The sequence below is a fragment of the Nicotiana sylvestris genome, chromosome 7 (genome assembly GCF_000393655.2).
Source record: "Nicotiana sylvestris chromosome 7, ASM39365v2, whole genome shotgun sequence".
NCBI classification, from domain to species: Eukaryota; Viridiplantae; Streptophyta; class Magnoliopsida; order Solanales; family Solanaceae; genus Nicotiana; species Nicotiana sylvestris.
In genome coordinates this window covers 132410089-132482177 of record NC_091063.1, presented here as the reverse complement: position 1 = coordinate 132482177, position 72089 = coordinate 132410089, and the positions used below count along the sequence as shown (strand labels likewise).

At 38.8% G+C, this 72089-nt stretch overlaps 3 protein-coding genes across 3 annotated transcripts; 1 reads left to right on the top strand and 2 right to left on the bottom strand.

Moving 5' to 3' along the window:
- Positions 1 to 36371: 36371 nt before the first annotated feature.
- LOC138873796 (uncharacterized mitochondrial protein AtMg00810-like) lies at positions 36372 to 37388 on the bottom strand. Its single transcript, XM_070152274.1, has 2 exons — positions 36735 to 37388; positions 36372 to 36656 (listed from the first exon to the last, which is right to left on the bottom strand). Exons 1-2 carry the CDS (start codon positions 37386 to 37388, stop codon positions 36372 to 36374), a joined length of 939 nt encoding a protein of 312 aa, XP_070008375.1.
- Positions 37389 to 40185: 2797 nt separating this feature from the next.
- On the bottom strand, positions 40186 to 40650 carry LOC138873795 (uncharacterized). Its single transcript, XM_070152273.1, has one exon. It carries the CDS (start codon positions 40648 to 40650, stop codon positions 40186 to 40188), a length of 465 nt encoding a protein of 154 aa, XP_070008374.1.
- An 11224-nt stretch (positions 40651 to 51874) lies between these two features.
- LOC138873794 (uncharacterized) lies at positions 51875 to 55298 on the top strand. The gene is made up of 5 exons (XM_070152272.1): positions 51875 to 52120; positions 52448 to 52734; positions 54388 to 54471; positions 54927 to 55050; positions 55149 to 55298. Exons 1-5 carry the CDS (start codon positions 51875 to 51877, stop codon positions 55296 to 55298), a joined length of 891 nt encoding a protein of 296 aa, XP_070008373.1.
- The last annotated feature ends 16791 nt before the right edge of the window (positions 55299 to 72089 follow it).

The window sequence follows — 72089 nt, the reverse complement described above, 5'->3', positions numbered from 1 at the left end:
TTTTACCATCTTTTAAACTCGATTATTGTGGAAGCCCTAGGTCTTTTGGTCTGAGACTGCTTGTTTGAATGTATACTTGACTCGATTAAAGGTTCCTTGTTTCAGACTCTCTTTTCTTTTATATGACTTATCTAATTCTGAGTTTCACTATCTTTTAACTCGACTATTGTTGAAACCCTAACTTCTCGAAAGGTTTCCTCACTTGTTACTGTGAGACCTTTACTTGTTTTGACTCTCTTCTTCACTTTGGATATACGTGTGGGCCCTAACTATCTTACTTTGTTCATTACTGAATCCTATGCTTATTTCTGCTACTATTGTATGTTGTTTCTTTTGCCAATGTGCTTGGCCTTGCATGTCTGATGCTTCTGTTCACTCTATTTATATACTGAAGTGCAGAATCATGTTTCTTCCTTGATTGATCTTAGTCTTGTGGCTAATTGCAAAAGATTTTCTTTTATGACCCCTAATTTCACTCGCCTGTTTAAAATTAATTGATTCCTTTCCTTTTACTGTGATTTTTTACCTTGCTGAATCCTTTCCCAAAATAAGCATATTTTTGTACTTAGACTTGATTGTTTGCTTCATGCTTTTACTGCCTCTTATATTGCAATAATTAATCTGTCCCCAAACTGATTTCTTTCCTTAATTGAGCCTGCTACTACCTGTTAAACAGTGATCCATTAATTAAAGGTAATCACTTGTGTTAATTGATTCTGATCATGATTGTTTCCATGTTTGTATTAAGACTTTACTTGTTACCTTATTCTTCACCTATTTTCAAAACTATAAATACCCATCCTCTTTTCTTTCAAAGACACGAACCATCTGAGTTCAGAACACACACTTCACTCAAAACTCTCTCTTTTCTCTACTACTACTTGTGCTATTGCTTTGTCTAGTCAGCTTAAAGCCAAGGCTAGGCTGTGGAAATTTGCTTACTTTTCCTTTCTACACTTTGCTTCTCTACTGGTATGTCCTAGTTAATTTTCAAGCATCAACAACAACATATTTTTGTAATTGTTCCAACTTCTCTCATCTTGTCTACTTTTGCTTATGTTTCTGTAATCAAGTTAAATTACTAGTGTGTGAAATATGTTGCATGCCCCTTTTAAATTAATGTCCTCTTATGTGTATGAATCCCAAACCCCATATCTCTCTGTATGTTTGCATTCTTTGGTTGGTTTGTGGGCATGCCAGCATCATCTATTACTGTGCATGACCAAACCTAACCCTTTCTGGGGTCATATGCTTCATGCAATGTAATCCCAAAACCCCTGACCTCTTTGTGTAACTGTTGATTCTGTGTAGTTTGAGTATTACTACTATTTTCAAATAACCCTTACTATTCTCAACCCAGTTTTAAATATATCTCTGTTTTTGCACTTCCAATATACTCTTAGGACTTAGGTTCTGCCCCTCTTGTGTGAGCCTTGCTTTGGGACCCTTGAGCTCCCTCTGAACTTGGACACATAAGGGCTAGCCCTTCTACACTGCACTAATCTCTATTTGGTTATGCAAACCTAAGTGTAAGCACTGCCCGAGGTCCCTTGAGACTCTTAGGGAACTTTGACACACCCAAGTCTGAGAAAGGATTTGAAACAAGTGGCATTTGAGGTGGTTTATTCCATAACTCAGAGAAGAAGTCAGAATCAGGCTTCCTATGGTTGTAACTCCTTATTTTTACATTTTTCTGATGTAATTCTGTATTTGGTCTGTAATTTTGTAACAAATATTGGGGTTGGCTAGTAAAAAGGGATGGGGTAATTATGCATGTTTTATATGTTAGAAGGGTAGAGAACATGCCTATAGGATTTGTTTTAAATTCTACATGTTTTAATTCTACACTTAGATAACATGCCTATAGGATCTGTTTTTAAATTCTGTATGTTTCACTTCCACACTTAGATACCATGCCTATAGTAGATACCATATCTGTAGGAATTAAAATCAACAATAGATATCATGTCTATAGGATCTTAAACCAATTTAGTTAAAAAATCAGTTGACTCGTACTGTTCTGAATCAATTTAAGCAACCTACTCGCTTATTAATACGGTTTAGATATCATGCCTATAGGATCCAAATCGCCTGTTTAAAATTAACCACTGCTTTGTTGTATTCCTAATTAGTAATATACATCATACTTATAGGACATCACCAATACACACTCAGGCAAGCCTTAGGTAACAATGATAAAACTGAATCTGCCTTTGTTTAATTAGCAACTGCTACAACCAGTAGGCAGGCCTGATTCGAACTTCTCATCTGACTTATGTAATAAATTGGTCTACTTCAACAATTAAAACACCCCTACCTTAGTACTTTAAATTCTGACCTTAAATGTGTTTAAGTCATGCTATTTATATGCTTTACTTAAGGAGGTATATATGAGCCTCTTAGTTGTTTATATGTTTTCCCTAATATGCAGTCCTATGTGTTTTGGTTGTCGCCTTAGTTTTTTTACCTTTAAAAACTCAAGAGTCAGCCTAAAATCTTCCCGTTTATAGGAATAGTAGTCCTAAATACCTCCAGGACTGATAGGAATGGGACGGGTAATAGCATATAATAGAGGTCGAGACCAATCCGCGCTTTAATACCTTAATGGGGTGGGAAGGGTAGATATGGATATGATGACCGGTGCAATAACACCACGTGTATCCCCTCTTCTGAGGAGTGTCATACCGGGTATCGCATTGAAGTGATCCATATTATAAATAAACCTAGGATCCCCCTCATTTTATATTCTCAAGTATTTGTAGAACTATAACTCATTTTCAAAACTCGCCTTTTAATTGTTTTCAAGCTCTTATGTGTTCAAACTCAAAGCCCCTACTACTTGAGCCTATGCTTGTCTATCTGCTAATTGTATAAAATTCACAAAGCTGTATGGTCGGGAACCACACTAGTGGATCCTGAGGGGTGCCTAACACCTTCCCCTTGGGATAATTTCAAGCCCTTACCCTATCTCTGGTTATCAGACGAACTTAGAAATGAACCATATAGGTATCCTAATACACCTTAAATCATTAGGTGACGACTCTTCAAATGCAAATCCAGTTCCCAAAAGGAATGAGTTGTCCCATACCCAAAATGTCATAAACCCAATTTTCTGATGCGAAGAGGGAAAAAGGGGGCGCGACAGCATTGTGACTCCGTTTGGGATCTTAGGCTTTTACCACTTCAGATTGTTCTTGTGAATTTGTACCTCTTTATGTGCAATTACCTATTTAATTACTTTAAGCATTTAATATCTTTTTCAACTGCAGAACTGATATGTCTTCTTGTTTCTTTCCTTTATTGTTGTTTTAAATTATGAAACTGTTGTATTTATCGCTTTCTTAACGTGCAAATACGTGCCAACATGTTTTAATTATTGCATAATCATGCTCAACATCATACTCCACTCGTGCCAAACAAATACCATAGCAACGCTTATAATGAGTGGTTGCGCTCTTCCTATATCATTACCCCCTAAATTCGAAAAGGCATATTTGCGGTAAAACCAGCCGATCAGCGGTGCAGTTGACGGTTCCATTCTTTCCCCCTTGAGTTGTCCGCTTAAGAGTACCAGTCTAAAATCCCATAGAAACCTTACTCTGTTCAAATTGTTCATGCATCATGGTCAAACTTAGTCGGGTCAGTTATGTTGTCCACATAATGATCCTTTAAGATAACCTTGTCCAAAGTCCACCAGGTTTCCCCGAACCCAAACGGACACCACCACATTCTGTGCATTTATTTGGAGAACTAAATGCTTCATGCTAATTGTTGGTATTAAATAGTCGAGTCTGGTAGGGGTAATGGCCTAACCCTATTTGTTTTGCAGAAATATGAGACACGAAGTCCCTAGATTCGACATGATCACCAACATCCACCCAAGACTGCTAAGTTGGTGGAAAGATCTTCACTCTAGTGATCAAACTCTCGTCCAAAAATATCTGGGAAATGTACCATCCCTTATAGAGATCCAACCTAACAACAAGTTCATAAAAGCTGCCACACTGTTTTAGGATTGTGAAAGGGCTGTATTCCGCTTTAGGGATATTGAAATGACACCCTTGCTAGAGGAGATATGAGGATTGGCCGGTCTAGTGTGGGAAAATCCAGGTCTGCTGATGCATGAGAACCGCAAAGGCAGGGGTTTCCTCAAAATGATGGGTTTGAAGAAAAATCCAAAATTGACATGTCTGAAGGAATCCCACATCCCTTTTGACTATTTGTATGAAAGGTACGGTCACAACAAATCCTACCGTACCTACCCTGACGAGTTTTCCATCACATCCCTTGGGGAACATTCACCGTAGGGTTTTCGTCTTCATGTTTTGTTTCTTGGGGCTAATTATGTTTCCGATGAAGAAATCAAGAATCCACACCAGGCAGGCTATGGTAACTAAGACCCTAATGGAAGGAATTGCTGGGCATTCATTCAGTATCGTGCCTATGATCATTGCAGACATATATCAATCCTTGAAGAAGTGTCAATGAGGAGCAAAACACTTCGAAGGCTGCAATTTATTACTTCAACTCTCGCTCATGGAACACCTCCAAAGGGGCGAATACCGATAAGAGATTCAGCGAAGGGATTGGGATGATCACATTGCTCTCCATCATCCTAAGCGAATGAATTATATCCCCAATATGTTCACTCGGTCGGAGGATGCCAAAGGGTGGGTTGAGCTATTTGATAATCTGACTGAGGAACGGGTCCAATGGATGTTCGAGTGGTTTCAGACCGCAGAGTTCATCGCCTGATCCAGAGATGCACCTTTCCTGATACTAATCGGTCTGAGAGCAACATACCCTTACGTCCCTTTCCGAGTTATGAGGCAAGCTAGTAGGAAGCAGGTTACACCCAGGGTCGACAAGATGAGTCATTTCCGGGTTGACTTCCAGAATGATGATAGTCCTTACAAGTGCCAAACTCAGCATATGTGGTACTGCAAGATCATAAATGGGAGAGAAACCATCAAGCCAGACAAGTATCATGCTGGTTGCGCTCCTTTCTACTCCGGTTGGTTGGAAGACAATCTTGATGGTCTGGGCTAACTAGGGTTTGTTCGAGGTCACAAGATTATAGATGAAAGGGCCGAGGCACAGGTCAAAAACAACCAATTACGCAAAAGGATCCGAGAATGCGAAAGCAAACAATGCGAGATACAAGAGTCCAACCAGAAGCTGATTGAGGAATGGAAGGACATGGCTGTCAGTGCCAACAAACGACTAGGATACTTGGAGCGAGGTATAGTGGAATTGGAGAGAAAGTTTTTCAAAAGGGTCGAAGATTGTCAAAATGCTGAAGGAAGCGAAGGAGGACATCTAGCCAGAGCATACCTGTTGTTGGGACTTCGCGATTTGGGGAAACTGTTCGACGGAGCCAAGGATGCTGAATCTGGGGAAGGTCCTTCTGGGACCAAATAGATAGGAGTTTATCTTTTCGCTTTATAAAATGTAATAAGGCCAAGGGCCATTAGTGACTTTTTTTATTTCCTGTTTATTTAGTGTCAATTTGGGATTCATCTACTTTTTATCAATAAAATGAGGCATTTAGCATCCTAAGTTCTCCAAATCAATTTGTCGCTAGGCCCACCTCAGGCATAAAGAGGTCCCCCAATTAGGATGCACTTAACATTCTCGCACTATGTGTTTAAATACTGCAATACTTTTTATATTCCTCACTAACTTGGTTACCTTTTTGTTTTATTCTTTGTTTTTGTCTTTATTATTCCCTTTCCCGAAGGTTAGTTCGTGCACTCTGGAAACATCATCCTATTTCACGAGATCCAGGGGCCCTCCACCCACTCCTCCTCTTAGTCCTGTCAAAAACAAGAACAAAGGCAAGATGGAAGATTTAAACAATATCAGAAAGGAGAATCCAACTGAACGGGTAGAGGCCACCAATGGCCATGGTGCTCAAGTTCCTAAGGAAAATGTATCCCAACTTGAACAGAAATTGCTGAAATTCCAAGAAGAGCTCGATCAGGTTCGAAATCTGACAAGCCTGTCATTTTCCCTCAGCACCCCAGATATCACCTTTCCCAATACTCAAAACCCTACACCGCCTCAAAACATCCCAAAACAATAGAATCATACCGCCCCGCACACTATTCCACCAAAGACCCAATGCAGCACCTACCATAACCCAAACAACACTCCACTACTCATTCTAGAACTCAGAAACTTCACAAAGGACCACTCTCACACCCACCATAACACCCATATCTACATGGAGACCATGCCACACTCCACCAAACCCATTTCAAGCACACCTGAGTCTGATGAAAAGGATTTGCTTATCAAAAACCTGGCTGAGGAACTTAAGAAATTGACTAGCCGGATTCAGGGCGTTGAGGGAAGCAAAGGAATCGAGGGGCTGAACTATGAAGATCTTTGCATATAGCCCAATGTCAAACTACCTGAGGGGTACAAACCTCCGAAGTTCGAAATGTTTGATGGTACAGGGGATCCAAGGGTCCATTTGAGAATGTACTATGACAAGCTGGTTGGAGTAGGAAAAGACGAGAGAATTCGCATAAAGCTATTCATGAGAAGTTTGAAAGGAGATGCGTTGTCTTGGTAAATCAGCCAAGATCCAAAGAAGTGGTTAAGTTGGGTAAGCATGGCGTCTGACTTTATGGATAGGTTCAGGTTTAACACAGAGAATGCACCGAATGTGTTCTATATTCAGAATCTAAAGAAAAAGCCTACAAAACTGTTTCGCGAGTATGCTACTCGCTGGAGGTCTGAAGCTGCTAAGGTCAGACCTGCATTAGAGGAGGAACAGATGAATAAATTCTTTGTCCGGGCTCAGGACCCGCAGTACTACGAACGATTGATGATGATCGAGAACCACAAATTCTCTGACATTATCAAACTAGGTGAAAGAATTGAAAAGGTTGTCAAAAGTGGTATGGTTACGAACTTCAAAGCCTTGCAAGCTATAAATAAGGCTTTACAGTCTGGTGGTGTGTCCAAGAAAAGGGACGTAGAGGCCGTGATGGTTACACAAAGGACCAAATCTCCCATCAAATACCAAACTTACCCAACACCTCCACTCATAAATCAGCCAACCCCAAATTACCAAGCACTTTCACCCTCATACCAAGCTCCACCACCCACTTATCAATCACCTACACCTCCCACATATCAACCTACTTTGCCTAGATATTCCCAACCCGCTCATGTCTACCAAACCTATAATGCTCAACCATCCCACTATCAATCACCTCGCGCACGCCAAAGCTTCCCTAGGCCCCGACCTAATTTTGACTGCAGACCTCCAAAACAATATACAGTCATCGCCGAACTTATTGACCAATTGTACGAGAGACTCAAAGCTGCTGGTTATGTCACCCCTATCCCTGTTGCAACCCTTCAGAACCCTTCTCAATGGATTAACCCAAATAAATCCTATGCATACCACTCCGGCATAAAAGGGCACACTATCGATGAATGTCGTTCCTTGAAAGACAAGATCCAAACTTTAATTGATAACAAGATTATTGTGGCAAAGGAACCCATTCCAAATGTCCGCAACAACCCCCTGCCAGACCATAAGGGTGGAGGTATCCACATGATTGAAATAGAGGATGATTGGGATCCCGAGGGATCAATCGGGTTAATTGCAGAAGGTGATGACCAAAAGAAGCCAATAGTTACTCTCAATCCAATCATAGTCCAGATTCAGCCATTTGAGGATGCTGAGGTGAATTTGTCTGTACCACTTGAATTTGAAGCAACATCATCCGCAAAGACACTGGCACCAATTGAAGTCGAATTCGTGTCTCCGTCAAATGCACCCGTACCGTTTGAAGTTGCAATTTTACCACTTAAGGCACGTGCTCCGTTTGGAGTAAGGATATCCACGCCGATCCCAGTGGCAATGTCAACCATGACACCATGCCATACAAAGGTTGTACCTTGGGACTATACAGCCGAGGCAAGGAGAAAGGGCAAGGTCAGGTTCGAAGAGACTATTGCAGCATAGGGTATGATAAGAACTGATAGAGTGTATACCTCTGAACATATACCTGAGTCAAGAAAGTAGGCCTCCAATCGGTCACCCCTTATCGAGACGGGTCTAGACGATCTTTGGAGAAAGATACAGGCCAAGGAATTCTCGGTCATCGACCAGTTGAACAAACCACCAGCGCAAATCTCCATTCTTGCTTTACTAAAAAATTTTGAGGCACACAAGAATATTCTATTAAAGGTACTAAGTGAAGCATACGTGCCAAGTAACATCACTGGCGGGGAAATGGCTAACATGGTAGGACAAGTTCTGGAAAACCATAAGATCACCTTTCATGAAGACGAGCTGCCACCTGAAGGGCTGGGGCATAACAAGGCACTGCACATCACCGTGCAATACGAGGATTATTTTATCACCAGAATCCTGATCGATGGAGGTTCCAGTCTCAACATTTGTCCACTAGTAACACTCAAGAAGTTGGGTAAAGGATTGCATGAGATAAAGGATGGAGCGATCAATGTAAAAGCTTTTGATGGTTCTCAAAGGTCCACCGTTGGTGAGAATAGCCTATGCCTGCACATAGGACCAACATGGTTCGATGTCGATTTCCAGGTGATAGACATGCCAGCATCATCCAACTTGCTGCTGGGACAGCCATGGATTCATGCTGTTGGGGCCGTAGCATCAACGCTACATCAGGCAGTAAAGTTAGAATGGAATTACCAAAAGGTAATCATTCACGGCGATGGTAGCAACCCTATATACAATCGCCAGACCATTCCAGCAATCGAAGGAAGCAGGAAACTAGGTAGAGATACTTTCCACCACGTTGAATGGGTAAATGCTGTTGACAAAGATAAATGGTGGGATAACAAAATCGAGAGTATACTGAATTGGAGTAGGTATGAACCCGGCAAAGGACTCGACAAGAACCTCCAGGGAATCTCTAAACCCATAAAACTCAAGAAGCATGGCACTACCTTCGGTTTGGGATATGACTACACCTGGGAAGAATTCAATAATTGGTCGCCACCATGGCACGGTCCTTCTTATCCCCTGGAGCAGCCTATACTGCGTCTGGAGCAGACTTTCCAATAGGCCGACATTGTTTATAAGACAAATGAAGAAGAAACACTTGCAGCGGTGAAGAATTTATTCCTAGAAGACAATGACATGGACTGTTCTGTTGTTCTTGAGGAGGAGGGGGAGGAAGGCCCTTCCATACAGGCTGTGAGCAGAGGGGCACGCCTCAATAATTGGACCATCAGGACAACCAGAGCCTGACAAGCCCCGGGGTTGCAGGGCTAAAACAAGCATCATGCACTATTTCTTTTATTAAATGATTTTCTTCTCGCATTTTAATTCCCATAATAAGATCTTCAACGTTCAAAACAGTTATGCAATTCATCAAGCCATTCTGACTTTTCTTATGAATCAACACTCATTATCATTTTCTCTCATTACTTTATTTATATAGCATTACTATTACTTATCTTGATGAACCAATGACTATGACATGCAACGAGACAACGCAACAAACAGACCTTGATTCAGAGGAAGACGACACACCTGATAAGATTGTCAAAGAAGTTAAGAACTTTGAGAACAGACCTAAGTTCAACCTGGACGAGACATAAATTGTTAACCTGGGAGAGGCAGAAAACGTCAAGGAAACACGAATCAACGTTCACTTATCGCCATTAGAAAAGGGAGAATACACAAAATTTCTAATGGAATACGAGGACATATTCGCCTGGTCGTATGATGACATGACTGGTCTGAGTACGTCTATTGTGGCTCATAAACTGCTAACCGATCCTACATGTCCGCCGGTATAGCAAAAGCTGAGGAAGTTCAAGCCTGATATGAGTTTGAAAATCAAGGAAGAAGTCACTAAGCAGGTCAAAGCTAAGGTTCTCAGGGCAGTAGAATACCCGACATTGTTAGCCAATATCGTGCTAGTGCCAAAGAAAAACGGGAAGGTCAGAATCTGTGTCTACTACCGGAATCTCAACCGGGCCAGTCCGAAAGATGACTTCCCTTTGTCGAATATACACATCCTGATTGACAATTGCGCCAAGCATGAGTTGCAGTCATTTGTAGATTGTTTTGCAGGTTATCATCAGATCTGGATGGACGAAGAAGATGCTAAGAAAATGGCTTTCATTACACCGTGGGGGATGTACTGTTATAAGATGATGTTGTTCGGCCAAAAGAATGCAGGGGCCACCTACATAAGGGCCATGACCACCATTTTTCATGATATGATACATAAGGAGATTGAGGTATACGTAGATGATGTCATCATCAAGTCCAAGAAGGCCACCGATCACATGGAAGATTTGAGGAAGTTCTTCAATAGATTGCGAAGGTACAACTTGAAACTGAATCTCGCGAAGTGCGCATTTGGGGTTCCTACTGGAAAATTGCTTGGGTGTATTGTGAGTCGCTGAGGAATATAACTGGATCCATCAAAAGTCAAAGCTATTCAAGAATTGCCACTGCCAAGGAATAAGAAGGATGTGATGAATTTCATGGGAAGACTTAACTACATCAACCGGTTCATAGCATGGTCTACAGTTATCTCTGAGCCAATCTTTGAGATATTGAAGAAGGACGCCGCCACCAAATGGACCGATGACTGCCAAAAGGCCTTCGACAGAATCAAAGAGTACCTGTCAACACTACCAGTCTTGGTCCCGCCCGAGCCAGGTAAACCCTTATTACTCTACCTTGTAGTATTGGATGGAGCTTTCGGTTGCATTCTGGGCCAACATGATGAAATGGGGAGGAAAGAGCAGGCCATCTATTATCTCAGTAAGAAGTTCACCTCGTATGAGGCCTGGTGTTCTCTGTTAGAGTGCACCTGTTGTGCTTTGACTTGGGTAGCTCAGAAGCTGAGGCATTATTTCTGTGCCTATACTACATATCTCATATCAAGGATAGATCCTTTGAAGTACATCTTTCAGAAGCCCATGCCCACTGGCAAGCTAGCCAAGTGGCAAATCCTGTTGAGTGAGTTCGACATTGTTTATGTAACTCAAAAAGCAGTCAAGGGACAAACAATGGCAGAACACCTTGTTAAGAATCCCGTGGATGGAGAATACGAACCCCTGAAAACATATTTTCCTGATGAAAAGGTATCATTCATAGGAGAAGACATTGTAGAATCCTATTAAGGTTAGAGAATGTTTTTCGATGGAGCAGCAAAATTCAAAGGAGTTGGCATAGGAGCAGTCCTAGTATCAAAAACCGGTCAGCATTATCCGGTGTCCGCAAAACTCAGGTTTCTGTGCACTAATAATATGGTCGAGTATGAAGCTTACATCTTAGGACTCAAAATGGCCATTGACATGAACGTTCAAGAGTTGCTGGTGATTGGAGATTCAGACCTACTCATACATCAGGTGCGTGAAGAATGGGCAACCAAGAACTCCAAGATACTCCTCTATCAGCATCATGCACAGGAGCTGAGGAAAAGGTTTGCGAAGACGGAGTTCCAACATATTCCCATAGTCCAGAATGAGTTCGCCGATGCATTGGCTACCCTGTCATCTATGATACAACATCCAGACAAATTTTATTGATCCCATTCCAGTAAAGATGCATTATCAGCCAGCTTACTGTGCCCATGTTGAAGAACAAGCAAACAGGAAGCCTTGGTTTCATGATATCAATGAATATTTGGAAAAAGGAGAATACCCAGAGCTTGCAAATCCTACTCAGAAATGCACAGTTCGGAGATTGGCCAACAACTTCTTTCACAGCGGAGGAATCTTGTATAGGAGGACTCCTGATTTAGGATTACTAAGGTGCATCGACGCAAAAGAAGCATCCAGGCTACTAGAGGAAATTCATGTTGGGACCTGCGGTCCACATATAAACGGTTTTGTCTTAGCAAAGAAGATACTCTGAGCCGGTAACTTTTGGATAACTATGGAGACGGACTACATCCAGTATGTCCAAAAATGTCACCGCTGTCAGATACATGCAGACATGATAAAGGTACCTCCAAATGAGCTCAATGCAACGAGCGCGACATGGTCGTTCGCCGCCTGAGGAATAGATGTTATCTGACCAATCGAGCCTGCCGCTTCAAACGAGCCCAGATTTATCCTAGTAGCAATCGACTATTTCACCAAATGGGTCGAAGCAGCATCTTACAAAGCAGTAACTAAGAAAGTCTTGGCAGACTTTGTCCGCGATCGCGTTGTTTGTCGATTCGGGATTCCAGAGTCGATCATTACTGTTAATGGCTCCAACCTCAATACTGACTTGATGAAAGCTATGTGTGAAACCTACAAGTCAAACACAAGAATTTCACAGCCTACATGCCTCAAATTAATGGAGCTTAAAAGCCGCTAATAAGAATATCAAGAAGATATTGAGGAAAATGATAAAGAAGCATAAACAGTGGCACGGGAAGTTATCATTCGCTCTATTGGGGTATCGCACCACAGTCCTCACATCAACCGGAGAAATCCATCTCTAGATATCAAGTACTGCGTACAAATCCATGTCCAAGGAAATCCATCCCTCGATAATATCATCCGCACTCACTAGGGGTGTGTTATAGACTCCGGAGGGGCTCCTTCAGCCCAAGCGCTATCATAAGTCAGAATAACGGCTGCGGCGTGCAGCCCGATCCCATAATTGTCACTCATAATTAGGCTTTCAGTCTCACTCAGTCATCAATCTCTCCAGTCTCACCCACGGGCTCACAATGTCATGAAAAATTGACCTGGAACAATGGTATCATTTATAAATAAGTAGTAACTGAGACTGAGATATGATATGAATCCATAAATATGACTGAGTACAAAATATCAATAAAATCAATGAGATGACAGCAAGAAACGAGCACTACGGGTCCCAACAATATCAGCATAAAGCCTAAACATGATATCTAGCATGATGTACATCTCAATTAATTTATCACATGATGAAAATGCAGATATCAACAAAGTAGGGCCAGTATACAGTGCCATGAAGACAACAGAGTAACAATTCACAAGGTGCACGCCCACACGCCCGTCACCTAGCATGTGCGTCACCTCAATACCAATCACACAACACGTAATTTGGGGTTTCATACCCTCAACATTAAGTTTAGAAGAGTTACTTATCTAAAACAAGCCAATTCCAATCGTCGAGCAAGCCAAACAATGCTCCAAGAATGCCATCAGATGCGTAGCGACCTCGGAATGGCTCACAACTAGCCAAAATCAACTCAAATACATCAGATAAAGCCCAAGGAAATAATTACAAATGATAAAGATTGACAAAAATCACAAAATCTGACAACCCATTCAATTACAAGTCCAACCATACTAGTTTCACTCAATTTCGACTCCAATTCGATGTTCAAAACTCAAAAATTCATATTGTGAAACTCTAGTCCAAGACCCCCAATTTCACTTTAAAATTTATCAAAAATTTGCCAAAAATGAAGATAGATTCATGAAATGTAATCAAAAGTGAGTAGAGAACACTTATCCCAATCCTTGTGATGAAATTTGCTCCAAATATCGCCTCAATCCGAGTCCCACATCTTAAAATATGAAAAAAGAACCAAAACCTTGATTTTTATAACTATGCCCAGCATTTTCGCATCTGCGAATAAGTGGCTGCATCTGCTACCTTCGCTTTTGCGGAAAAAGGGCTCGCATTTGCGAGACAGGCCGCTTCTGTGATGGCCATGACCGCATCTGTGGTCGCTCTTCTGCACAAATACCTCTGCACCTGCAGACCTTCAGCCCTCAATGAAGTCTGGCATATGCGGCCATCTCACCTAAGCAATATCAATCGTAAGTGCAGAACACCAGAACCAGCAGCTCCTCAGCAACAACAACATGAAGGAAAATGGTTCGAAATCGATCCGAAACACACTTGAGGCCCTCGGGACCCCGTCCAAACATACCAACAAGTCCCATAACATAACACGGACCTACTCGAGGCCTTAAAATACACATAAAAACATCGAAATAACGAATCACACCTCAATTCGAAATCAATGAACTTTGAAACTTCAAAGTTTCACAACCGATGCCGAAACCTATCAAATCACGTTCGATTGACCTAAATTTTGCACACAAGTCACATTTGACATTACGAACCTGTTTCAACTTTCAGAAATTGAAATTCGACCCCGATATCAAAAAGTCCACTCCCCATCAAACATTCCAAAATTTCAACTTCGCCATTTCAAGACAAATTCTACTACAGACCTCCAAATAAAAATCCGTACGCGCTCATAAGTCCAAAATCACCTAATGGAGCTAACGAAACCATAAAAAATCCAATCCGAGGTCAAATATCAAAAAGTCAAACTTGGTCAAGCCTTTCAAATTTAAAGCTTCTAGCTGAGAATCATTCTTTCAAATCTGTTCCGAATAACCTGAAAACCAAAACCGACGATTCACATAAGTCAAAATACATCATTCGGAGCTGCTCATACCCGCAAACTATCGAGCAAAGTGCAATTGCTCAAAAAGACCGGTCGGTTTGTTACACCCCCACCCCCACCCAACAACCATCTCGTCTCCTTCCTCAGCTCACACCATTTTCTTCTCTTGAAAAATTATTGCCTTTTATTATTTCCCATTCAATTTGTTAAAATTAATTTGAACTATTTCTCTCATAGATCCCTAGTTTTTTGGTTCTTTAACTTCTGATTTTTCCCATTTACTTTTTTTCCAGTTTGTTTTAAGATTTATTTTTTTCTTCTTAACCACATTGTCTCTGTTCACAAGTTTCAGAAACTGATGAAGAAAGCTAAACGATCGAGGAAAACTACAAAGCCTCGTTGACTTCTTTTCGGCACACACCAACACAACACATAGATTCTCTTTTTTATTTTCCACCCATCTTCTCCTTATCCAATACCACCATGAACAACCACCTATCAAAGCTCGGGTCAAGTTTCCAGTCAAATTTTCACTGTGAATTACAACGTGAAGTTCAAGAATTTGCAAAGTTTTTATCTTGATTTTTTATCATGGTTTTCTCCTATTTTTGTTTTTAAGTAGTTTTTGTGAGATTTAAGTGGGTCTTCAAATGAATTAGAAATAGGTTATTAGGTGGGATTGGAGTAAATAAATCTGTTTGAGTATCGTAAAATGAGCCATTTGATTAAAAAAAATAGCTTGAGCTCCTAAATTTTTTATCGAATCTCAAGACGCCGGTTTCTGATTTTTTTTTCCTTAGACGAGATGCCTTGCAAAAGAGAAAGAAATAAGAATTTCTAAAGGGTATAATCGTAAATTTCAAGTGTTTTATTTTAAGAAAATTTAATAACACGTGTCACAATCCTATTGGTGCGTGATATTACACATTTTTTGAAAAACTGGTCAAGAAAAAAGTGGTGTGCTTTAGACACACTCTGAAAATGTTGAGTGTGTAAGGTGATTTTTGTCTGCAAAAAGTGTGTAACAGGGATTTGGTCTATAGTTAAGGTAGTAACTTATGTATTTTCCACAAGAAAAAGAAGTGATATCGTTAACACGCATACATAGGATGTTACTAACTTCTTGCGGACGTCGGATGTAAAGAAGTATACAATGTAACGACCCGACCGGTTGTTTCATGAGTTATAGCCCTGTTTCCCCCATTTATGCTTCCTTATGTGTTCCTCAACTATATTTTATCTTATCGTGTTAGTTGGTTCGGGTCCGGAGTAGTTTCGGTGTAGAATGAGACGCTTAGTCTCCTATTTGGAAGTTTAAGTTGAAAAAGTTAACTGGATATTGACTTATGTGTAAACAATCTTGGATGTGATTTTTAATGATTCGGTTAGATCCGTTAGGTGATTTTGGACAGGGGAGCATATCCGAAATGTAATTTGGAGGTCCGTGGTAGAATTAGACTTGTGTAACACCCCAAAAAAAATTCCGCTTAGGTATGAATGAGTTAAAGGAGTAGTAAGGATATATTTTGATCATATGAAGTCTCATCAAGATGATTATGGGTGAAAATAGTTATTTCAAAATCAAGATGGAAAGTGAGGTGCATAAGATTTGACAAAATCGACTAAGTTTGCAGAAAGTTCATATTCCAGCAGGTTTTAGTGAAAACTTGTAAGGAATTTGGGAAAACTCAAAGCATGAAACTTGTAGGCCTTTGAAATATCTTTCCAACGTTATATTGTGGATCCCAAATGGAACTCTGTGCAACCACCGCGGTCCTGCCGCGTTTCATCGCGGCTGTGGTGGCGAGGCAGTGTCTCAGCAATTTACCGCGGTCCAACCGGGACATGGTGGACGACTTGGGAGGTCATTTGTTTAGCCTTATTTCGTCCTCTACAACCCCAAAAACCTAACTCCTTAAAGGTCTCTCCACCACCCAAGGTAAGTTCTAATGGTGATTCTAACTTAGTTTCAATTCCCCAACATCTTATTAACATAGGCAAACCCTCCATATCATTAGATATTCGATTGGGACATCATTGTTGAGAAAAGAAACCCTAGAACTCGAATTCAAGGAGATTGAACGTCAAAAAGGTAATATCTTCACCCTCTAATTTATTTTATCATTGAATTAATGATTATAGACTCTAGTTCATGAGATATGAGTTGATGAGTTTGATAGAAAAGCATGAACGGTGATAGGTTTGGGTTTTTGATTGGTTATTATTGGTTATGGGTGTTGATTACGTTATGGGTGATAAAGAATGATGTTGATTATAACCATTTGAGACTTGAATTTATCTAGAAGCAAGAGAATGGGTTATTGGGTGTAGAGACACCATTAATAAGGTCTATGAAGCTTTATGCCACCAAGTATTTGATAAAATGCCTAAGTGACCAAAACATAAGTATTATTGCTAATATGGAATCCCTTTGACGTGTATTTATATAGATTGAAGTTGAAAGGGTTGGCAAATGTTGTATTACGCTCAAGAACAGGAAGTTAAGGTATGTGAGACTAACTCTCTATGTTTGGGAATGTTAATGATTCTCCCTACATTACGTTTCTTTTACGACGTATCAATTGCCTCAGAAATATAGTTAAGCCTAGTTCCTTGAATAGTTGTAGAACTTATATTCTCTAACTTCATAACTCGTTCATGACTTTCATTCTGAACGTTGTGATCCCAGTTCGTATTCAATATAGACTTGGGGTTGATGTCCCTAAGTCATAGTATAGCTTACTCAGCATGTCATAAACAGTTGAAGTTTTAGTGTTCATAACCAGTTCAAGAATACATGTATCATTCTAGTCCTATTTAGCATTCCAGTATTATGTAACTCAGTATGATTCAGTATTCCAGTATTATGTAACTCAGTATGATTCAATATTCCAATATAATGTAACTTAGTGTGATCCAATATTCCAGTATCATATAACTCAGCGTGATTTATTATTCACTATTATGTTTTGCAGTATGATTCTTAGTTCTTGATTTTAAATCCCTAAATGTTGAACACCTATATTTGGGCCTGAGGCCGCAGCTAATGCTTTATGCATCTTTGGGCCTGAGGCCGCAGTTTATGCTTTATGCATCTTTGGGCCTGAGGCCACAGTTTATGCTTTATGCATTTTGGACCTGAGGTCGCAGTTATGTATGCGTATACTTGGGATCGAGGCCGCAGTTTGTGCATATATATATATATATATTGGTTCTGAGGCCGCAGTTTAATATTCAGATAAACAGGTTGTTCATCATTTAGAAGAGGGAGTATTCATATCCTTACTTCCTTTCAGTTCAATTATTAGTTATCGTTCAATTATCAGCTATCATATCAGTTACCAGTTATCAGTTCAGTTATCAGTTATCATTTCAGTTTCAGTTTGAATAGTTATCATTTCAGTTATCAATTATAAATTCTCAGTTATCAACTTAGTTACAGTTTCAACATTTATAATTATTTCTTTTTGTTGCTTTACATACCAGTACAATTCAAATGTATTCACGTCCCTTTTTCCCGGGGCCTGCATCTCACAATGCAGGCAATGAATTATAGGTTGATGATTCCAAGCGCTAGGATTCTCGTACTAGCTATTTGGTGATCCCATTTCTTTCGGGGCATTATCATTACCTTACAGTCTTCAGTATTTTTTTTAGATAGTCAGTGTTTTGAGTACTTCATTAGAGGCTTCATAGACTAGAGTAACATTTAGACAGAGTCTCAGACTTTTCATATTAAGCTATGTTGGCTACAAATATGTTTCAGAATTGTAGTAGAATTTCCGCACTTTGATTTATATCATCCAGACTTTCAGTATATTAGCATGTGTTAGTTTATCTTCCGCATTCAGTATGTTATGATACCACATGTTGATTCAGCCATCCAGTTGGTTCGCTCGGTCACATGTAGTCAGGTACCGAGTGTTGTGTTACGTCCAGGCCCAGGTTCGGGGCGTGACAAAGCTTGGTATCAGAGCCAGGTTCAAGAGTCCTAGGGAGTCTATGAAGCCGTGTCCAGTAGAGTTTCCTTTTTATATGTGTGCCGGCCACTCATATAAATGGTTAACTACCAAGACATCCAGGATTGTCTCATTTCTTTCTACTCTAGATCGTGCCATGAATCTTAGAGTAATAGGTAACCTTTTCTTCCTATCGAATTCCTAACGTATTGGATTCCCAAGCGACGTGCAGGAGAAACCTAAAGTCCTAGAGAGGATAATTGCCCATTGAGGTATGAGTATGGAGTACGAGTTGATAAATACGAGATTTTAGAGGATGTAAAAGTGGGATGCAATGGATAGTGTTATAGATTAGAGCATAACCTTATCAGAAAGTACAAAAGCAGTTATCATGTCTTATGGTTATTCAGTATGCCAGTATTCAGTTATATGTTTACCAGATATCCAATTTTCAGTGTATCAAAATTTCTATAGACTTGTGAGTATACAGTGATGCATATGGATGCTCAAGGAGAATGTAAGTAACAGTGATTATAGCAAAATCTTTGCATGTTTTAGGGATTAAGACCCAAGACTCACGGGATGGTGCATAAAGTGATTTATCAGATATATATGGCAGTGTATCCATATTTCAGACCCCACGGTGTATCTGGATAAGGATTCAAATACAACGGGCATAGAATTGATCACTATAGCTTTGGACAGAAAAGAGCCTAAGGGTAAAATACCTAGGAGTCAGAAATGTTTGTTATTACCAAAGATGTGATTCATACAATTCATGCAAATGACTAGAAAATATGATGTATGAAATGAGAACCAAGAGCAGCCAATAGTAAATTTCAGGGAATGATTTTAAGTTGTTCATATTTATTCAAATCAGAACTAGAAAGTACCATGTTAGTGAATTTATATACAAAGTGGCTATTATTGTGAGATAAAAGGTATGACAGTTCCCCTTGATATGACTATGTGTTTAGGTTGGAGGTCTATAATTTGATATGATTTTGAAGTGTATAGAAAGTTTGGGGTTAGATATTCCAACTTTGTTTAAGACAGATGAACTTTCCCTAAGTGCGATCCATGTACATAGTTCAAAAAGAATGATAGTGCACAGCAAAAGAATATGGTCAGATGATGAGGGAAGTTAGGAGTAACCTTATGTTTCACTTTAGTTATTCAAAGTAGAACATGAACACATGATGTTAGCAGGTAGTTAGTACCAAAATAGTGAGTATGATTGAGTGGATATAGTGAATTAGCACTTTCAGCAGAGCTAGTAGAGGTACAATTTGATTCACTTAGCCAGGTTAACTCTAGTGAGTGGATGACAGTTTGAAATATCGAACATGTGTTAGAACCGAAAGAGTTTAAGTTAAACTCGAAGTATAGTAGAAGAAAGGGAAATCAACTAGGTAGTGAGAGAGCAAACTAAGGAAGAATTGCCTTTAAGAATTATCCAAAAGGGGTCTTCCCAAGATTGACAGTGTGAGCAGAGTTAAATCATTAAGATCGTGTATGACAGTTGTGAACACATTAGCTGTTCATTTATGTAGGTAATATAGTTTTCATAGTAAGAAAATTTCTTAGAAGTTAGTTGGAAGATGAGTCGTCATTGACGTAGAGTGCAAAGAATTACAGAAAACAAGGAAAGTTATTTGAGCCCCAACAAAAAAAAGGTAAGGATCCGCAAGTATAAGACCTTTGGTCTAAGGGGTGATGTGAAGACCATCAGTAAGTCTAGATGGAGATTTGAAACCTGTAGTTAGCATGGGATATGAAAAAAGAAAATCACTTCGGTAATGAGGGAAAATTGTATAATTACCACAAGGATTATGTTTATCATATGTAAGAAACACAAAGTGATTAGAATGATCACCGGGCTTAGCTATTGATGATAAAGTGATCACAGAAAAGTTGTAAAATCATGCATTTATGTGTCACGAGGGTAGTGCCATTGCACGAGACTCTAGTCTTCGGAGTACTGGTCAAAGACTTAGTTCACAATAATTCTATAAGTGTTTTCAGGAAGTGCTTAAGAAGATAATCAACTGTGGGAAGTATAACTCATGATCGAGGTAGATAAGACAACTCTGGTGAAAGAAGTTCACCACTTAGCCTAGCTAGAAGTTCAATTTGCGTACTCCAAAGAGAGTAGAGTTGTTGTCTAGAATATGACTTGTCCCCCTCTTAGTAGGCGAAGTGAAGAAGAAATAGTTGATGATCCCTACTTGTTGTAGCTGAAAGAGGGGATTCACTGGCATTAAATGATAGTTTTGGAATAAGGGGGAAATGATAGTGCTTTGAGGTACCACGATAGATTGTGTGTTCCAGACATAGATGGACTTAAAGAGGGAAGATCATGCTAGAAGCCCAGAATTTCAGGTATTCTATTTACTCAGGTACCACAAATATGTATCATGGTCTTAAGGAGATTTATTGGTGGAACGACATGAAAAAGGACATTGCAGACTTTATGGACAAGTATCCGAATTATTAGTAAGTGAAAGTCGAGCAGTAGAAAACCCAGTGTTTTATCACAGAATACACATATTTTGAGTGGAGATGGTAAATATGGTCCTTATAATAGGATTATCTTGCTCATTTTGAAAGCATGATTTGTATGGCCGAAGGTGTAGATCACCAATTGGTTGGTCGAAAGTTGGTAAAAGAGAGTTGATGGGACCAAATTTGGTCTATCAGACTATAAAGAAAGTTAAGTTGATTCAAGAGCATTTGAAGATAACTCAGAGCCTCCAAAAGTCCTATTCGAATGTGCGGCATAGAGACCTAGAGTTTCAAGTTGATGATTGGTTGTTTCTGAAAGTTTTGCCTATGAAAGGCGTTATGAGATTTGAAAATAAGGGGAAGCATAGTCCCTGCTATGTTGGGTCGTATAGAATCTTGTGAAGGATCAGTCAATTAGCTTATGAGTTGGAGTTACCACCAGAGTTAGCGGTGGTACAACTAGTATTTCACGTACCATGTTATAACATTCAAGTTTCCAGCACTCAAATACTTATGTCATTTTAGTACTCAAATACTCATGTCAGTTCAGCACTCAAATACTCATGCTAGTTCAGTACTCAGATACTCATGTCAGTTCAATACTCAGATATTCAAGTCAGTTCAATACTCAGCTACTCATGTCAATCCAATACTTAGATATTCATGCCAGCTTAGTACTCAGATATTGATGTTATTTCAATACTCAAATATTCGTGCAAGTTTAATATTCATATATCCATGTTAGTTCAGTATTCACGTATTCATTGCAGACCAATATCCAGTTAATGCAGTAGTCATTCAGTTCAATATCTCAACAGTTTAGTAATCATGTATTCATTCAATTTAATATGCAAGTCTTAATGAAAGTTCATGTTTCTACCAGACCCGTTTAAGGTCCGAAGCTAGCAGAAGTTGCAGTCAGGACCTTCATTCGAGGATGAATGATTCCAAGGGGGAGATAATGTAACACCCCAGAAACAATTCAGCTTAGGTATGTATGAGTTTAAGGAGTAGTAAAGATATATTTTGATCATTTTAAGTCTCATCGGGATAATTATGGGTGAAAATAGTTATTTCAAAATCAAGATGGAAAGTGAGGTGCGTAAGATTTGACAAAATCGACTAAGTTTGCAGAAGGTTCGTATTCCATCAGGTTTTAATAAAAACATGTACGGAATTTGGGGAAACCAAAAGCATAGAGGTTGTATGCCTTTGAAATAGCTTTCTAACGATATATTGTGGAGCCCAAACAGAGCTCTGTACAAAATGTTATTCCCATTTTACAGAGAGGTGTGCAACCACCGCGGTCCTGCCGCGTTTCACCGCGGCGAGGCAGTGTCTCAGCGATTTACCGCGGTCACGCCAACCAGGACACGGTGGACGACTTGGGAGGTCATTGTTTTAGCCTTATTTCGTCCCCTACAGCCCCAAAACATAAAAACTTGCCTTAGAAAGAAAAACTCTCAAAAACCTAACTCCTTAAAGGTCCCTCCACCACCCAAGGTAAGTTTTAATGGTGATTCTAACTTAATTTCAATTCCCCAACATCTTATTAACATGGGTAAACCCTCCATATCATTAGATATTCGATTGAGACATCATTGTTGAGAAAAGAAACCCTAGAACTCGAATTCAAGGAGATTGAACGTCAAAAAGGTAATATCTTCACCCTCTAATTGATTCTATCATTGAATTAATTTTTATAGACTCTAGTTCATGAGATATGAGTTGATGGGTTTGATAGAAAAGCATGAATAATGATAGGTTTGGGTTGTTGATTGGTTATTATTGGTTATGGGTGTTGATTACGTTATGGGTGATAAAGAACGATGTTGATTATAACCATTTGAGACTTTAGAATTTATCTAGAAGCAAGAGAATGGGTTGTTGGGTGTAGAGACACCATTAATAAGGGCTATGAAGCTTTATGCCACCAAGCGTTTGATAAAATGTCTAAGTGACCAAAACATGAGTATTATTGCTAATATAGAATCTCTTTGACTTGTATTTATATAGATTGAAGTTGAAAGGATTGGAAAATGTTGTATTACACTCAAGAATAGGAAGTTAAGGTATGTGAGGCTAACTTTCTATGTTTGGGAATGTTAATGATTCTCCCTACATTACGTTTCTTTTACGATGTATCAATTGCCTCAGAAATATAGTTAAGCCTAGTTCCTTGAATAGTTGTAGAACTTATATTCTCTAGCTTCGTAACTTGTTCATGAATTTCATTCTGAACGTTGTGAGCTCAGTTCGTATTCAATATTGACTTGGGCTTGATGTCCCTAAGTCTCAGTATAGCTTACTCAGCATGTCATAAACAGTTGAAGTTTCAGTATTCATAACCAGTTCAAGAATACATGTCTCATTCTAGTCTTATTCAGTATTTCAGTATTATGTAACTCGGTATGATTCAGTATTCTAGTATTATGTAACTCAGTATGATTCAGTATTCCGGTATAATGTAACTCAGTCTGATCCAGTATTCCAGTATCATATAACTCAGCGTGATTCAGTATTTCACTATTATGTATTGCAGTATGATTCTCAGTTCCTGATTTTAAATCCCTGAATATTGAACACCTATATTTGGGCCTGAGGCCGCAGCTAATGCTTTACGCATCTTTGGGCCTGAGGCCACAGTTTATGCTTTATGCATTTTGGACCTGAGGTCGCAGTTATGTATACGTATACTTGGGCCCGAGGCCGCAGTTTGTGCACACACACACACACACACACACACACACACACACACACACACACACACACATATATATATATATATATATATATATATATATATATATATATATATATATATATATATATATGAGGCTGCAGTTTAATATTCAGATAAACAGGTTGTTCATCATTCAGAAGAGGGAGTATTCATATCCTTACTTCCTTTCAATTCAATTATTAGTTACCGTTCAATTATCAGCTATCATATTAGTTATCAGTTATCAGTTATCATTTCAGTTTCAGTTTGAATAGATATCATTTCAGTTATCAATTATAAATTCTCAGTTATCGTTTAGTTACAGTTTCAGCATTTATAATTCTTTCTTTTAGTTGCTTTACATACCAGTACAATTCAAATGTACTGACGTCCCTTTTGCTCGGGGCATGCATCTCCCTTTTGCTTTACATTCTCAGTTTTAGACCAACTATTAGCTTCTCAAATGTTAACTTTTTTGAAGTGCTAAGAACATATTTAGTACATGACTCCTCAAACTACTAAATTCAAAATAGAAATTCCGACCCTTTGTGACATTGTTCTTTATCAGTGATGCAGGAAGAGTGTGCCTACACCGTTTAAAGTTCCAAGTGGCAGGTAATCTTCTTTAGATAACCCGATTCACAACCAAGATTATTTTGTCAAATTTCATGCAGTTACAGAAGTAATTTTGTACAATAATGGTCTTGTAAAAGCATATTTCAATGATAACAAAGTAAATTCGGCAAAAAAAAATATTTTCCAAAAATGCTCATGAAGCAATTCTAGCAATAAGAGGACTTCAGATAAATGAAAATGGATCGAAATTTCCTAATAGCTTATTATATGATCATAATGTATGTTGCTATTTTTTGAATATCTATCGTAGTGACTGAAAACAACATCTTCTATGTTCAATCTCTTGCACATTGCTTCATTGAACCTATAAAATTGCATTTTAAGTAGGCTCCAGATTCCTGGTTTTCTCAGATATTTTACTATTTTGCAGTTTTTCCCACTCAGTTGAAATGATCTGAGAGACAATAGCTCTCGTGATGAGATTTACAGCTAAATTTGGAGTCAAGAGTTTCCGCGATGCGAATAGTGTCAAATGATAGTTTGGTAGTGGACAGTTCAGAACTAGAGCCATCTCATCTCATATTGCCATTGTCGAGGAATCTGAGGACACTTCACCTTCAACTGAGATTACAACGAGCGAGGATTGTTTGGAGAATGTTGGTCACCTTCTAACTGTTGAAGTTGACGAAATTCAATCTCTGTCACATGGAGAACTATCACAAGGTTGCATATGCCTAGACAGTGAAGTTGTTAATTATGCGCTTAGTTATATGTAGACCCATTCAGGAAGATATATTTGTCAATGATAGAAAGTTTTTTTTTGACTACGCGATTGTAATTACATATATATTAAGAATTGTTGTTTTTTACAATACTTCCAACTGCAAGTTTGGTGACTGATCTCTGATTGCACCCTGCCACTGTAAAGAAACCCAAAAGTATGTCCATACATCGTGTCTTTATAACTGGAGATCAACCAACGTGAATTGTCTTTAGTACTAACACAGTTACTCTTAAAAAAAATTACTATCAAGACCTAAAATGAAAAAACATACATTCAATGTTTGACAAAATAACATAATATATAATAAAATATAATATTGTTCACGTTGGGCCCGGACTTTGCCCGGGCTAACCCCACTAGTAATCATAGAGAACTGACGATGAGAAGGGCAATAACAAAAAAAACAACTACTATGGAAAAGGTATGCTAACAAAAACTTATTAAGAAAACAAAAGGACAAACTTACATTTAAAAAGATTATTATATTTAGTAGTAGTGAGTTGGTTTTGGCCAGTAAGGTGTGTTCTGTAAGGCTAGACTGTAGCTTGAATTGGTCTTCTAGATAATGACAATACTTTTAATTGCTTCAGTCTCATCTTTAGTAAACCAACTTGCATGTCAACTAGATAATATCCCCATTCTCATATTTAAAGAAATAGTGATTGAGAATGGGGATATTACAGCTCATTTTGTAGGAACTCAAATTGCTGTTTACAGTGATGTCATACTATCGCTAGCTATCATCTTTAGTCAAGCTACTAGAATAAATGTCGCGTAAATTTTTATTAAGATATTATGCATATTTACAGGGGCCAATCCAATATATCTTTTCGACAAATATATACCCGTTGAATTATTTTTATTTTTTTTCAAAAATTTATACTATCGCACACCCAGAGGGTGTAATGTAGGTTGTCTACCCTAATGCAAGCATTAATGGCTGATTATATCACTCGAACTCGTGACCTATAGGTCACACTGAGACAACTTAACCGTTGCTCCAAGGCTTCCCTTCCATTAAATAAAATATTGGATGCAATGAAGTACTAACACCTTGAATACTTCACTTTTCTATTACAATCTTATATGGACATGGATACCAAAATTAATATGTGAACTAAACGCACCTTTTCAAAATTGAAATCTATATAAATACAGTATTTTCCATCACAATTCATTCTCTTGATTAAGGGCCTAGTATTATGCTAAGGATGCTATAGCTTATTTTCATGATTTTAGTTTGTTTAACCTAAAATCTGAATTTAAGGGTATATTTGGTATGAAGGAAAATATTTTTTCTGAAAAATAAAAAATATTTTTTTTGAAAAATGAGTGGTTTTATCACTTATTTTTTCTTATTTGGTTGGTGAATGAAAAAATTTTTCGAAAATATTTTCTAGTGTTTGGTCAGAGAATAAAAATATTTTTTAGGAAAATAACTTTTATGCTACTCTCCTCACCCCCCCCCCACCTCCCCCAAATCCCCATGTTTCATGTGCTGGCCTCCCCCGCCCCCTCCAAAAAAAATCAACGTGTTCAGGACTCTATTTTCTTCAAGAATTAAATTATTCTTTTAAAAATTCACACAAACTTAAAGGAACTAATGTGCTGTTTTACTTTTTCACACAAGAACATCATTGAAATTTGAGTTCCATAACTAAAAAAAATTATTCTTTATTTTGGTTGAATAAGAAAGTATCTTTTCTGCAACATGAAAAGAAAGTACTCATTTTGTTGAAATGAAATTTCTACATCATAAAAAGAAAATACTCAGTTTGTTAAAATGAAAGGAGATATTTTTTCTACATCATGAAAAGAAAGTACTCGTTTTGTTGAAGAAAGAAAATACTTTCTCTCTATCATGAAAAGAAAATATTTATTTTGCTGAAATGAAATAGAAAGTACTCAATCTATAACATTTAAAGAAAGTTCTCTTAATAATATTTCTATTTAGGGAGAGGGTGGGGATGGGGTAGGATAGGGGTTTGGGTGGTGGGTGAGGGGTGGGGGTGGGGGTGGTTTGGTGGGAATGGAGAATAGCGCGTGGAAGGTTGAAAAAGAGTTTTGGAAAAATATTTTCTTTCAATTTAAGGAAAATGAGTTCATAAAAAAAATATTTTCCAAAATATTAAAGTTAACAAAACATGAAAAATTGAAAAATATTTTTCCTCGTGCCAAATACGAGTGTTTTACCATCCCAAGAGAGATTAAAACGACTCAGGAGTAACATAGATTAAATATAGTTGATAATGAAAGCAAGATAGAAAAGAAATTCTAATTGATTTAGAGGATGAAAAAGGCTGATGATCATATCAATTCTGCGAACAATTTCATTGCAAGAAAGTGACTGTTATGCCTGTAGTTATTTTCAGCTAGGATACAATAGGAGTCTATTTACAGCTGAACCCTACTGAAAATGTTCCATATATAATCTCGCCTGCCTGTTATGTGCATTAATGGAACGCCACGTACGTTACGCCTAATGCATATATTTGTAACCGCCGAGAATTAAATGTTCAATTCCAAAATTCCTGGAGTCCTACGCTATGTTGAACATTGAGTATCCCGGAGTTTGTTCACCTTGAGATGACTGTGTCCGGATACGCGCAGACTCTCCGGATGGATTACTTCTGGTCAGAAATGTTTGTCCCCGATTGATGTAGGTCCAGAACACACTATCTCTTTTAACTGTCCGGGTGCAAGTGTGAGAGGAGATGACCATCTAGGTACTGACTTAAAGATCCATGCTACTTGTCATCTTCTACTGCATCCACGTGCATAATCCGTATTTTTCTAATACACCATTGTGTTTTACCCCTAACACTATTGTGTACGGGTAAGATCGGGGATCATGTTAACCCCAATTCCCCAATAGAGGAACGAGAAGAAGGCATGATTTGGCGCAATCTCGAGCGAAGCCGAATGATCCCTCGTTTCGGAGCTCGGGTGGGACGAACGGTGCATCTGGGATTGGGTACGACTAAACACCGGATCCGGACCAAGTGAAGTTTTGAGATCAAGAAAAAGAGAAAGGTTGAGCATGACGAGCAGGGAGTCTTAATATCCACTCTCAATCGGACATTACGGCGCAAATCTCGTCCGATGTCAACCGGGAATCGACGTTTACTGAAAAAAGAAGATTTTTACCTTATTTAGACTTGTATTATAATTGAAATTCCCTAATATATAAAGGGGAGAACTTTTTATTTTAAATCATTGTTGTCACGCACATCAAAGCAATAAAAGTTCATTTTTGTCTTCTAGTTATTATTCAAAGTGTTCCTCATACTCTCTTCTTTAATTTCAATCGAGCTCATATTGAGGGCACGATCAGAGTCAGTTTTCAGTGTTCAATTTAAAACCAGGCTTGATTGTTCCATCACAATTGGTTTGATCGTTCATTCTCTCTTTAATTCAATTATTTACTATTCTTAGATCATTCGTATTAAATTAAACCATGTATCCTTTAGTCCACGTACAAATTTAATTGTTACTCATTTTTAAGGATAAACAGTTGGGCGCACACCGGGGGCTATGGATAATAGTGGTGATTTGATACGAATCTCCAAACACACCCTATTTTACACTTGTTCTTTGAAGTTTGATTTCAGGTTAACCTAAGGATGTCAAATTCTCAGTTTGATCACTTGAATGTTGACGCCGAGTCACGCCACCACGGTGAAAATAATAACGTGGTACCAAACAATGACATGCCCCCTGTTGATCCCAATTGTCTCCCGGTCGATGCTAACTCATAGGTTACCATCAACATCAATCTACCAACTAACCCCGAAAATAGCATTCGCGGGGCACCCTGACCATCGGCTCGAGAAGAGCACGGAGGGAAAGAGCACGGAGGGAAAGGTGAATTGGTTATCTTGCGGTTAATTTTTGAAATGATGCAAGCTCAGGAAGCGAAAATAGTGCAATTGTAGACCCAAAGTCATGTCCCTAACAGGATCAAGCCCGAGCAGGTCAGGGAAAACACTCGAAGGAATGAACAAGTTGCCTTGAAACTGGATGAATTCGGGCCCGGGAAAACTTTTGAGGTGATGAAGATGCTCGAAGCATCGACAGAGCGGGTGGAGTCTGGTGAGAAAAAGATAAACGTCAATGATAAGAAGGTAAAAACTTATAATTCCAGGGTCAATCAGATCCCAGGAGCACCTCCAATATTGAATGGGCCAGTTTAAAAAAAATTCATTCAGAAGCTTGATGTTCCCAGGTATAATAGGATCACAGATTCAAATGAGCATGTAACCTCCTATATATGCGCAATCAAGGGAAACGACCTGGAAGACGACGAGATCGAGTTAGTGTTGTTGAAAAAATTCAGGGAAAACCTTGTCAAAAGGAGCAATGATATGGTATCACAACTTGCCTCCAAATTCTATTGATTCATTTGCTATGCTTGTGGATGCTTTTGTAAAGTCCCATGTCGGTTCCATCAAAGTTGAGATGAGGAAGTCGGACCTTTTCAAAGTCAAGTAAAGGGATAACGAGATGCTTAGGGAGTTTATGTCGAGGTTCCAGATGGAACGAATGGACCTACCCTCAGTCACGGATGATTGGGCCTTTCTGGCATTTACTCAAGGGTTAAACCCCCGAAGTTCCGTGGCTTCTCAACAGTTAAAGAAAAACTTGTTGGTGTACCCGGTAGTAACTTGGGTCGACGTCTATAATAGGTATCAATCAAAGATCAGAGTCGAAGACGACCAACTGGGAGCCCCTTTGGGGTTTGTTTGCCCGAACGGAGCAAATGATGGGTCTAAGAGAATCATCAACCAAGAGCCAAGGCCGGTCCGAGATCGATATCAGCCATATGGCTCGGATCGGAGGGCAAACGAATATGGGCACCACCCGACTAGGAACGACAAGAGAAATGATCAAGGGCCGAGCAACCAAGACCTGATGAGCAAAAACGGTTTTGACAGGTTACTCGAGGGCAAGGAAATGCTGAGGTTATTGGAGTATAATTTCAACATGGATCCTACAAGTATAGTGTCGGCCATAGGACCTATCAAAGAGACCAAGTGGCCTAGATCACTGCAGTCCGATCCCGCTAGAGGGATCACAGTTGGTGTGTAAGTACAACGGTACTCACAATCATAGGACCAAAGATCGTTGACATCTATGGGAAGAAGTAGCTCGATTATTCAACAATGGGTACCTTCGAGAATTCCTAAGAAAACGGGCCAAAATCATTTCAGAAACAGGGATGCCAACAAATATGTTGAACAAGAGGAGCCCCGACACGTGATCAACATGATCATTGGGAGAGTGGATGTCCCCCAAGGGCCAATGATAAAACGCACCAAAGTTTCTATCACAAGGAAAAAAACCGAGATTATATCTAGAAAGGGGCCATCTCGTTCAGCGAAAAAGACTCTGAGGGCATCATCCAGCCATACAATGATGTACTTGTAATATCCGTACTATCAACTAATCTCGAGTTAAACGTGTGTTGATTGATCCAGGTATCTCGGCCAACATCATCCGATGGAGGGTCGTATAACAACTATGATTGTTGGAACAAATCATACTGGCGGTCTAGATGTTGAATGGATTCAACATGGCGTGCAATACAACGAAGGGTGAGATAACTTTACTAGTAAATACTGTCGGGACTACCTAGGAACAAAGTTGTACGTGATCGAGGGGGATATGAGGTACAACACCTTGTTCGGAAGACCATGGGTTCACAACATAAGATCGGTGCCTTTAACCTTACATCAGGCGTTGAAATTTCCCACTCTGGGAGGAGTGAAAACAGTCCACAGGGAACAGCCGACCATACGGGAGATGTTTGCTATCGATGAAGTAATCTCGGTGCCCACAGTTTCGACATCAAAGATCAGGGAATTGGCCGAAGAAAAGGAAACCAAATAGCAATCAATGATCCCGACCTCAACCGGGCAGGAAAAACAAGAGGAGTACATAGCGAATAAGGAGAATGATTAAATCGTCCCGGGATCTTTTATAGTACTCGATGACACCGTTGCCACTAAGTCAACAATCGAGGAATTAGAACATATTATACTGATGGAGCGCTTACCGGATCGTAACTCCCGCGATCAGGAAAAAATTTATTGATTTTCTTAACGCTAATGCCGATTGTTTCGCCTGGTCCTATTCAGATATGACTGGGATCCCATTGGAGGTAACAAATCATAAATTGAGCCTGGATCAAAAGTTCCATCCTATCAAACAAAAGAGAAGGTCGCAGTTTGAGATCAAACACGCGTTCATCAAAGACGAGGTATCTAAACTTTTGAAAATAGGTTCCATTCGGGAAGTTAAGTACCCGGATTAGTTAGCTAACGTAGTAGTCGTGCCTAAAAAAGGAAATAAACTTAGAATGTGTGTAGATTATAAGAAGCTAAATATAGTGTGTGTCCAAAGAATTCATTCCCTTTTCCTAACATCGATCGAATGATCGATGCGACGACCAGACATGAGATACTAAGTTTTCTCGATGTTTATTCTGGGTGCAACCAAATTCGGATGGACCCAAGAGCTCAAGAAAAGACTTCTTTCATAAGTAAATTTGGCACTTACTGTTATAACGTGATGACGCTTGGGCTAAAGAACACCAGTGCTACGTACCAACACCTAGTTAACCGGATGTTCGAAGAACAAATAGGGAAATCAATGGAGGTTTATATTAATGATATGTTGGTTAAGTCCCTGCAAGCAGAGGACCGTTTGAAACATTTGCAAGAAACCTTCGACATATTGAGGAAGTATAATATGAAGCTAAACCAGGAGAAGTGTGCCTTTGGGGTTAGCTTGGGCAGGCACCTCGGATTTATTCTATCTAACCAGGGAATAGAGATCAACCCGAACAAAATAAAATCTATAGAAGATATCATTGTAGTTGATAATGTTAAGGCAGTACAAAGACTGACCATGTGGATAGCTGCGTTGGGCCGATTTATTTCGAGATCATCAGATAAAAGCCATCGATTTTTCTTATTATTGAAAAGGAAGAATGATTCTCTTAGACTCCGGAGTGCCAACGACACTTAGAAGAACTCAAGTGATACCTATCGAGCCCTCCCTTGCTACACACTCTGATGGCGGTCGAACAACCATACCTCTACTTGGTGGTTTCCACGGTGGCGGTAAGTGGTGTCCTGGTCTGGGAGGAAAAAGGTATGCAATTTCCTATTTATTATGTTAGTAGGACCCTAGGCGATGCCAAAATAAGGTATCCGCACTTAGAAAAATTAGCGATCGCCTTATTAAGCGCTTCTAGTAAATTAAAATTGTACTTTCAATGCCACCCCATATTTGTCATGACCTCGTACCCACTGAGGAATGTCATGCACAAGCCCAAGCTCTCGGGACGATTGGCTAAATGGGTCATAGAAATTTGAGGGTACGTGTCATGACCCAAACCAATGGGCCGCGACGGGTACCCGATACCTTACCCAACTAAGTACCAACATAACATAACTTTTTATGGCATACTATCATAGATAACTGAGTCGGAAGGCTGTCGTGAGTTAAGTAGAATACAACATATGATACCAATTTATACATAAGACATATGGACCTATAAGGCTAAAATAACCACACGTATACTTAACATAGGCCGACAAGGCCATACAATCTTTTACGTTCATGACATATGTCTATAAGCCTCTAAAAATACATAATATTCATAAAGATTGGGACAGAGACCCACCAAACCAAATAATACACATCTAAATCATACTAACCAAACAAGCTCCAAAGCAAATGGAGCGCACCAATATCTTCCGCTGAGCTAATAGCCTACTTGGAGGGCTCTCGACCGGTCTACCAGGACTTGCGGGCATGAAACACAGCGTTCCCAGGCAAAAGAGACGTCAGTACGAATAATGTACCGAGTATGTAAAGCACATAAATAAGTACATGGAAGAAATATAGAGTAAATAACTCAACCTGTAAGTTTGGAAAACTTTATAAATCATGAAATACTTATAGTGTTATGCATATGCGTATGAATGTCATGTCGTGCATAGGTACATGTTTCATATCATCATCAGACTCTGAGGGCATCCCATCATATCATCTCGGCCACTGTGAGCAAAATCATTAATGTATACTAGCTGATCAGGTGGTGGTACGTATATAACGCCGTAACCTTTTTCCATATCCCATATATATATATATATATATATATATATATATATATATATATATATATACGCTTATATAATTCCATCTGGTCATGGGTCAATGTACATGAATGCAATGCATGATAAGTACGGTAATAAAAAATTTTGGAATGTCATAAGACCATTATGTCTTTGAGTAATATCATGAAGTAAAATTTTTCAACTTGCGTATTTTTCTGAGACCCATGAACAAAGGATAAAATAATAAGATACATGATAATTCAAGAACGTAGTCATTTCTAATACTTCTATAAATAGAGTCATTTGTGAAAGTTGTGCATTTGCTCGTTTCGTTTATATCGTATGGATCATGTCAAAAGAAAGAAGGGATAGCCTTAACATACCTGAGTCGATTCTCTTGAGAAATATTACACCTTACTTCATTAATATTGCAAAATCTCACGTTAATTTGAAATCTTGGGCGCAACTTATATGTTATATATTATGCATTTGCATATTAGATTGTTTGAACGTGATTTCTATGTAAGAACATCTTGTTGGACTATAAAGTTTGAAACATATTTTTTCTAAAATTTCATGGACTCTTTCAGAAGAAGTGTAGTAAATGAATTCTAATTTGTGGAGATTGTTATCTTTAGTTTAGGTGGGTCCCTCGTTGGAAGATTGGTGTCACCCTAGGCGTGACATCTTTCCCATTTTCATGCCACCTATTAGTAATGACTTATGAGTCATTTTAAATTGAAGGAGAGGCGGCCATCTCATACTTGTTAAATACTTATCCACTATATCCCCAATTAATTAGATAAAGTCCTGGTACCCGGTAATTAACCAATTACCCGTATAATTAAGAATTGTCTTAAATTACTTAAAATTCTACTTATTTTTAATTCCCTTATATATATCATACTATCATGGTCATATGGCATTTTGTATGGTACTAGTCCATAAATATCGGGTATTAGCGCTCAGCCCGTATATTATCCCAACATGCCAAACTTAGACGATTTTTTTTTCTTTGACTTGCTTCCCCTTTCATCTTTACGAATTTACTCATCACTTGTGAAATAGCATAATCCTTATAATCTCCAAATAATCTTTTCCTTGGACTGATGTCAATTACTTTACGACAAATTCAACGTACAATACTACAGGGTGCAACATCGTCGTAATTTAATACTACAAAGCGTAACATCACCGTAATGTAATACTGCAAGGCGTAACATCATCGTAATATAATACTGCAGGATTTAACATCATCGTAATATAATACTGCAGGATGTAACATTATCGTAATATAATACTACGGGACGCAATATCGACATAATATTGCGGGGCGTAACATTATTCCCCCCTTTGGAACATTCATCCTCGAATGTTGACTGATGCTCTTATTATTTTCATAACTTATAGCTCTTGTGAATACCTTAATACTCTCCTTGCCATTTAGATAGTTGTTCTGTAAATAAATCCAAAGTCTAGGGTATTCCCCCCTTTAGGCCTTTTTCTCACGCCACGACTTGTAGCCTGAATCCTTCCAATCTCGTAACTGTTGCTACCTTCTTTCATGCAGCTTGTTACACCTCCTTTTTCTTACCCCGAGAAGGAGTATAGGGGATTTTTTTCCAATTTAAGTGACAATCTAGACGTGATTATTTATTTATTGTTCAGAGTCGCCACTTGGGATAATTTATGGTGTCCCAAGTCACCAGTAAAATCCCCAATCGAGGAAAGATTGACTCTGTTTTACAGTCCACGAACACAGAAATCCGGGTAAGGAATTCTATTAACCCGGGAGAAGGTGTTAGGCATTCCCGGGTTCCGTGGTTTTAGCACGGTCGCTCAACTATTATTATTGTCGTATTTTTCTGATTAAGTACATATTTAAAAACCTATGTGTATTTTATTCCTTTTAAACCGCTTTTAATAATCCAATTGTTTTACAACTAATTATTGATTACACGTTTGCGAATCACGTCACGGGAACCGTACCCACGATCCACAACGTGTTTATTTTATCAAAAATTAAATTATGGCTGGGTCGCATAAATATACCCCCGGATTTAGAAATTAGGCATCATAGCTATGTCACGGGAACCGTACCCGTAGCTATAACAATTTATTTAATTAAACGTGCCTAAAGCAAACTACAAAAGTTTAAGGCATTTTCTACACTAGTTAAGATATCGATGTGAGGGTCATAGACTAGGTGATTGGATGACACACCTCAATTTTATTAAAGAAAAAGTATTCAACTAAGTGAACTACGGATATTCATTTTAAAAACTAATTTGAAATTAAATATCACAACCACGCCATGGGAACCATACCCGTAGTTGTGGTGATTTAATTACGTGCCTAAAGCAAGCTACGAATGTTCAAAGTTGTTTAACTCCCATGCGTTTGAGATTGCTTGTGAAAATCTAAAGTTTATGTAAAATATTTACGCCTACTGTTCCCCCTCTATTGCCCTATTTTCCTTCTTAATTAACTCAAACTAAGATTAAAGTTCTCATCCCTATCAATCAAGGAAATAAACAGTGACATGAATAATTACAAACAACTACTACCAACCTAAACTTCCTTTAAATTAAACATGATTCATATGTATTAACTCTAAAGAAGGAAGATGGCAGATCAATATGTAACCATACCAAGCAGTAAATGGTCAGCTCAAGCGTGAATCCGTAGATCAACCCATGGCAAAATAAACCAAGTTAACTAGGACTACATAATGAAAGATAAGCAAGAGCAACAGCTGAACAAAAACCATTCATAAATGTTGTAACATAACAAAACAAAATGAAAAAAGTAAATCTCACATTGCACCTTCGTCGAAACGGGATTAGTCACTGTTAACCGGACCAAAAATGGAGACCTCGAACGGAATTACGGTCCAGACCTCGAAACTCGCCAGAGTCAATGACGCCACTACCACAACGATGACGACACTGGAGCAACAGTCAAACGACACACACGTAGGAATCGCCAAAGAACTGATTCCGGCTAAACTCGGCGCAAAACGTTACAAAATCCAGAACTTGTTAGATCTAAACTCATCTGACATAGAAGTAAATCGCACGAGAATAATGGTTATGAAACATGTTCGATTGTGAGAGAGAATTGAGAAGGAAGAAGAGAAATTGAAATTGTATTCTAAAATCTGAGTTTTCTCGTTACATACAAGGCTGTATATACAGCTTCTCCACTACTTAGATGACAACATATGTATAGCTGTCAATTAACTATCTTTTTTTTTTTGCTAGCTTGCACACTCCTAGTTGTATTTTGTGCACTTTAAACCCCATATGCTAAGACTCTCCCTCAAGCTGGAGGGTGGAAAGCATCAAACACTCCAAGCTTGGAAAGAAGGAAGGAATGTTGAGCAACACCAAGTCCCTTTGTCAAGAGATCAGCCAACTGAAGTTTGGTCGAAATGTGATGAGGAGCAAGCAAGCCAGACTTGATTTTTTCTCGAACAAAGTGACAATCTATCTCAATGTGCTTTGTTCGTTCATGAAAAATGGGATTTGCTACTATTTGAAGTGCAGCTTTACTATCACAATAGACATCAACAGGCTGATGTATTTCAATACTCAATTCTTGCAGCTATCCAACAAGCCAAGTAACTTCAGCTGTTACTGCAGCAAGGCTTCTATATTCAGCTTCAGCTGAGCTACAACTCACTGTCTGCTGCTTCTTTGACTTCCACGACAATAAGGAATCTCCAAGCTTGACAGCATATCCAGTGATCAATCTTCGAGTGTTTGGGCAAGCTGCCCAGTCTGAATCACAGAAGGCAGAAAGGTGGGTGATATGACCTTTCTTGAGGAAAATCCCAAGTCCAGGTGACCCCTTAATGTACCTAACCACTCGAAGTGTTGTAGTTAAGTGTGATTGTTTGGGGTGCTGCATGAATTGGCTAAGAACTTGCACAGCAAAACAAATATCAGGCCGTGTAATGGTTAAATAGAGTAACTGGCCTACTAGTCTTTGATAGCTCCACATATCTTGCAACTCTTCATCACCATTGTGCCCAACATGCTTGTCATATTCTGTAGTGGTCAATTTCTGATTTAGCTCAATAGGGGTAGATGCAGGTTTAGCAGCAGTCAAGCCTGTGGAAGAGATTAATTCCAGTGCATATTTTTGTTGGTTCAACAATATCCCCTGGTCTGATCTCATCACCTCAATCCCCAAAAAATATCTGAGCTCACCCAAATCCTTGACCTTAAAGTTGTTATACAATGTGTGTTTGGCCTCTTCTACTAAGGAGATACTACTGCCTGTAATCAAGAGATCATCAACATACACCAATATAATCACAATGTCATGTGACATTTGTTTGGTGAATAGAGAATGATCATATGCACTCTGTTGATACCCTGCTCCCACTAAGGCATCTGTGAGTTTAATATTCCATTGTCTTGAAGCCTATTTCAGCCCATAGAGTGACTTCAACAACCTGCAGACTTTGTTCTCCCCCTGTCATTTAAAACCCTATGGCAAAACCATGTAGACTTCTTCATAAAGGTCCCCTTGGAGGAATGCATTATTGACATCCATTTGATAGAGGCTCCATCCCTTTGAGGCTGCTATACTTAAGACAGTTCTCACAGTTACCATTTTGGCAACTGGTGAAAAAGTCTCATGATAGTCTAGCCCTTCTTGTTGTATGTATCCTTTAGCTACCAACCGTGCCTTAAACTTGTCAATCTCACTAGATGACTTATACTTGATCTTAAACACCCATTTGGAACCAATAGGTTTCTTTCCTTCTGGTAAATCAACTACTTCCCAGGTATGGTTCTCTTCAAGTGCCCTGATTTCTTGATCCATGGCTTCTATCCACCTTGGATCATTTGCAGCTTCTTTGAAGGATTGTGGTTCAGTTAAAACTGAAAAAACATTGAGGAATGACTGGTAGGCATGAGATAGATGATCATATAAAAGGACATTAGAGATAAAGTACACAGTATTTGTATGTGTCTTGGCCTCAGTGATGTAGTCCTTAAGCCATATAAGAGGTTTTCCCTTTCCTTGTCGATCAGATTTCCTAGGAGGTGCCACTATAGATGGTGGTTGTGAGTGAATAGCTTCTGACCCTGCTTCTTCTATGCTTGTCTGGGCTTCTGGTTCCAAGATTATAGGAGAGGGATTCTCATTTGCTGAAGCACCTGCTGGGATCTCATGGTGTATATGGGACTCTGCATGAACTGTGGCTGAATCCAAATTATCTGAAGTTTCATAATTATCACTACATTCTGCATGGTCTATGACCAACTCCATATCAGCAGTCTCCACCTCTGTGGTGCCATTTGAATTAACTGGCACTTGTATGTTCTGAGATGGAGTTGTAATTATAGGAGCTTGTGATTCCACAACTGGAGGTTGTGAAGCAAATAGATCCTTTTTATAGTCTGAATCAGCAACCCTTGCAAAAGGAAAACTCTGCTCCCTAAAGATCACATCTCTGCTAACAAAATTATTTCTATTCTCTAAATCATAGAACCTATAACCCTTTTGCGTTTCTGAGTATCCAATGAGAACAACCTTCTTAGCTCTAGTTGTAAACTTATCACCTTTAGGTAAGTTGCTTGCATAACATAAGCAACCAAACACCCTTAAGTGATCTATTCTAGCTGACTTTCCAAACAACAGCTCATAAGGAGATTTTCCTTGCAAGATATTGGTAGGTAGCTTATTTATCAAATATACTGCTTTTCTTACACAGTCACCCCAAAATCTCTTAGGAATTGAGCTTTGAAATTTCAAGGCCCTTGCAACCTCCAGTATATGCCTATGCTTTTGTTCAACCACCCCATTTTGTTGTGGGGTGTATGGACAACTACTGTGGTGTATAATTCCCAGAGAAGCAAATAAATTATTACATTGAGAGTTGAAAAACTCTGTACCATTATCTGATCTAACAATCTTCACAACAGCTTCAAATTGAGTCTTTATCATTGCAAGAAAGTTTTTAATCAAAGTAACCACTTCACATTTAGACTGTATTAAGCATACCCAAGTAAACTTGCTGTAATCATCTACTATTGTGACAAATAAAGCTTTATGTCATATGTAGGTACCTTATGAGGTCCCCAAACATCCATGTGTACGAGTTGAAAACAACTACTTGATCTAGTGCTACTAGTTGGAAATTGTAATCAACATTGTCTTACTAAGGGAAATACTTCACAGTTGTTTTCTTTTCTTGTCTGTATTTTATTCTTTAGTTCTGAAATATGCTGCATTGCCTTGGTTTATGCATGACCAAGCCTCAGATGCCATAGTGTCGTTTCTCCATGTTCCTTCAAAAAACTGATTGCTGTTGTTGGCAAATTTTCTCTTATTAGGTACAACCCATTATTCTCTCTACCAATCTCCATCACCTTGCCATTGTAGAGACCCTGAAATATACAAAAATCAGGATAAAATCCAACTGAGCAACATAATTGCCTAGTGAGCTTAGACACTGACAGTAGGTTGAATTTGAATTTTGGCACATACAGTACTCCCTCAATAGTTTTATTCCCTAAAACTACTGCATTTCCTGTATGTGTAATTTTTGCTCTACTGCCTGTAGGCAACTGTACTCCATCTGCTTTATGATCTGCTTTTCTAAGGTTATTTAAGGTATCCTTACAATGTGTCACATGGTGAGTAGCACCTGAATCCACTATCCAAACTTGATCACTAACACCTGCATTTGACATTAATGTAAAGATACCTGCAGTATTAGTGGAACACTCATCTGTAGTAGTCTTCTGCAATAGTTTACCAGTTGTTTGTACTGCTCCTCAGTGAAGAAATTTCCTTGTGTGGGGAGCATTGGCACATGTTTCTCTTCACTAGTTGCATTGTTCACATAAGTTTTGCCTCCTGAGTTTTGCCCTTTCTTCTTGCTTTTGAAATCTGGTAGATATCTCACTATCTTGTAGCAGTTTTCCTTTAGATGGCCCTTGTAACCACAGTGATCACAGATTAATCCTGACCTTTTTTGTTTGAATTCATGACCTTTACTTGCCAACATTGTAAGAGGATCTTTCAATGTATCTGTGACTCCAAGAGTCCTTTGACTTTTTTCTTGTGTAACTATAGCATAGGCTTCATTCATTGTAATTACAGGCCTTTTTGCCTAGATATTACTTCGAATGTTACCATAGCTCTCGTTCAATCCCATAAGAAACTGTAATAAACGAATGTTTTTCAGAAGTTCCACTGAAGGCCTACACTCCTCACAGTCACATGAAGCCAAAGGTGCTATGACGTTCAGTTCATCCCATAGATCCTTCATCTTCGAGTAATAGCTAGTGACCGAGTCTGTTCCTTGTCTCAAGGTTGCAATAGCAGTCCAAAGATGATATATCCTAGTTAAATTTGACCTATCAAACCTTTCTTGGAAGTCAGCCCATACCTTCTTTGCATTCGATGCATAGACAATACTAGGCATCAACTCATTTGAAACAGTGCTACCAATCCACGATAGAACAATTGCATTACATTTTTCCCATTGCTCTGCTAACGCGCCTTTATACATACTTTTTACACACGATCCATCCACAAATCCAAGCTTGCCCTTTCCTCGGAGTGCTAATTTCATCGCCCTGCTCCACAGTGTGTAATTTTCTGGGCCTTTGAGCTTGAGCAGAATTAAGACTAATCCAGGAGCATCTCAAGCTTGCAAAAACAATGGATGATTATGATTGAGTGAGTTGATTTCATCTTCTGCCATGGCTGCCCTGAAAATTGAGCTCAGAATTTCAGTATTCCTTTGCTCTATATTTTGCCTCTATGTTCCTGCCGTAAAGTTGAATCTCGCCGGAGCTAGATCGGAGTTAAAGCCCGCTCTGATACCATGTTCGATTGTGAGAGAGAATTGAGAAGGAAGAAGAGAAATTGAAATTGTATTCTAAAATCTGAGTTTTCTAGTTACATACAAGGCTGTATATACAGCTTCTCCACTACTTAGATGACCGCATATGTACAGCTGTCAATTAACTATCTTTTTTTTTGCTAGCTTGCACACTCCTAGTTGTATTTTGTGCACTTTAACCCCCATATGCTAAGAAAACACTCGACTGTTTTCTAGTCGTTCATCATTGACAGTGCGACTCCGACTAGACAAAGACAGTAGAGGGGGAAGAAGGTAACAAGCAACGGCTAGGTGCAGCAACTGTCATGGTCGTCGTCGGCCATCACCTCCGGCAACGGAGACCATGTAAAGGGCGAGAGCTAGCTTCAGCGAGCTTTATTTTTGCAGCTGCTAAGAAATAGCCTTGGCGGATTTAGGTCTATCAATGAAAAAGAAGAGCTTAGGTGTGTGTGAGGTGAAGCTTCGTTTATGGTTGTTACGTGGTAAAGGGAGGTCCGGCGATGGAGTTTTGGTGGTGAGGGTGCGGCTGGTATGGAGATGGAGCTAGGTTCTAGGATTTTTTGGTGTTAAATCTTCATAAAGAAGATGACAGCGCTCCTTTTTTTGTGTGTTCTCCAAATGAAAAATGGCTGATGATGTCCCCAAAAACGGTTCCCCCCCTTTCCAAGACTTAGGCGTTTGGTTTTATCATATTTCTGATGCCTTGTTTTCATTTTAGTTCCTTTTTCCCCATTTTTTCCTAAGGGTCTAGGTCTATATTTTTGTTTTTTTTTCTGATTAGTCCTAGGTCTTTATTTTGTATTAGGTCCCTAGGTTTTTAAGAAAGGTTTTTCTAGGTTAAGAGAGTATGAGTTTGATCTTATTGGGCCTGAATTTAGGGCTAATAAGACTAAAAATATAGAAATATAAAAATTATTCTTAATTAATTAGAACACTACCAAATAAAACTAAATATTAAAAGTGAGACTATTTTTTGTATTTTCAAGATTATCTAAAGATAAAAATAAGGTACTATTTTTGTATATTTTTTATTTAAATATATGAAAGATACATAAACTAAAATATTTTTGTAATTTTCATTTTTGTGACGAAATAAAGTAAAAAAAAAAGTCAAAATTAGTTGAAATAAAGATATTAGGCCTAAACTAAATATTTACATGCTAAAATATAAAAATTCTTGGGGAGGGTCAAAAATCACATTTCTACAGCTGCCCCTCTTTGACTGGAAACACGAAGAGTTTTCAGACAAAGAACGACTAGACAGTTTTTTTTGACCCGACCCTTATTTAGGAAGACCAAAATCTAAGAGGAAGGAGAATGTGACCGAGCCCTGGTATCTGAGCTTCCTACATATCCTTGGCTATAAAGGAATCGGGCCACGTGTAATTCAAAAGTAGGAACAGTGATGGAGTACACTGAGTTGGAGAGCTGGTCGAGGTGCCATTCCGTCGAGGTTCCGGTTTGCGGTCCTATTGTTACATCAAAATCGAAAAATGAAAAAGACTAACTAAGCCTATCAACTATGAGTTACAAGATTCCTATCTATAAGTTTTCTGAAGCTTGATCTTGAGCCTTGAATGATTCTTCATGCAGACTTTAGATTTGAAACTTGACGCTTGCTAGCTGCAGGTGTTAGTTCTTTCTTCTTCAGCTTTTCGGACCAAAACCAGACATACCATGCTTGTGACTTCAGTCATGTCTTGAGCAGCTCACATCTTTCATCAACTTCTGCATTTAGATTCACCTCTTGCCTTTTTTTTTATTCTGGATTGTGACTAACTTTCGTTGATCATCTCGGACTGTTGACTCGCATTCTTGCTGCGAGTTTCTTTTGTTACTGAATTGAATTGCATTCTGAAGTGAATTCCCTTATTCTCCAGGTATGCGCCTGATTGCCAATACTTGCACTAATTTTCCTCGAAACTTGAATTGTTTTCCCTTTGTTATCCAGGTGGGCGCCTGATTGCTGAACCTGAACCGTCTTCCTTTGAGCATTGCTACTTTCCCTTTGTTCTCCAGGTGGGTACCTGATTACCAACATTTGCGTTGTTTTTCCTTGAGACTTGAACTATTTCCCTTTGTTCTCCAGGTGGGCTCCTGATTGTTGTCTTCCTTTGAACATTGCTACTTTCCTTTTGTTTTCCAGGTGGGCGCCTGATTACCAACACTTGAACTATCTTCCTTTTGTTCTCCAGGTGGGCTCCTGATTTCCAACACTTGAACTGTTTGTTCTCCAGGTGGGCTCCTGATTTCCAACACTTGAACTGTTTTCCCTTTGTTCTCCAGGTGGGCTTATGATTACGAACACTTGAATTGTTTTTCCTTTGTTCTCCAAGTGGGCTCCTGATTACCAACACTTGAATTGCTTTCCCTTTGTTCTCCAGGTGGGCTCCTGATTACCAACACTTGCACTATTTTTCCTCGAAACTTGAACTGCTTCCCTTTGTTCTCCAGGTGAGCTCCTGATTACCAACACTTGAATTGCTTTCCCTTTGTTCTCCAGGTGAGCTCCTGATTACCAACAATTGAATTGATTTCTCTTTGTTCTCCAGGTGGGCTCCTGATTACCAACATTTGCACTGTTTTTCCTCGAAACTTTAACTGCTTCCCTTTGTTCTCCAGGTGGGCTCCTAATTACCAACACTTGAATTGCTTTCCCTTTGTTCTCCAGGTAGGCTTCTGATTACCAATACTTGAATTGCTTTTCCATTTGTTCTCCAGGTGGGCTCCTAATTACCAACACTTGAATTGCTTTCCCTTTGTTCTCCAGGTGGGCTCCTGATTACCAACACTTGAGTTGTTCTTCCATTTATTCTCCAGGCGGGCTCCTTATTACCAACACTTGAATTCCTTTCCCTTTGTTCTCAAGGTGGTCTCCTGATTACCAACACTTGAATTGCTTTCCCTTTGTTCTCCAGGTGGGCTCCTGATTACCAGCACTTGAGTTGCTTCTCCCTTTGTTCTCCAGGCGGGCTCCTGATTACCAACATTTGAATTGTATTCTTTTCCTTTAAAACTCGAATTGTTTTCCCTTGTTTGCCAGGTGGACGCCTGATTGTATACACCCGTACCATCTTCTCTTGCTACTTGGAACTGTTTTCCCTAGAAACTTGTACCATTTTCCCTTGCTCTCCAGGTGGGTGCCTCATTGCAACAAAACAGACAAACAAAAGAAATTTTTCTGCCCCAATTTGTACTAGGAAGATTTGTAGGTTGTTAGCAATATTGTAAACCACTTATACTACTGATGCAATGATGAGAGTAAACTAAAAACTAGACTAGGATGTGCATATCCTATGAGTAAAACCAAAAACTTTGACTAGCAAATGCGTCTGCTAAAAATAGAACCTGAATGAACCAAACTAGGAAGTGTGTCTCCTAGGGGTGAAACTTTTAGAACCAAACTAGGAAGTGCGTCTCCTATGAATGAACTTTCAATTTAGGACGTGCATCTACTATAGGTGAAACTTCAATGACTCAAAATAGGAAGTGCACCTCCTATGAATGAACTTAAATGAACCAAATAGGAAGTGCGTCTCCTAGTGGTAAAATTTTAATTTAGGAAGTGCGTCTCCTAAGGGTGAAGCTTGAATGAACCAAGCTAGGAAGTGCGTCTCCTAGGAATAAAATATCAAATTAGGAAGTGTGTCTCCTAAAACAAAAATATAACCTGAAAGATCGTGACTAGAAAGTGCGTCTCCTAAAGGGTAAAACTTAAATGACTCCAACTAGGACGTGCGTCTCCTAGGGGTGAATTTAAATGACCAAGACTAGGAAGTGCGTCTCCTAGGGGTTAAAACTTCAGTGACTAAAACTCATATGATCCAAACTAGGGAGTGTGTCTCCAAAGGGTAAAATCTCAATTTAGGAAGTGCGTATCCTACAACAAAATATAACTTGAAAACCCAGACTAGGAAGTGTTTATCCTGGGGGGGGGGATGTGTGATCTTCTCAATAGCCATTGCGTAAGCAGAATTGGGGCATTACACCTGAAAATTTCAAGCTTCCAAGCTTTGATATGAACCTAGCTTCCGTCCCTGTTTCAGACAAAGAAAACTTGTGAGTTTAAATATGGTAGTTGGTTTGTGGCCTTGACTTTGCGGCGATTTCTCCTTCATTTGCCATGATAAATTTGATTTCAACTTGAAATACATTGCTTATTCATTGACTAAACACTTTCTCTGTCACCATTATCATAGAAAACACCTCTAATCCATTCAAACTCAATACTTTTTATCTGTTGCATTGGGATCATGAATTGCCATTTACCGAACTTTTGCATTTCTCATGAATCCCAAAGCACGCCTACTGTTATCCATTCAGTGTGTATACTGCTCTTTCCTGACTTATGTCACTTTGATGTGCAAGACAGATTCTGTTTTGTGCAATTCGAAAGCTGGTAGTAAATTTTGAAGTCATTTCTCACTTTTTTTACCAAACAGACTCAAGCAGAAGAAGTAAATAAAACAAAAGGAACAGAGTAAAGGACAATGGAAAGAGATGATTCCTAACAAGAAAACTATAAAATAGAAACTTATCAGATGTGGACACCAACTCTATTGACCATGACATGCACCTTTGGATTAAGTGGCCTAATCTGTCAAGCAAGTCTAATGTTCAACTCTTTTTGTACCTCTAAGTCGTTAAACTGGGCTTCAATGCTCCGATTTTCCCATCTGATTCACGGTCCTTATTCGACTTGTAGTGCCCGAAGGGTTTTCACTATCAAGCCTCTCTCATTTTGCTCTTTCTCTCAACTTACCGTCGCCTTATGGTACCTGTGAAGGTTTACACCGATAAGACTCTATCATTTTTGTTTTTCTTGTGTAAAATAGAGTGTTGCCCCTGATGAGAATCATACCTCTAACTCGCTTGACTTGGCACTACTCAAAGATTGATAGGAAGGTATTTATTTGGACCATAATGTAGGCTTTTAGATATGATTAAAAAGAAAGGGTATCATAAAGGCTCAAAAACAGTTTAAAAGGGCTCAAAGTTACATCTTTTGGAATCAGATCTCTTACAACGACCACAACTTCTGCCCCAGTTTCTTTGCCTGGGGACTTTTGAAATTTTATTTTAATGGGACCAAACCGTGAGGCTGCCTACGTATCCTTCAAAGGAATTAGGTCGAACGTAGTTCATGACATAGGAATTGCTTTGTTTTTGTACTTTTCTCTTTTTTTCTTTTTCTCTTTTTTTTTCTTTTCTTTACTCTTTTTCCATTTTTCTTTCTCTTTTTCTCTTCCTTTTTTTTTTCTTTTCTCTCCTTTTTTTTATGTATCATATTTCTAAACTCTGCTTCTGATTCCAAAAGAGGAGTATGAAAGAAAATAAATTCGGCTCAAAGGGGTAATAAAGGATAAAGTGTTTATATAGCAGAATAAAATGCCTTCGTCATTCCAATTTTCAAAGCATGCCAAATACAAACAACACAATTAAACAAACCAAAGGAATTATACATAATATCTTTTGACTGTATCAGAATTGATAACCATATCCACACATTTGCCCTCTACATCTATTAAATACAAAGCACTATTGGACAACACTCTCGTTACCATGAACGGCTCTTGCCAATTTGGGGCAAACTTGCCTTTAGCTTCAAACTGATGCGGCAGGATGCGTTTCAATAGTGTTTCTTTATGTTCTATCTGCCCCAGTTTCACACAATTCGGGCTTGAAGTGATCTCAAGATGCCTTTACTTATTTCCCTCAAATGTTCATATCATCTTCAAAGTTGTTTCATTGTTTCATGACAAAACTAACTTTTAAGACCAGACTGAGAATTACGCGTGCATGTCATGTCGCTAGAGTCAACAGGAAAAGAACTATAAAAGGGAAACGGAATTAAACATACACTGACTAGAAATAACAGAAAACAAGAAATTGCATTAGAAAGATGGTGAATGGGTTTGAACAACAAAACAAGTAAAATAAGCTAGGGTTACAACCCTGGAACAAAACCAGACAACACTAAACGAGCTACTACAACTAAACAAACTAGGCAAAATAAAAGGATAGAATGAGTCACAAGACAATATCCGGATTACAACCCTGAAAATAACTCATACAACAGAAATGACAACAAAATAAACCACCAAGACTCCTCCCTGGCTTCCCTAGAGATGGAGCGTCTTTCCAATTACCAAGCTTGGCATCTTAGCCACTAGATTCCACATCAATATTGCAAGACCATTAACAACTTCAATATCATTAACTTCAGTCAGCAAGCTCCCAAGAAGATTCGCATGCTCCTTGTCACTGTCATTGATCACAATTACCCCTTCTTGAATCATTATTTCTATTTCCATATTCAAAGAACGACAATCTTCAATGCTATGCCCTTGGACATTAGAGTGGTACATGCATCGTATAGTAGGATCAAAACCTTTTGCATATGGGTCTGGAGTATAACCGAGGAGCGGCTCAATCAGGCCAGAATGCTTTAATTTTTCAAACAAGCTTGTGTAGGACTCCCCGATTGGCGTAAAACTATTTCTTTTCCTTTGTTCCCCTCTATGAACCTGTTTTCTAGGGTTGTTAGGTGCTTGAAAATGTTGTGAAGGCAAGAATGCATTATGCGGTGCTGTCGCTCGCCATAGGTAGTGACCTGGTGGTTGGACAGATGACCGGACATTTTTCGGAGGATAATACTGAGGTGGATTATGTGGAGCACGATGATAGGTTTGGGGTTGGGGTTGAGGCTGGGTATATTGGTGAGGCAGACCCTTTGGACCATGTCGTGACTCTAAAACAACCATGGCAACATCATCATCTTCCTTCTGACCCAGCAAGTTTCCTGTGTCGTTCTGAATTGCTTGTGTTATGGCTTTTAAAGAAGAATAGCTCATGATCTTGCTCGACTTCAACCCATATTCTACCATTTCTCCCATTTTTACCACATCATTAAAAGGACTACCCACAGCCGAAATCAAATGCCCAAAGTAAGTTGGCTCTTGAGCTTGAAGAAAGTACTCAACCATCTCTTTTTCTTCCATTGGGGGATTGACTCGGACAACTTGTTCTCTCCATCTGAGCCTGTATTTCCTAAAGCTTTCAGTAGGCTTATTTTCCATCTTGGTGAGGGACATGCAATCCGGGACAATTTCTATGTTGTACTAATAGTGTCAGGCAAAAGCTTGAGCCATATCGTCCCATGTATACCACTTGCTAACGGTTTGGTGGGTGTACCACTCCAGAGCTGCCCCACTCAGACTCTGACTGAAATATGCCATCAATAATTTGTCCTTCCCACCGGCGCCTCTTATCTTACTGCAGTAACCTCTCAAATGGGCTACGGGTTCTCCATGCCAGTCATACAAATCAAACTTCGGCATCTTTAAACCATCAGGCAGTTGGATGTGAGGAAACAAGTGATAACTAGGGATTTTGATACATTTTATACTCCTTCATGCTAAAGTTTTGATTAGAAATGTGTACAAAATAATCCCAAAAAGGCTCACAAGTTGTGCTTGATTGCAGGTTTGATCAACAAGGTGACAAGATGTCAAAGATCAGCTCAAAAATGAGTGAAACTGGCACAAGTATCAAGACAAGACAAATCTCAAGCAAAACAGGGCCAGTGCGGCAGCACACCATTCTGTGCGGTCCGCACAAGTGAGGTTCAGAGTGGCTGCTATTTAGGAAAAAAGGCAATGCGGCCGCACGAGGTTTTATGCGGTACGCACTGGGATCAATGCGGCCGCACTCGATTTAGTGCGGTCCGCAGAGCCAAGGTTCAAAGAGTTGCCGATTCCAAGTTTGAAGCCCAAAGCGGTCTGCGCTCCATTTCATGTGGACCGCACTAGAAGACATCGCAGGACGCACTTGATTCTGTGCGGTCCGCATTGCCCGAGTTTAGAGAGCCGTTTATTCAAGTTCAGAGCCCTAGTGCGGTCGTACGTAATTTTGTGCGGTCCGCACTAACCCCGCAGGGGTATTTTTGTCCAAATTTTCCAGCTTAGTATAAATAGCTTCTTTTCCCATTTTTTAGGTCATCAGATAGTTTTTGTACTGGGTTGCACTCGTGACTTCGATATTTTTAGCTATTTTGAGTAATTTTAGCTTCATTTCAACATTGAATCTTCAAGTTTAATTTAGCAATTAATTAATATGAGTTTTTCTTCATCTATTTCCTTGTTTTCTTATCTATTTATGAGTAGCTAGACCCATAAGCTAGGGTTATGGCTAAACCCTAGTGTGGGTAATTGATGGGTCTTGTGTTTTAAGTCTTGATTGACTATGCGTGTTTGATATTTGGACTAATTTCATGTTTAATTGCTGAATTAGTAGTTGCAAACACTAGTTTGTGTTTAGTTGACTTTCTCTTCTTGAGAAAGAGAGCCTAAGTCTCTGAAATTGGTCCAACAAGGAATTGGGGCGTACTCAAGAGATTGATAGCCCCAATTAAAGGGTTAAACCTAGAGATAGTAATACCCGACTTGAACCTTGATTGCTTGTGCAAATTTGCATACCCAATTGATCTTGAGAAAGTCAATTCAGGCAAAATCACTCGAACTAACGAGAGGTGTAGAGTGAGTAGAATCGTGCAATTGTTATATCATACTCCCCAAATGTGAGAATCTAGCTTTAGACCCAAGTATCCGTCAATTGACGACCCAGGTGAAAGTCATTATCCTAGTGCCTTTTAACTATTTGAACAACTCGCAATAGTTTAATCTTAGCTTATTTTAGTTTAATTGAGCATTGTAGTTTTATATAATTAGAAGTAAAACAAAAACCCAAAAATGTTTAGAAGTGCAATTTGGAGCATATACACAACTCCTATTTAGATAGACACCCGACTCCAACTTCTAGATCCCTGTGGAAATCGATCCCGGCCTTAATCGTGTAAAAGCTGCTTCGACCTCTCTCGCTACTCAATAGTAGTGTAGGGTTGGGCACGATCACTTTTTGGCACCGTTGACGGGGAGCTAACGGTTTTGGCTATCAATCTAGATAGATTTGTGTATTGTTCTTCTTTCCTTCTTTGTTACTAATTTGTTTGTGTCACAACTTCAGGTACAAAATGGCAGCGAACTTAAACAATGCACCTTTTGGAGATCTTTCGCTGGGGAAGGAAGTAGATGATAATATTGAAGTTGAGGTCCCTGTTATGCCTCACGGATAAAGGAGAGGCCGCCAGTCCAATGATAATATTCCAGACCCTCCCCCGCCACCTCCAAGAGTGGCTCCTAGGGTGCTTCCGAACCAGGGCTATGCAAGTTCTATTGTGCCACCCCGAATTTGGGCGGGCAATTTTCAAATAACCAATGTGATGCTGACTTTTCTAGAGCAGCGTGGGGCGCTGCAAATCAAAATGCTTACAAACATCTCAAGGGGTTTGGGGATACATGTTGGGGGAGCAAGTAAACTAACGTGTCCGATGATGCTCTCTGGTTGAGACTCTTCCCATTTTCACTTAGAGGGAAAGCACTTGATTTGCTTGAGCAACTTCCCAACCATTCCATCACTACTTGAGATGAGTTGACGGATAAGTTCATTATGAAATTTTTCTCACCGGGGCACATGGTTGCATTGAGAGATGAGATCTTGGCATTCAAGCAAGAGCCCACGGAACCTTTGCATAAGATTTGGGAGCATTATAGAACAATGGTGAAGGAATTCCCAACAATGATATGACTGAGGCGATGATCCAACAAACCTTTTATCAGGGCATTAACACAACAAACCAATGCATAGTGAACCAACTTGTTGGGGGCAACTTTATGAAGCTGTCTTATGATGAGGCTTGTGATATTCTTGACGAGATGGATGACACTTCTTCTGCATGGCAAAGTAGAGCCAACGTGCTCTAGGTTGACCCTACGGTCACTCATTTGCACAAGGAGTTACATGATCATAGGCAAGCTATAGTTGAGTTGACAACTACAATGAACCAACTAGCAAAGTCATAGTTGCAACAAGTTTAAAATCCTCGCCAAGTGAATGCTATTGAGGGTGTTAACATGCTTGTCAACAAAAGAAGACAAAGAGGTCAACAGAACCAAGGGAATTTAGAGCAATTTGATAATGATTGTGGTGGATTTCAAGATGATGGTTTTGATAGACAGAGTGAAGAGGTGCAATACGTGAATAATTATCAAGGCCAAAGAGGCAATTCTTCCAACCAACAACAATGGAGACCCCAAGCAATTGGGGCAATCAACAATAACAAGACAATGGTAATTGGGGGAACAACAACCAAAACTCCAACTGGGGCAATTAGAACAACAATCAAAACAATCAAGGAAATTGGAATGGTAACAACAATTGGGGTGGTAACAACAATCAAGTTGGATGGAATAATGGAAACCAAGGAAATCGGGGGCAAGGATTTCAAAGGCCCCCAATGTACCAACAACCGAAAAATCCACCCCTATTTCCATCTCAAAGTCCCAGTTCTTCTAGCAATGATATGGGGAGAATTGAAATGATGTTCGAACAGATGATAAAAAAGAGTGCGGATTCCGAAGCTCAGTTGTCTTCCTACAATACCTTAATTCGTAATTTGGAGGTTCAGTTGGGCCAAATCTCATAGTCCTTGAATACTCTCCTTAAAGGTGCTCTACCAAGTGATATGGTAGTGAACTCGAAGGGTGGGAACAATCATGTTATGGTGGTGACTACAAGGAGTGGACGAGGCGATGATGTGAATGCCTCCAAACAAAAGCAAGTTTTGAGTGATGATGTTGAATTTCAAGAAGATGAAGTTCCTTTGGTGGTTGAAAATGTGATTGATGACAATATGAATGAAAAAGTGAGGATTGATATTCAAGATACTGAGGTGGAAACTCAAAATGATGTGAACCTGTCTAGGGAACACATAATAGACATGCCGGAACCGGTTGTGCCTAAAGCCAAGGCTCATTTGCCAAGGCCACCTCCACCTTATCCTCAAAGGCTCACAAAGCAGAAAAATGAGAATCAGTTTTAAAAGTTCATTGACATGATGAAGAGCTTATCCATTAATGTGCCTTTGGCGGAGGCTCTTGAACAAATGCTGGGCTATGCTAAATCCATGAAGGACTTGGTGACAAAGAATCGGTCTATGGATTGTGAAACTATAAAGATGACTCACCAAGTTAGTGCAATAATTCATTCAATAGCCCCGAAGCTTGAAGATCCCAGTGCTTTCATTATTCCTTGCACCATTGGGAGTGCGGATTTTGCTAAGGCTCTATGTGATTTGGCGGTTAGTATCAATTTGATGCCCTACTCAGTTTTCAAAACTTTGTGTACTGGGAAACCTAGGTTGACTTCCATGAGATTACAAATGGTGGATAGAACTATGAAGAGACCATTGGGTATTATTGATGATGTGCTTATCCGGGTGGACAAATTTATCTTGCCAGCTGACTTTGTGATCTTGGATTGTGAGGTGGATTATGAAGTTCCTATCATTTTGGGGAGACCTTTCCTTGCTACAGGGAAGGCCTTAGTTGATGTGGAAGCAGAGGAACTCACCTTCCGGGTGGGTGATGAAAAAGTGGTCTTTAATCTTTGCAAATCAATGAAGCAGCCCAACAGTATCGAGGTGTGCTCTTTTGTGGTCACAGTAGTGATAGTTTATGACACTAGTGCAATGATTAATGTAGAGGATCCATTGAAGGCCGTATTGTTGAATCTTGATGTCAATGATGATGAGGGTCGAGTGGAGTGCGTGAATGATTTACATGGAATGGGCTCTTACTCTTATGAGCCTAGGAAATTATCTTTAGACCTCGAGAATAGGAAGACTCCGCCAACAAACCCTTCAATTGAGGAGCCTCCGATGTTGGAGTTGAAACCACTGCCTCTATACCTCAGGCATGAGTTCTTAGGCTCAAATTCTACTTTGCCAATTATTCTTTCCTTTTGTCTTACTAACATGCAGGTTGATTCCACATTGGCGGTGCTTCAGAAGTGGAAAAAGGCAATTGGATGGACTTTAGCTGATATTCGGGGGATAAGCCCCACATTCTGTATGCACAAAATTATTCTGGAAGATGATGCAAAACCTTCCTTGGAGCATCAAAAGAGGTTGAACGAGGCAATGCAAGAAGTTGTGAAAAAGGAGGTGATCAAGTGGTTGGATGTCGGGGTTGTGTACCCCATCTTTGATAGCTCTTGGACTTCACCGGTGTAATGTGTAACGAAGAAGGGTGGCATGACCATGGTTGCAAATTCACAAAATGAGTTGATTCCTACCAGAACCGTCACCCCGGTTGGAGGGTATGCATGGACTACCGCAAGTTGAATAAAGTGACCCACAAGGATCACTTTCCTTTGCCTTTTCTTGATAAGATGTTAGACCGACTTGCTGGGCGTGTCTTCTACTATTTCTTGAATGGATATTTTGGGTATAACCAAATCTTGATTGCTCCGGAAGATCAGGAGAAGACCACATTCACTTGTCCATATGTCACATTTACTTTCTTTAGGATGACTTTTGGGTTGTGTAATGCACCGACTACATTTCAGCGGTGTATGATGGCCATTTTCACTGATATAGTGGAAGACATTTTGGAGGTGTTCATGGACGACTTTAGTGTTGTAGGAGACTTATTTGATGAATGCTTGAAGAATATTGATAGAGTTTTGGCCCGTTGTGAAAAAACCAATCTTGTTCTCAATTGGGAGAAATGCCACTTTATGGTGGAAGAGGGCATAGTTCTTGGGCATAAAATTTCAAAGCATGGTATTGAGGTAGACAAAGAAAAAATTCATGTGATTTCAAGGCTCCCTCCCTCTACATCTGTCAAGGGAGTTTGAAGTTTTCTTGGGCATGCGGGGTTCTACTGGAGATTTATCAAAGACTTTTCGAAGGTGGTGAATCCCTTGTGCAAGTTGTTGGAAAAAGATGCCAAGTTCGTGTTTGATGAAAAATGTATGCAAGCTTTGAACTTCTCAAGCATAAGTTGACCACCACTCCTATCATTACCGCACCTTATTAGAGCTTGCCCTTTGAGCTCATGTGTGATGCGAGTGATGTTGCGGTTGGAGCGGTCTTGGGTCAAAGAGTGAACAAAATGTTTCATCCGGTGTACTATGCGAGCAAGACAATGAATAATGCTCAAGTGAACTACACGGTGACCGTGAAAGAACTTTGTCTATTGTGTTTGCAATGGAAAACTTTCGGCCGTATCTCATGGGTGCTAAGGTTATTATTCATACCGACCATACCGCACTCCGGTACCTGATGACAAAGAAGGATTCCAAAGTTAGACTGATGTGATGGGTCTTGTTACTTCAAGAGTTTGATTTGGAGATTGTGGCCCGGAAGGGTCGTGAAAACCAAGTGGCGGACCACTTGTCCCTCTTGGAGTAGGAGGGGAGGCCTCGTGATGGCCTAGAGATCAATGATTCATTTCCCGACGAACAACTCATTTCGGTGTCGATGAATGATATGCCATGGTTTGTGGATGTTGCTAATTTCCTTGTGACTGGTATAATCCTGTGAAAGCTCTCTTCTAACCAAAGGAAGAAGCTCAAATGGGATAGTTTGGATTTCTATTGGGATGAGCCGTACTTGTTCAAGATTTGCACAGATGGTATGATCCGAAGGTATGTCCCGGAGGAAGAGCAATTGAGTATCTTGGAGGCTTGTCATTCCTCTCCCTATGGTGGACATCATGGTGGGGCGAGGATGGCTTCCAAAGTTCTAGTTGTGGGTTTTATTGGCCAACTTTATACAAAGATGCAAGTGAACTTGTGAAGAGGTGTGATGAATGTCAAAGAGCGGGTGGAATTTCGAATGAAAGATGAGATGACACTCAATACCATCCTCGAGGTTGATATTTTTGATGTATGGGGCATTGATTTTATGGGCATGTTTGTTAGCTCGTGTGGGAACACATACATTCTTGTGGCGGTGGACTATGTTTCAAAGTGGGTTGAATCCATGGCTTTGCCCAACAATGAAGCCCAGAGTGTTGTTGCATTTCTCAAAAAGAGCATTTTTACAAGGTTTGGTATTCCTCCTGCAATCATAAGTTATGGGGGTCTCATTTTTGCAATAGAGCTTTTGACACTTTGTTTGCGAAGTATGGTGTCAATCACAAGGTTTCTACTCCCTATCATCCTAAAGCAAGTGGTCAAGTTGAAGTATCCAACAAGGAAACCAAAAGTATATTGTCAAAGACGGTCAATGTTAAAAGGACCGATTGGTCAAAGAAGTTGGATGGCACTCTATAGGCTTATAGGACTGCTTACAAGACTCCGATTGGTATGTCTCGTATCAGTTGGTGATTGGGAAAGCATTCCATCTACCGGTTGATTTAGAGCACAAGGCCATGCGGGCTTTGAGGAAGCTAAATCTTGAATGGGATGTTGCAGCCAATCTTCGTGTGGAGCAGCATAATGAACTTGATGAATTCCGATTCCATGCCTAATCCAATTCTTCCTTGTACAAGGACAAGATGAAGTACCTTCATGATAAATATGCTCGTAGTAAGGAGTTCAAAGTGCATGATTTGGTTCTCTTGTTCAACTCTCGGTTACGTCTATTTCCGGAAAAGCTTAAGTCAAAATGGAGTGGACCTTTTGAAGTGGTGTGTGTGACCCCGTTTGGTGCACTTGATTTAAAGAGCAAAAATGGAGAAGTTTTCAGAGTGAAAGGGCATAGGGTCAAGCACTACTTGGGAAAGATTGATGACAGCCACGTGGTGGCACTTCTTCATCTTAAATGATTTGATGGTAACCTGCGTCGTGCCGCAACGTTAAATCAAGTGCTTCTTGGGAGGCAACCCATGTGTTTTTCTTCTTATTTTTCTTTGATTTACATTGTAGGATATGACTTATTTTTGGACTGACTGGTTGTGAGATGTTACACGTTTGTGTTAATGCAGTGCAGGACATGGTGGAAAAATTGTTCAAGTCTCTAAAGTTTTCAATGCGGACCGCACTACATTTTGTGCGGCCGCAGAGAACCTAATGCGGGCGCACAAACGTAGTGCGGACTGCAATGATGAAGGAGTAAAAGACCTGCTCTCTGAAGTTTACCACCGCGGCCGCATTGCATTTAGTGCGGTCCGTGATGGTCTACTGTGGTCGCAATGCATTTTGTGTGGACCGCAGTGGCTGCCTTGTCTGAATCTTGTGACTTTGAGCAGTGCAGACCGTATTACCATTTGTGTGGTCCGCATTGCTGTAGGTAAGCTGGGCCCCAAAACTTTTTTTGTAAATAGTACCTGAGGCCCAACATGAACTTTTCGATCCTTTTGTTCTCATAACTCATAAAATCACTGTTCATCGTCCCTATTGCTCGTAATTAACTGATAGGAATCATTAATCTTCAGTTCTTCTCACAACTGGTAACTTTAACTTCTTTTTAATTGTTTTAATTTTGTTATTTTCTTTTAATTTTTGTTTTTTTTGTTCTTCTTGTTGTCATACCCTTATTTCTTTCAGTAATGTAGACTAGGGTTAGTAAATTCTTGTTTATTGTTAGATTAGGTAGTTAAAAACACTGGGCAAACACTTAGGGGCCTTTATTAGGTGTAAAATTAGACTAAAAATCAAATTATCTTGAATCCTAAGTTAGTGTTGTGACTGGGCACTCAGTGCCAACCGCGGCCGCATTGCATTTTGTGCGGTCAGCGGTGCCTCAATGTGGACCGCATTGTCATTTTGTGCGGTCCGCGGAGCGATTGTTCAGAGAGTGGGTAGTCTGACCCCTACCTCTGTGTGAACCGCATTGGCATTTTGTGCGGTTCGCATTGGCCTCAGTGCGGCCGCACTACATTTTGTGCAGTCGCACTCTACAACATTTTGATACTGTCTGCAACATTTTATTTTCTGCAACTGTGAACTTCACTCTCTTTCTAGATACTAACAAGCTTAATGATTGACGTTTGCAGACAATGGTGAAACAAAGAGGCAAGGTTCTAAATAAGCTGGTAGAGGAGAATCCTCCGGGGGAGGGAAATAGAAGATGCTAAGATTGACTCCCCGAGCCCGGCAAAACATTAAACACATGAGGAAGCTCATCCCTAGCCAGAGCAGTCCTAGAGGCCTCCCAAGAGGAAGAGGATGACTCCCCGAGAAAATGATGTAGTCATCCAGTTGGCATACCCACCGGAGACCTCCTCCAGTCAGCCACAAGATGCAGCCCATGAGACTATCCAGGTCCAGGCCTAGGTCCCAGCAGCAGAGCAGCAGGCCATAGGGAGCCAATCTGAGGTTCCCGAGTATATTGAGGACCCAGGGACCACTCAGGATCTCATGCAGACAGACGGGCCATAGGGAGTCTCTATATCCTTTTTCCTTTTATTTTTGGTGCTTATTTGGTTTAGTTGTCATTGAAGACAATGCCAGCTTTCAATTGAGGGGGTAGTCCCTACATTGATTTGTTGGATGATTGTATATATTTAATAGTTTTTATGCTTTCTTTATTTTTCATCTTTGGTATGTATATAATTTTAGCACTTCTTTACATTTTTCGTACTTTTTACTTTGGGCCTGTATACAAAGTTTATGTTACATTGTATATATTCATCCCCTCTATTGTATATTCGATTAAATCCCCTCTTGTAAATATTCATTTTACTTTCCGTATTTTTATTTTCCGTAGCTTCTTATTTATGTCCGTAGCATCTTGTTTTGAACGTTTGCAATAAGCCATTGGTTTTCTTAATGTCACGATTCTTTCCAAGGTTGGAGTTTGGGTGAATCGGGTGGCTCTCCCAATGATGGATGGCGTAACAACCTTCTTAAGGGTTTGAGTCTGTTTTTCTTTTTACTTTTAGTAGTAAGTGATAAGGGTGTACCAAGCAAAGCTTCACTTGGGCCTAGCATATTTGCCTTTGATCTCATGGTCAAAAACAAATCGTTGTGTTTAGGATGGTGAAAGTCGTGACCTTGAGACTCTTGTGTTGACCGATAATCATCAAGTGGTTTTTCGGTACCATGGTGTGCTCAAATCTTATCTAAGGTCGTTGTGGGCCCCCGACTCTATGTCTTTAGCGATCCCATAGCTTGTGTGGTGAGAAATTGTATTGCAAGTCCAAGTCCCGAGCCATTGGTCTAGAACTTGCCCTTAATATTTGTTGAGGAGAAATCCCAAGTGAATTTTGACTTGAGAAATGATTATAGGCTCTCCTTGACCCAAATGATAGCTTGAGAACATCCTTATCCTACCAATGATAAAATCTCTAGCCAACCCATTTGAGCCTTAGACCTTTTTCCTTCAAGAACCATGATACAAATCTTTACCCGTTCTAAAAGATACCCTCTCTTGGCACCCGATCGTTCCTTAGCACATGGCAAAAGTATAAGTTTGGGGGGAGAGACGAGGATGGCAACAAAGTGGTAAAAAGGTACAAAATGAAGAAAAGGAAAGACAATGAAAAAGAAAGAAAAGCAAAAAGACAAAAAGAATGCTCAATGTAGAATTGAATAAAAAGGGATTCAAGAAAAGCAAAGAATAAAAGGTGTGGAAAGTAGAAAAAGGAGAAAAGATTTGAAATGTATAAGAAAGAGTGACAGTGTGTCTCTCTAACCCCTTAGAAAGAAGTGAAAAGACTCAAAAAGTCAAGTGAATTTGTGCCAAAATGAAACAAAAGAAGTGCTTAAGGAAGATATAACTTACTTGGCCCAAACATTGCCTACCCGGAACTAAAAGCCTTCACTATGTCTCCACAAAAGCCCTATATGATCTCTAATTGAATGAAACTTACATTAGTGGTGACTCACATAAGGGGCAAGCATATGGTACTTAGAGCCGGACTTGTGACTTTTCTTTGAGAGAGATGAGTGATTTTCCATTAACCTCATTCTGAGTGCTACTATTCTAAAGGTGAGGTTTGCTTAGGTAGAGCTGAGGATGTGTGAGTTTGGGTTCCACAACGATCAAAGTAATAGGAAGAGTTCTTTGATGTGTTGAGTCAACTCTTGATGCTCTTGTGTCGCACTTAATCCATGGTGTTTAAAAGAGTAAATGTTGTTAAGGATCCATTTGTATTGAGGGCAATTGTTAATCCCAATTGAGACTAGATGAGGTCCTTTTAGGACAGCTAAATTTTCTTGGATTTTCTCTTAAGGGGTGAGTCTTATTTTGTTTGCTTGAGGACAAACAAAAGCTTAAGTTTGGGGATTTGATAACTAGGGATTTTGATATATTTTATACTCCTTCATGCTAAAGTTTTGATTAGAAATGTGTATAAAATAATCCCAAAAAGGCTCACAAGTTGTGCTTGATTGTAGGTTTGATCAACAAGGTGACAAGATGTAAAAGATCAGCTCAAAAAGGAGGGAAACTTGCACAAGTATCAAGACAAGATAAAGCTCAGGCAAAACAGGGCCAGTGCGGTCCGCACAAGTGAGGTTCAGAGAGGCTGCTATTTAGGCAAAAAGGCAACGCGGCCGCATAAGATTTTGTGCGGTCCGCACTGGGATCAATGCGGCCGCACTCGATTTAGTGCGGTCCGCAGAGCCAAGGTTCAGAGAGTTGTCAATTCAAATTTTGAAGCCCAATGCGGTCCGCACTCCATTTCATGCGGACCGTACTAGAAGTCATCGCGACCGCACTCAATTCTATGTGGTCCGCATTGCCCGAGTTCAGAGAGCTGTTCATTCAAGTTCAGAGTCCTAGTGTGGCCGCACGTGATTTTGTGCGGTCCGCACTAACCCCGCAGGGGTACTTTTGTCCAGATTTTTCAGCTTAGTATAAATAGCTTCTTTTCCCATTTTTTAGGTCATCAGATAGTTTTTGTACTGGGCTGCGCTCGTGATTTCGATATTTTTAGTTGTTTTGAGTAATTTTAGTTTCATTTCAACATTGAATCGTCAAGTTTAATTTAGCAATTAATTAATATGAGTTTTTCTTCATCTATTTCTTTGTTTTATTCTCTATTTATGAGTAGCTAGACCCTTAAGCTAGGGTTGTGGCTCAACTCTAGTGTGGTTAATTAATGGGTCTTGTATTTTAAGGCTTGATTGACTATGGGTGTTTGATATTTGTACTAATTTCATGTTTAATTACTGAATTAGTGGTCGCAAACACTAGTTTGTATTTAGTTGACTTTGGCCCTTCTTGAGAAAGAGAGCCTAAGTCTCTGAAATTGGTCCAACAAGGAATTGGGGCGTACTCAAGAGATTGATAGCCCCAATTAAAGGGTTAAACTTAGAGATAGTAATACCCGACTTGAACCTTGATTGCTTGTGCAAATTTGCATACCCAATTGGTCTTGATAAAGTCAATTCAGGCAAAATCACTCGAACTAACGAGAGGTGTAGAGAGAGTAGAATCGTGCAATTGTTATATCATACTCCCCAAATGTGACAATCTAGCTTTAGACCCAAGTATCCGTCAATTGACGACCTAGGTGAAAGTCACTATCCTAGTGCCTTTTAACTATTTGAACAACTCGCAATAGTTTAATCTTAGCTTATTTTAGTTTAATTGAGCATTGTAGTTTTATATAATTAGAAGTAAAACAAAAACCCAAAAATATTTAGAAGTACAATTTGGAGCATATACACAACTCCTCTTTAGATAGACACCCGACTCCAACTTCTAGCTCCCTGTGGAAATCGATCTCGGCCTTAATCGTGTAAAAGCTGCTTCGACCTCTCTCGCTACTCAATAGTAGTGCAGGATTGGCCACGATCAACAAGCACAAGTCTTTGTAAGCCACGCTCATCTGGCTCCATATCCCTTGCATGTTTCTTAAAGACTACTCTAATATTTTCACCTTCTTGTATATCTCATCTTGCTCCACTGTCTTAGCAGGCTTTTCAGCTTCACCGGGAGGCTCAAAATGAGGAGCGTGAGAGTAGGGATCCGAAACCTTGGAACTTTGTTCTGGAGCATAATGTTGGGCATCGGGGACTTTGAGCACAATCTCGTTAGAGGATTGAGGAAAATTAGCTGGTAGAGGAGCTACAAAAGCATGAGTGGCCAAAGGGGCGGGATATGAGGTGGTTTTGGTGGGTGGAGTGTGAAAAGGTTACCCGTAGACATCAGCAGCATTAGGAAGCTAGATTTCTGACAGTGGCGGAATGGTGACAAAGCTTTCAGTGTAGTTAGTGGGAACTGATGGTGGAGGACGCCCGCTAATCCAGGCTTGGTATATTTTGGCCATTTGTCCTTTCACCCTTAAGACCTCTTCTTTCAACTCAGATTCTGATTCAACAATTCCCTTAAACGGATCAATAACCCTTCTGTCCAACTCTTTGCTAGCCATGACTACCTTGCTCCTTGACCTTGTTTTGTATGGACGAGTTACTTAAAAACCACAAACCAACCACCCTTCTGCTCAATGAAGATAACAAAAGGAACAAAATGGGATATCCTGTTAGCATTAGGACATTTAACAATTGCAAATATCACATTGTGTGCAATGCACCTAGCAACAATTAATAGTTCAAAAATGACTTCGAAGGTCACAAAGTCACTTGGCATCATCCCAATTTGTTCATTTCAATCTTCTCTTTTCTTTTCTTTTCTGACACTTCTTGGCTTGCTCATTTTCCTTCCTCTTTTTTTTTCTTCTAATTATCACTCTTTTCTTTCCTCTCATTTCTCACATCCCATAATTTCACCTCTTTTTTTCTTTTTTCTTTTAATAAAATAATAATAAAAAGAATGATTTGATCGAACCCTATGTAGGTTACCTACGTATCATGACGCCGCATGAATCAGATCTTTGCGTAGTTCGGGAAGATCGGGAATAAAGTAAACAAACTAACATTCTCATTTTCTTTTATTTTTTTCTTTTTTTTACCTTAATGAATACTCTGATGAGAAATTATTAAGAAAAAACCATTAGAAAAGAAAAATATTTTTTGATTCATTTTTTTTAGAAAGGAAATCTAAAGGATGAACCAAAGAAAAATATTTTGAATTTTCGGTTGATATCCTGAAAGAAAGATTTCGAACCAAGAAATGAAAAAGATAAAAAAAATGTTTTTGGTTTGATTGCCTAAGGGAGAAACTCTGAAAATAAACCAAAGATAAAGTACGTTTTTTTTACTTCTATGTACAATATCCTAAAACTCTAGTAGAAATAAAAAGAAACTTTTTTTTCATTTTTTGTTAATTTCCCAAAGAAGAACCTCAAAAGAAATTTTTTTTGGATTTTTGGAACTAAAATCTTAAAGAAAACTTTTAAAGAGGTACTAAAATAAAATTCTTTTTATTTTTTGAATTTTTAGTCATAATGTATTAAAAGGAAATATAACAGCAATTTTTTATTTTGAGTTCCAGATATTAATTTCATAAAGGAAAACCAACTTAAAAGAATTGGTATTCTAAATAAAAATTCTAACAGAAATATAAAACGCGAAACATCTTTTTTTTTTTTTGAGTTATAGCACATTTTTTCAAATATAAAGTAGAAAGTACAATAACGAAAGACTCGACATTAATGTACAAAACTAGAAAGTAAAAGACGACATAAAATGAAGAACAGACTCAAAACATAAAAAAAAACAAATCTCCTTAAGCAACTCCTGAATGAGCGATCCTAACTAGATGATCACGGGGTGTCTGTCATGCTCAAACTCCGGTAAGTAGATTCACACATGTATGAAAAAAACTTTAACCAACACTATGTGAGACAATAACACTCCCTATTAGACACATGCAAGACATGATTGAGGCTATTTTTGCAAAATGCTCATGTGGCCAAAAGGTGGCTAGAAGTGCAAAATTTGGCTAAGACCCGACAAAGTCAAGAACCTAAGATTTACTAGGAAGACCGAACCCTATGTGGGTTGCCTACGTATCCCGCCCCGAGAGACGAGAATCAAGTTCGCGTAGTTCGGGCAGATTATAATGATACATACCTTAATAAAATATGGCTCAACTTAGCGGGAGTTAAGAATAAAATTAGAGCTTCGTGCTGATAACGTGTTATAAAATAAAAGTAATGCAGTAAAATGTAAATAAGAAGAGATAGAAAGAAGGGAGAAGTGTTTTCTTCTTTCACTTTGGTGTATTTTTCCATTGCAATTACATGGCCTTTTATAGGCATAAAAAGTAAAGATGATGGACATAAAGTAGGAAATTTAATCTTTAAGTTATTCACAACATGGGCATCCAATGTAGCATCAAATGTAGTATCCAAAGTAGTATCCAATGTACATAATATTCATAACACTCCCCCTTGGATGTCCATGTAAGATAATGTGCCTCATTAAAAACTTACAAAAAAAATATTGGGATGTACATAGTTATTTATAATATGCATTGCTTGCTGCCTCATTAAAAACCTTACCAGGAAAACCCAGTGGGACAAAACCTTGGTTAAGGAAAAGAGTGCAGCGTGTAGTTACTCCCCCTGATGAAAAATCACTTAATGTCTCGAAGACGACGCATTCCAATCTTATATATCAGCTTTTCAAATATTGAGGTTGGTAACGCCTTAGTGAACAGATCAGCCAAATTATCACTTGAACGAACTTGTTGTACATCTATTTCACCATTCTTCTGAAGATCATGAGTGAAAAAGAATTTCGGTGAAATGTGTTTTGTTCTATCTCCTTTGATATATCCTCCTTTCAATTGAGCTATGCATGCAGCATTGTCTTCATACAATATTGTTGGAATATTCTCTTTCGAAGAAAGACCACATGTTTGCTGAATGTGTTGAGTTATAGATCTTAACCAAACGCATTCTCGACTTGCTTCGTGAATGGCTATTATCTCTGCATGATTTGAAGAAGTAGCAACCATAGTTTGTTTTGTCGAACGCCATGATATGGCTGTACCTCCACTTGTAAATAAATAGCCTGTCTGAGATCGACCTTTGTGTGGATCAGACAAATATCCTGCATCTGCATAACCAATCAATGATGGCTTGGATTCATTTGAATAAAATAAACCCATATCAATGGTCCCTTGGAGGTATCTGAATATATGTTTAATACCATTCCAGTGTCTTTGTGTTGGCGAAGTACTAAATCTTGCCAATAAGCTTACTGAGAAAGCTATATCTGGTCGGGAATTATTGGCAAGATACATTAATGCCCCAATTGCACTAAGATATGGTACTTCGGCACCAAGAAGCTCTTCATCATTTTCATGAGGTCGGAATGGATCTTTCTTTATATCAAGTGATCTCACAACCATCGGGGTACTCAATGGATGTGCTTTATCCATATAGAATCGCTTTAAAATCTTTTCGGTGTATGTTGATTGATGGACAAATATTCCATCTTTCATATACTCAATTTGTAGACCAAGACAAAATTTTGTCTTTCCAAGATCTTTCATTTCAAATTCTTTCTTCAAACAGTCTACTGTTTTTGGAAGCTCCTCAGGAGTTCCAATGATATTTAAATCATCAACATACATGGCGATTATAACAAATTCAGATCCAGACCTTTTGATAAAGACACAAGGACAAATTGGATCATTCTTGTACCCTTCGTTCAACAGGTATTCACTCAGGCGATTGTACCACATACAACCTGATTGTTTTAATCCGTATAAAGATTTCTGAAGCTTTATTGAACAAGTTTCTCGAAAACTTTTATATGCTTCTGGCACTTTAAATCCATCAGGTACTTTCATAAAAATTTCGTTGTCTAATGATCCATACAAATAGGCTGTAACAACATCCATTAGATGCATATCAAGTTTTTCTTGCACTGCCATATTTATGAGATACTTGAAGGTGATAGCATCCACTACAGGAGAATATGTCTCCATATAATCAATTTCAGGCCTTTGGGAAAACCCTTGTGCCACAAGTCGTGCTTTATATCTAACGACTTCATTTTTATCATTTCGTTTTCGCACAAAAACCCATTTATACCCTACTAGCTTTATGCCTTCAGGTGTTCGAACTATGGGTCCGAAGACTTCACATTTTCCAAGTGAAGTTAACTCTGCCTGGATAGCGTCTTTCCATTTTGGCCAATCATTTCTTTGTCTACATTCATTGACAGATTTTGGTTCAAGATCCTCATCTTGTTGCATTATTTCAACAACAACATTACAAGCAAAAATGTTATCGGTAACAATATTATTTTTGTTCCATCTTTTCCCGGTTGAGACATAACTTATCGATATCTCTTCATTTTCATTATTTTCAGGTACCTGGACCTCTCCTAAGGTCTTATCATTTGTTATGTCTTGGGGCTCTTCTTGAGCCGCTACCTCTATGTTATGTTCACTTTGATCACTTGCTCCTTTTTCTTCTTCGAGGATTTTTATCTTTAGAACCGATTGGTCTACCACGTTTCAAGCATGGCTTAGACTCATTTGTTTTAATTAATTGTCCTGCCGGGATATCAACTCGAATTGGAGCATTAGCAGCTAGAATATGTGACTTAGTCACCCTTGGTAGGTCAGTGAATGCATCTGGCAATTGATTTGCAATATTTTGTAAATGAATAATCTTTTGACCCTCTTGTTCACATTGATTTGTTCGAGGATCTAAATGAGACAGTGATAATGCATTTCAATCTATCTTCTTTTTCAGCTACTTATTTTCTCCCCCTAATGTTGGATATACTGATTCATCAAAATGGCAATCAGAAAATCTTGCCGTAAATAAATCTCCAGTCATCGGCTCTAGATATTTTATAATAGAAGGAGATTCATATCCAACATATATCCCCAACCTTCTTTGAGGACCCATCTTTGTGCGTTGTGGTGGAGCAATTGGAACATATATCGCACAACCAAAGATCCTAAGATGGGAAATATTTGGCTCCTGACCAAAAGCCAATTGCAATGGGGAGACTTTATGATAACTTATGGGCCTTATCCGCACAAGTGTTGCTGCGTGCAAAATAGCATGACCCCATACTGAAATGGAAAGTTTTGTTCTCATAAGCATTGGTCTAGCAATTAATTGGAGGCGTTTGATCAATGATTCTGCTAGACCATTTTGTGTATGAACATGAGTAACCGGATGCTCAATTGTTATCCCAGTTGAAATACAATAATCATTAAAGGCTTGGGATGTAAACTCACCAGCATTATCAAGACGAATTGTCTTAATTGCATAATCTGGAAATTGTGCTCTTAGCTTTATTATTTGAGCCAACAATCTCGCAAATGTCATATTGCGAGTTGATAGTAAGCACACATGTGACCATCTTGTAGATGCATCTACCAAAACCATATAATATTTGAATGGTCCACATGGAGGGTGAATAGGCCCACATATATCACCCTGCATACGTTCCAGAAATGCAGGGAATTCCATCCTAACTTTAATAGTTGATGGTCTAATAATTAATTTTCCTTGAGAACATGCAGCACAAGAGAATTCCTTAAATTGAAGAATCTTCTGATTCTTCATTGCATGTCCATGTGAATTCTCAATTATTTTACGCATCATATTAGAACCAGGATGGCCCAACCGGTCATGCCAAATAATAAAATTATCTTGATTAGTAAACTTCTCGTTTACTATGGCATGTGTTTCAATCCTGCTAATACTTGTGTAGTATAAGCCGGAGGAAAGAGCAGGTAACATTTCAAGCACATATTTCTTACCGGACATTATTGTAGTAATATAAAGATATTCAATCTTTTCATCATTTGTAGTCTCAATATGATAGCCATTTTGGCGAATATCTTTGAAACTTAATAAGTTTCTTTGAGATTTACTACAATATAGTGCTTCATCAATAGCCAAATTTGTTCCTCCTGGTAGTAATAAATTGGCTCTTCCAGAACCTTCAATTAATCTTGTACTACCGGATATTGTATTAACATTCGCTTCTTTCATTACCAAATAAGAGAAATATCTCTTATCTTTTAAAATAGTGTGTGTTGTAGCACTATCCAGAAGACATATATCATCTTTATTAATCTTGAGTCCAACTGAAGACTGGGGAATTTTCATATTCTTCATTAAAAAAACAAATAATACATCATAAGAAATATGAAAGACAAGCGGAAAAAAACATTAAGAAATACATTAGGAATGTAGAAACTAGCAACACATGATGCATTAGGAAAATACACTCAAGAAAAATAAACTAGTTGCAAACATAAAAATAACAACTTTTATAGCTTCATTCCCCAGTAAGATGATTAGTTCTTCAGTCAATATCCTCAAAGAAGTCTCCAACTTCTAAATGAGTAATATTTGTTAGGCCTTCAAAATCATCATCTTTATATGCAAGATGTGCCTTAGAATCATATTTATTTGAGGGACCTGCTTCATCATCATTATTTTGAAAGGTCAAGTGTGCCTCCACATTATTTTCTTTTTTCTTGAGGGAGGCTTGATAAAGTTTGACAAAATGTTCTGGCGTACGACAAATGCGTGCCCAATGACCTCTCATACCACATCGGTGACACATACTAGCTTTACCTTTTGAATGATTAATTTGAGAACCCTTATTGTTCTCCAATTTATTTCCACCATAATGACGTTAATTGTTTCGCCCCCTGTCACGTCCACGTTTACGACCATGTCCACAACTACGGTAATTATTTTGTTTTCTTTCAAACTTATCATACGTTGCTACAGCATTCACTTCCGGAAATGGAGCTGACCTAGTAGGACGAGCTTCATGATTTTTCATTAATAGAGTATTATTCTGCTCAGCCACAAGTAGACATGTGATTAACTCAGAATATTTCTTAAAACCTTCACGGTATTGTTGTTGAGCACCACATTTGAAGCGTGAAAAGTAGAAAATATTTTTTTCAATAAGTCCTCATCTGTGATAGTGTCTCCACATAATTTTAATAGAGAACTTACTTTAAAGATAGCAGAATTATACTCACTTACGGTTTTAAAGTCTTGCAACCTTAAATGTATCCACTCATACCGAGCTTTCGGTAATACCGTAAGTTTTAGGTGGTCATATCGATCCTTCAAATTAATCCATAATTCAAGTGGATCTTTTACGGTTAAATATTCAGTTTTTAACCCTTCATGTAGATGATGACGAAGGAAAATCATGGCCTTCGCTTTATCCTGATTTGATGCTTCATTTCCTTGTATAATAGTATTTCCAAGACCTTTAGCGTCAAGGTGAATTTCAGCATCAAGAACCCATGATAAATAGTTCCTTCCGGTGATGTCAAGTGCCACAAATTCAAGTTTTGATAAATTTGACATAGTGAAAACTATCATAAAAGATGAATAAGTTAGAGAAATAATTATAATAATAAACAATTAATGAAAACAAAACGATTAAGGTAAAAGAAATGAAAATAGAGCTATATCATGTTAACAATCTACTATTTCATTTTATTCTTGCCATAAAGTAGAAATTACATACTTGTTTCATTTCACTTTATATTATTGATATATATGTGTTAATAGAATTGAACGTGACTAACATTATTTATATGTTCCAATAAATATAAAGTAATTAAAAAATTATTGTTTGTCAATTCATTTCTCACAGTTCTTCAAAATGCCTTAAAGATATGTTTTGATCCAGGGAGTCCATGACATTAGTGCATAGCTAGTTTGATGACTTTGAGGTCCTCTAAGAGTTGAGCATGGAAAGAAATAGTTATTTAATCACTGCAATGTACTTAAACTATTTAAGATGCCCAAGCGCACAAATAATCTGCAAACATTGAGCATATGATATGTACTGTCATAAATAAGATGATTATAATGATACATACCTTAATAAAATACGGTTCAACTTAGCGGGAGTTAAGAATAAAATTAGAGCTTCGTACTGATAACATGTTATAAAATAAAAGTAATGCAATAAAATGTAAATAAGAAGAGATAGAAAGAAGGAAGAAGTGTTTTCTTCGTTCACTTTGGTGTATTTTTCCATTACAATTACATGGCCTTTTATAGACATAAAAAGTAAAGATGATGGACATAAAGTAGGAAATTTAATCTTTAAGTTATTCACAACATGGGCATCCAATGTAGCATCCAATGTAGTATCCAAGATAGTATCCAATGTACAAACTATTCATAACACAAAATATTTTCTTGAATTTTCTTTTTTTTTTAAAATAAAAATGTGATAGAAAACATAACTAGGCCCTACTTGTTTTATTTTTTCACATTTCCCCTCTTTTTTTTCCTTTTTTTTAATTTGCCATCAACTATCATTGGTCCGCCAAGTGACCCTTTTACCCTTAAAGATTGCAAAATGTAACACATAGGATGCATTCGGATGGTCTTTTATTTTTGGGGTACACTGTCCTAGACAGAACCAACCCCTGTGTTGAGTCCCCAAAGTCAAATGCACATGATGCAAAGAAGCATTCCTACTAGGGATCCAGCATGAGGCTGAGTTATTCTAAGTTTAAAAACCTAGGTATGTTGTTCTAGACTTGTGTACCCGAGCGGACAACTCGAGCCCGGGGGGGGGAGCTACGTACCGGGAACCAAAAGGCCATCCAGTTTTGTAACTTGTCCGAGCCTCTTCCTAATTTAAGGTATGACACTAACAGAAGAGGAGTCACACCAGCGTGCTCTTCCCCGAAGATGAGAAGAGAAAGGTTTCGTAGCAGTTTATATACAGTTCAGATAATATCAAAGTGGTAAAAAGCGGCATTTACCACATTAGGCCCAAACATGTAATAAAACCAGATAATAAACAAAGCCAAATATAACAATTATTCTAAGCTCGAATTTTTGAACCCTGAACTAGAGATTCTGGGTTCTAATCCCCAGCGGAGTCGCCAGTGCTGTCACACTTCCTTTTTCTTACCCCGGGAAGGAGCATAGGGGAATTTTTTTCAATGTAAGTGACAATAGAGACAGGATGATTTATTTATTGTTCAGAGTCGCCACCTTGGATAATTTATGGTGTCCCAAGTCACCGGTTAAATCCCGAATCGAGGAAAGATTGACTCTGTTTTACAGTCCGCGAACACAGAAATCCGGGTAAGAAATTTTGTTAACCCGAGAGAAGGTGTTAGGCATTCCTGGGTTCCGGTTTTAGCATGATCGCTCAACTATTATTATTGGCCTATTTATTAGATTAAGTACATATTTAAAAACCTATGTGTATTTTATTCCTTTTAAACCGCTTTTAATAATCCAATTATTTTACAACTAATTATTGATTACACGTTTGTTAATCATATCACTGGAATCGTACTCACGATCCACAACGTGTTTATTTTATCAAAAATTAAATTGTAGTCGGCTCACATAAATGTACCCCCGAATTTAGAAATTAGGCATCACAGCTACGTCATGGAAAACGTACCCGTAGCTATAACAATTTATTTAATTAAACGCGCCTAAAGCAAATTACGAGAGTTCAAGACATTTTCTACACTAGTTAAGATATCGATGTGAGGGCCATAGACTATGTGATTGGATGACATACCTCAATTTTATTAAAGAAAAAACATTCAACTAAGTGAACTACGGATATTCATTTTAAAAACTAATTTGAAATTAAATATCACAACCACGCCACGGGAACCATACCCGTAGTTGTGATGATTTAATTAAGTTCCCAAAGCAAGCTACTAATGTTCAAAGTTGTTTAACTCCCATGCGTTTGAGATTGCTTGTGAAAATCTAAAGTTTATGTAAAATATTTACGCCTATTGTTCCCCATCTATTGCCCTATTTTCCTTCTTAATTAACTAAAACTAAGATTAAAGTTCTCATCCCAATCAACCAAGGAAATAAACAGTGACATGAATAATTACAAACAACTACTACCAACCTAAACTTCCTTTAAATTAAACATGATTCATATGTATTAACTCTAAAGAAGGAAGATGGCAGATCAATATGTAACCATACCAAGCAGTAAATGGTCAGCTCAAGCGTAAATCCGTAAATCAACCCACGGCAAAATAAACCAAGTTAACTAGGACTACATAATGAAAGATAAGCAAGAGCAACAGCTGAACAAAAACCATTCATAAATGTTGTAACAGAACAAAACAAAATGAAAAAAGTAAATCTCACATTGCACCTTCATCGAAACGGGATTAGTCACTGTTAACCGGACCAAAAATGGAGACCCCGAACGGATTACGGTTCAGAGCTCGAAACTCGCCGGAGTCAATAATGCCACTACCACAACGATGACGACACTGGAGCAACGGTCAAACGACACACACGTAGGAATTGCCAAAGAACTGATTCCGGCCAAACTCGGCGCAAAACATTACAAAATCCAGAACCTGTTAGATCTAACCTCATCCGACATAGAAGTAAATCGCACGAGAATAATGGTGATGAAACACTCGACTGTTTTCTATTCGTTCATCGTCGATAGTGCGACTCCGATGAGACAGTAGAGGGGGAAGAAGGTAACAAGCAACGGCTAGGTGCAGCAACAGTCATGGTCGTCGCTGGCCATCACCTCCGGCAGCGGAGACCATGTAAAGGGCGAGAGCTAGCTTCAACGAGCTTTATTTTTGCAGCTGCTAAGAAATGGCCTGGGCGGATCTAGGTCTGACAATGAAGAAGAAGAAGAGCTTAGGGTGTGTGTGAGGTGAAGCTTCGTTTATGGCTGTTGCGTGGTGAAGGGAGGTCCGGCGATGGAGTTTTGGTGGTGAGGGTGCGGCTGGTATGGAGATCGAGCTAGGTTCTAGGGTTTTTTGGTGTTAAATCTTCATGAAGAAGACGAAGGAGCTCCATTTTTTGTGTGTGCTCCAAATGAAAAATGGCTGATGATGTCCCCCAAAATGGTTCCCCCCTTTCCAAGACTTAGGCATTAGGTTTTATCAAATTGCTGATGCCTTGTTTTCATTTTAGGTCCTTCTTTTTTCCGTTTTTTCCTTAAGGGTCTAGGTCTATATTTTTGTATTTTTTGCTAATTAGTCCTATGTCTTTATTGTGTATTAGATCCCTAGGTTTTTAAGAAAGGTTTTTCTAGGTTAAGGGAGTATGGATTTGGTCTTATTGGGCCTGAATTTAGGGCTAAGAAGACTAAAATATAGATATATAAAAATTATTCTTAATTAATTAGAACACTACCAAAATAAAATTAAATATTAAAAGTGAGACTATTTTTGTATTTTCAAGATTATATAAAGATAAAAATAATGTACTATTTTTGTATATTTTTATTTAAATTTATGAAAGATACATAAACTAAAATATTTTTGTAATTTTTATTTTTTGTGACGAAATAAAGTAAAAAAAAAAATCAAAATTAGTTGAAATAAAGATATTAGGCCTAAACTAAATATTTACATGCTAAAATATAAAAAATCTTGGGGAGGGTCAAAAATCACATGTCTACATAGCATGTACGACTCTAACCTTGTAAGTACGCCCATGCGATCCTCTCTCCTTTTTCCTCCAGAT

Coding starts and splice junctions, on each gene's coding strand:
- LOC138873796 (XM_070152274.1), bottom strand. CDS start 37,388: ATGTCACATGACATTGTGATTATATTGGTGTATGTTGATGATCTCTTG. Junction 36,657..36,734: donor AGTCAAAGAAGCAGCAGACA/GTGAGTTGTAGC, acceptor CTTGTTGGATAG/CTGCAAGAATTGAGTATTGA.
- LOC138873795 (XM_070152273.1), bottom strand. CDS start 40,650: ATGAAATTAGCACTCCGAGGAAAGGGCAAGCTTGGATTTGTGGATGGA.
- LOC138873794 (XM_070152272.1), top strand. CDS start 51,875: ATGATGAAGAGCTTATCCATTAATGTGCCTTTGGCGGAGGCTCTTGAA. Junction 52,121..52,447: donor AGGCTCTATGTGATTTGGCG/GTTAGTATCAAT, acceptor TCAATGAAGCAG/CCCAACAGTATCGAGGTGTG. Junction 55,051..55,148: donor AAAGTATATTGTCAAAGACG/GTCAATGTTAAA, acceptor GTCTCGTATCAG/TTGGTGATTGGGAAAGCATT.